The 72,089-nt window shown below is 44.0% G+C and overlaps 1 protein-coding gene across 4 annotated transcripts; it reads right to left on the minus strand.

Annotated features, from left to right (window-relative positions):
* Positions 1-15,526: 15,526 nt before the first annotated feature.
* Positions 15,527-59,721, minus strand: SLC22A15 (solute carrier family 22 member 15). 4 transcript variants are annotated; one of them, XM_075071906.1, is made up of 12 exons: positions 59,481-59,721; positions 51,941-52,153; positions 46,922-47,054; positions 45,634-45,798; positions 44,124-44,253; positions 40,112-40,327; positions 36,147-36,287; positions 35,223-35,308; positions 31,335-31,455; positions 30,468-30,540; positions 27,231-27,356; positions 15,527-22,860 (listed from the first exon to the last, which is right to left on the minus strand). In XM_075071906.1, exons 1-12 carry the CDS (start codon positions 59,565-59,567, stop codon positions 22,774-22,776), a joined length of 1,578 nt encoding a protein of 525 aa, XP_074928007.1. In that variant the 5' UTR covers positions 59,568-59,721; the 3' UTR covers positions 15,527-22,773. The 4 variants fall into 4 exon arrangements, with proteins under 4 accessions (XP_074928007.1, XP_074928005.1, XP_074928011.1 ...); XM_075071904.1 differs by having other exon boundaries at positions 27,168-27,356; XM_075071910.1 differs by lacking the exons at positions 30,468-30,540; positions 31,335-31,455.
* Positions 59,722-72,089: the final 12,368 nt, after the last annotated feature.

The raw sequence follows: 72,089 nt of genomic DNA on the forward strand, positions 1-72,089 counted from the left end.
ACAAAGGCACCTGGACTGATCAAAGCAGCAGGGTACATAACATAAAAAAACCCCCCACAAAAGTACTTTCCCCAAGATTATGAGCAAGTCTGTCCCAGGAGATTCGGGCATCAGAGAGAAATGGCGAGGGAACAGGGAAATCAATTCATTTGTTTGGCTATTTTAACAAATGGTTTTCTCAAACACCTAACAAGGGAGTGAGGCAGCAGCATGCAGAAGACTCCTCGTAAGTACCCTTTCTGGGAAATACTTAAACTTTGTTTCTAAGTAGAAAGTCAGCTCAGCACTAACTGTAGCTCTTTGAGTGAATTATCTGCAAGGATCACACTCTTGGGATGGGGAGGAGTCCTGGGGCTTCAGTTCAGATTCCATTAGAAAGCAGTATCAGTCAGGGCCACATGAATTCTGAGCAGGCAGGGGCCAGTTGCTGAGCGTGGGTAACACCAGAACTTTATTTAGGCAATGGGGAAAACTAAGTTTAACTACGGGAGTTCCCAGAGTACTAGGCCTCAAACTGGAGCAAGACTTATAAGAATTTGAGATGTTTCAGATGGAAGAGACCTTTTATATCACATCTAATCCACTTCCCCTTGGACACTGCAAGACTGTGCCCTACAATATTCTCTGGGGCCGTGCCCCTTTTTAAATACCCCAAGCAATGAAGCTTCCACCCTTCCCTTTGGGATTCCATAATAGAAAGGATCTCGCTGTCACGATGTTTTGCCACATATTCAGCCTAAATTTTCCCTTTCTTAACGTCATACCAATATCCCCTAAGACAGCAAGACAGACAGAGAGCTGGAGCTTTGTTTTGAAACAGTTTAGTTCAGGATGGCTGGAAGTAAGCAATGAAGTTCCTCTTACTGGAGTAAAACATCCAGTCAGTCTGACTCTAAACAGGTACATACTGGATCGAAAATAAGCCCTAGCACAGCTAAATGATCAGCAATGGGGACACCAACGGTGTTGCAATATCAGGGTTACCACAGTCTAAGCAGGTTAGGCCAAGACCTCCAGCTGCAAATAGACTACAGAAAAATGCCAACTGTCCCAGCTTTTTCAGCCTTAGTGAGTTAGTTTGCTTGTCCATGGAACCTTCCATATTAACATCTCCTGAAAGCACAGCTCACCAGCATGCCACCAAGCAATGTTGGTCATTGGTACTCTCTTGCCATTTTGTGGTTGCATCAACTTCCACATATGAAAATAAAAAAGGCCATATCGGGTCAGAGCAATGGTCCATTTAGCCCCGTATCCTGTCTTCTGACAGGGGCCAGAGGAAAGTGCTTCAAAGGGAATGAACAGATCAGGGCAGTTATCGAGTGATCCATCCCTTGTCCTCCACTCCCAACTTCTGGCAGTCAGAGGTTTAGAGACTACAGAGCACGGAGTTGTGTCCCTGAGCATCTTGGGTAATAGCCTTTGATGGACCCATTGTCCAATAACTTATTTCATTCTTTTTTGAACCTTGTTATGCTTTTGGCCTTCACGACATCTAGCAACAAGGAGGATAAAGAGACCCTTGTGTGGGGTTAGCAGGTGGAGTTAGGGATCCTTTGAAATACTGTGCAGAGTAGCTGTCTCTAGCAATGACCAACTGCTGCTCAACCCATTTTTCATGCAGGGTGCTGTGGGACAAGACCTGCACTTGATCAGTTTATTTGGGGCAAAAAGTTCTGTGCATTTTATTTTTTCTTTCTCTAACATCCCCCCCCCCTCCCAGATTTGGTCACAAGTGATGTTTAGTGCCCTGGGAGAGTTTAGAGGCGAGAGGAGGAAGGCTTTGTGTGAGTGCTGCTAATTCATTGTGACAGCATCAAGTCACATACAGCTGCCGCATTGAAATATGCCTCCCCCCTACCCCCATCTATTTCCTGTCCACAGCCTCCTTTCTTCCCCCACTTTTCCCCTTACCGGGGAGCCCATGGCCACTTGGGGCCTTGTTCAGATTGGGCTCTGCATGATGTTGTCACTGGAGGGTGCCGTCACCAGCACTCCCTCCCCACCGGCACCCTTTGCTGACCGCAGGGCACAGAGTGGCCACCCCAGCTGGAGCTGGTCACCCACCGAAGGGAGAAGCTGAAGCCCCTCACTCAAGTGTCAACCTTGCCTGGGGAGGGGAGAACCCTTCTCTGACTGGCAGCCTGCCCCACTGCCCTGTCTCCTGGAGGAGAGCAGCCAATCAGAATTGCTGAAGGAAGCTGATAGAGCTCTCCCTCCCCCTCCCCTCAGGGAATGATCTAGGGTTGCCAATCTTCCAGGATTGGCCTGGAATCTCTAGGAATTAAAGATTTTGTCATGTGATGAAACCTCTAGGAATACACCCAACCATAGGCACCAACTTTCCCCAGCACTGGTGGGTGCTCCTGGCCCCGCCCCCCACCTCCATTGCAGACCTTCCACAAATCCCCGCCTTCAACTCCTCCCCTCTCTATGCCCTAAATTAGACTACTTCAGACAAATCCTCTTATACGCAGCCCAGACCTCGCTCTTCCGAGTGCATCACGTTCCAGCCGTCTCCCTCTCCAGTGTTTGCTGTCAAAACAACTGTTTTATAGTGGCAAGCATGGGAGCCGGGGAAAAGCAGGCATGTGGCATGCTCGGAGGAGGCGGAGGCAGGATGGTGACGGGGGGGGGGGTCATGGAGTCGGCACCTATGCATCCAACCAAAACTGGCAACCCTAGGCTGAGAGGGGGCGGGGGGAAGGAACAGTGGCAGCATGATTTCAGGAGGGAAAGAGGAGCCAAAAGATCCCAGCAGCTTAGAGTGTCTCCACTGCCCCCTCCTGTGAACAATGGGCAGAAGCACTGGGAAGAGGAGCAGTGCAAGCCCCCTGGCACCACTCCCTGGCAGGAGTGTGGCGGGGGGGGGGGGATGGGGGAGACTACAAGCAGAAGGGAGGGGCTCCCACTTGCTCTTGCCCAGGGCCCCGCATAAGCTTAATCCACCTCTGAATGCACCACATGTGCTGAAACGGGGAAGGTTTGCAGAGTTGCCTTGTGATTGGGGTTGCAGCGGGCTTGCCTTGGGGCTGGGCAGCTGCCAGGTTTTTTGCATTTCAAAGGTGGTAACCCTAGCTACGGTACTTACTTGGCTCTCAACACCCTAGTATTTGAGCACTGCGTGTGATGTATTCATCCTCTCCCTACCACTCTGAACTAGGCAGAGCCATCATCCCCATGTCACAGATGGGGAACTGAAGCACAAAGAGGTGTAGTGACTCACTCAGGCTCACACACGGGAAGGCTGTGGCAGAACTGGGGATTGAACCTGGACCTCCCACAGCAGGTCAGTGCTCTAACCATGCTTCTTCCCAACACCAGGCTTGGGAAGGGAGAGAACTCCACTCCAGCTGCCCGTACCTTCTTGAGAGAGGGGGTGCAGTGCCCTTGGAGCTTCAGAAAGAGTAGATATGAGGGCTGGAGGAGCAGGCAGATGCGGGGCTGGGTGTGTGAAATGAATAGTGGGGCTGTGGGGGCAATCCAGAACTAATTAATTAGACCAGAGGTTCTCAAACTGCAGTCCATGGACCACCAGTGGTCCACGAGCTCTATTCAGATGGTCAGTGGATAGTTCCTTTAAGGTGCGCGCCTGGGTGGCTGCACACGAAAGGCTGAAGGGCCTCCCATCTAATCAGTGGAGCTGTGCAGGCGTGGCTCCACTAATTAGGTGCCTGAACTCTGGAGAAGACACGCATGTAAGGTGAGGTGGTGGCTTGGAGGGAATAGAGGGTAGGTGGAAGGGGGCAGTGGAGTGAGAAGAGGGGGTGAGGGGAGTTTGGGACATGCAGGGTTGTGGTGGGCAGAGAAAGAGATGACTTTCCCCAGCTGCAGGGCTGCGGCTGCCAGGGAGAAACGGCCTCCTTCCCAGCCCCAGTTCAGGGGCTACTGCAGCAGGGGACAGAGGGCACATCCACCACATTAGAAAGATAAGACTACTGATATTAAAATGAATTGTGTGCTTTTATTTATAGATCAAAAAATATTAATTATTTTTTTTACATAGTGCTTCTATCCAATGCGTTTTACAATAGTTAGCTAATGATACAAACAACATTCAGAAAGATCATTAAGTGGCACAGTGAGACCTTCAACAATTTTCAAGTGGTCTGCAAAAAAAAAAAAAAAAACATTTGAGAACCACTGAATTAGTCTGTTGGGGTTTGGAGAGATGGAGGCAGCTCTGCTCCATCAGCAGCTGCGAGAGCTCCTGCAGCAGGGCCAGAACCTCCTCACTCCGTACAGGCGGGGGAGCTGGCAACAGCATAACTGCCACCCCCGGAGTGTTAGAGAGACGAGGTGGGTGAGGTAATATCGTCTATTGAGCGGGGGCAGGGGGAAATCTACCTGTCAAAGACAGGCCAAAATACTATACAGGCTTTCAAAATGTTACGATCTGGGGTGGGGGCAGCTCATCATTTTTGAACTTTTGGAGGATGGCAAACTTGCTTCAGCTGCACAGGATCAGTCCAGAGCACGTGGCCAGGCTCGATGTGTATAAAAGCCCAGCCCCAGCACTGCGCTGGAAGGCCCACAAGGCTGTTTTTACAGTTACTTTTCACACTAGAAGTGCATTTTGGTAGTGCTTAGTATTACTTCCCTATAGGCCCAGTCCCCATGTAGAGGGAAGGCAACCTCCTCACCAGCCGCCAAGACTTCTTCCTACAGTAACTTGGCTTTTGCTTGCAGGTTACAATGCGTTGCCAGTGCTCATATTTGGTGTTTGTCTTATAGCCCCAGGTGTTGAAATCAAGTGATTATATGAGAACCTCAGTTTTCTTTTTTTTATAAAAGCCTCATAGGATATGGCTACAGCAATGTAAGCCCAGGATCAAGCCTAACCTCCAATTGCATCCACACACCCATTGTACTAACCTAGGGCTCAGACCCAGGGTCCTAGGACTCTGCAGAGCTGGAGGGTCTGAGCCTGTGTTAAGCTGGGACATAGGGTCTGAGCCCTGTTGCTTTCCTGTGTGGCTGCAGACCCAGCTTAACTCAGGTCCTGGAAATCCTCCAAATGTATCCCAGAGTTTCCAGAAGCAGAGGAGCAGCACTACAGGCAGCAAGCACAGTGGCTGGAAGTGCCATTGCTGCCTGGCTGAGCATGCTGCATGTTCCTGCTCCTCTGGTGGCAGTGGCAGCTCTCACCCAGCTCCTCCTCACTGCTGGGTAGGGTTACCATATTTCAAGTTCCCATATAGAGGACACTGCCAGGAGGAGAGGAAGCTGGGGTGGATGGGATGGGACACAGTTTCTACTACTGTACAGTTTCTTTCCACTTTTAATATCTAACATTTATAAATAACAAGTATAATGGCCCCAAAAATAAATGTAAATCAAATTTAAATGTACCTTTTCACATGCAGTCAGCCCTTTCCTACTGCACTTTTTCTCGTGTCCATGCATATTTCTCTGTAGAGCGTCTCTTTCTCAGATGTGGTTGATGGCTCATCAAGTAGCTGTGAAAGTCTTTGCAAGAGGTGTGCCTGAAGTTGTACTGTACAAGCAGGATCCCATTCAGCGATTCAACAGTCAGTATGATGCCACTCTTCCTTCTGCGCTGCTCCCGGGAGTGGTGCTGCCTTCAGAGCTAGCAGTCACCATGCTCCAGTACTCCGCTCTGAAGGCAACAGCCCCCAGCAGCAGCAGTACAGAAGTAAGGGTGGCACACTGTTGTTAAGGCACACCGGGAATTGCAGTTCTACCAGAATTGATGCCGGAAAAAGGACGAGCAAGGAAGGGTGACGGACATTTGTTCATATTTCAAAAATCTGCCCAGACAGAAATCAGAGGACCAAAAAAAAAAAAAAAGTGCATGTCCCAAAAAACCTGGCTGTACTGTAACCCTATGTGCAGAGCTTGCCTGGAGCAGGGAGCAAAAGCTGACAGGCAGGAGCATCCATCCCCCAAGCCTTGCTGAACTGGAAGCTCTGCTGCATCCCCTCCCTGCAGGGCAGCTGCTTGGTCCCGCTTTACCCGCCGCCCCTTGCTGTCAGCCCCCCTCCCTCCCTGGGGCTGCATGTGCGAGGCACCCAGGCACCCTGCACTGTGAGGGCACTAAGTGACAGGCAGCTCCAAAACTTCTCCACAGCCTCCCAGGGTGGGATCCCATATCCCTGGTTCCTGACGTGCGACAAGGGCAGGGATAAGGGATCCCAGGGGTGCTGGAGCACACTACACCCCAAGCCCTGGGTGATGCATTTCACCCTCTGCAGCTGGCACCAGCCAGACTTCGGGTGTGTGTGTGTTTTCTGTGATACCTTCATTTTATGTCAAACTTAAAAACAAACAGATAAAGATAGATAAAAAACGAACCAAACAAGAGCACCTTCATTGAACAGCCCAGTTTAAAAATTCAGAATTGCAAAGTTTCATGGCAATCATTTAACAGTCCTGGAGACTGGTGTCCTAGTTATCCTCAGAGCAGGTGCCCAGGGGCATTGTCCTGCCATGGGACTCAGCCTAGAGGTGGGGAACCCAATTCTCAGATGAGATGATAGTTCAGTATAAGGCCCTCTCAAAACTGCTGTCGTTCTACTGAGACAGCCACTCAGGGAGCTGATCATGCAGTTTATGTACTCATGTGCTCCTTATGGGCATCAATAGCCCCGCCACAGTTAGGAAACAGGGTGAGGAGTAGAGTTTTCCCACAGTGAGCCCCATTCCTAGGGCTAGAGTGTCGCCAGGCACTCTGGGATATGTTTACTTTGACTTGGATCTGTGCACAGCAGTGTAGATGCTGAGCCATAGGTTCAAGCACAGGTCAGAAAATTAGTAATCTAGGGTTAAAATGCAATGTAGACACTCAAGCCCAGGGTTCCTCAATCAGATGACTTGAGTCCCACCAACTTTAGGCTTACATTGCTGTGTAGACGTACCCTCAGTTGCAGAGACGAACTTGAAAACATGAATTCTAAAAGCTCAAAAAACTAGAAAGCAAATTGACATCCCCTCCCCCTCCATTTCTTTTTCACCATCTCATGATTCTTGAGCACTTGCAGTTGGCAATACAAAGTATCCTATCAAAATGTTGTCCAGAACAAATTTATCAGCTCTTACTGGAACACAATCTCAGGTAGCCCACGATAGTAGTTTTATAGACAATCTGCTTGTAACCATTTCTGCTGGCTATTAATGTTTCTGCCATGTGTTTAAGAAAAAACTAAATGATCTTTTAAATGACTGCAACAGAATACAGAAGAAGAGTTAAATGGAGTGTTCTGCTCTTAATCATGAGGGAATTACCATTGGTAGCTCATCTCTCCTCCTGGCTATTGCAAACATTCAAGGACGAGCAAGAGGGTTAAGCAGACACAAGCAAGAAGCCCAACTGATGGTCTCAACTAGTTGTGATGTGGCATGTTTGCACCCTACACATTTCAGTGTAATGGAAAACCACACATGCAATTGCTTAAAGCAGGATTTTGTCATGATTTCCTTTTGTAGGCTATGTCAAAGGCTATTGCCCCAAAGGAATAAGAGCAAGAGCAGAGATGTGTGGCAGATGTTAACTGGCACTTGATGTGTGCTAGTTAATATCGGCTTTGGAGAGTAATTGAATCATAGGTCTTTTTTGGTTCGCTGTCCAAAACCAGACTCTCTTAATGCTGGACAGCGTCAGCAGATTCCAGAGGGTCCTGGCTGTAGGCTGGCCCAAAACTACATGCACAGAATGGGTTGGGAGCCGGGCAGGTTGCTGGGTTACCATCAACGTAGATGATGCGCAGCATAAAGTGCAGTTTTTTGGCTCTCTCCCGACTCAGCCCGTCTTGGACTTGTTGAAGCATTGAGCTGGAAGCAGGTCCACCCAGTAACGCAAGAAGAACCTTCTCTCCTGGGTAAATGGCATTTTTCTTCCCAAGCATCGCATGGAACTTGTGAACAAAATACTCTCTAAAACAAGCCTTGCAAAAGGCATTTCCAACACGAATAACTAACATAGGAGAGGCCTCCTTGCACTTTATGCACTTCTGCACACAGCTGACGTGGGGCCGCCTTCGGGGCTGGTACTCCTCCTCCTGGCACATGGCGGCAGCACTCCCCTCCCCCACATGACGTGCAGCCCCAATCCCACTGCTTCAGGCAGGCACAAAGATATTTGTCTAGGTTCACGTGCATTGAGAGGCATTGGGTTTTCTGCAACTAAGCGAGGCTTTTTATGGTAAAGTTTATTATAGTGGATTATTAATCATCTAGTGCACAGGCAATTTACCAATAAGACTCCTTTCCTGAATAGCTTGCAACCTAACTTGACAATGTATAGATATGAACAGACATGCCTGCCAAGTTTCATGGAGCTCCATTGCTAACTTTTCATGCAAATTATGTAATAAGTGAGTTTGCATATCTAGAGATTTCAGTTTATAGTCAATATACCCTACCTCCAACTGTGACGGGGTAAGTCATGGAACTGCACAAACTTTGAAAGTGATGGCTGGGGTAGGTGGGTGAGTGTCTACGGGTGCTAACTAGCTAGGTACTGAAGGGTGCCTGAGATTACCAGGCTAGGAGTGTAGATGCTGGAGTGTCTGGAGAGTTCTTGAGAGACAAGCAAGCAGATAACTGGGATTTGTCTGGGGTACAGGATGCTGGGTGAGGGATACTGGATGCCAGCTGAGAATCTGGGGTTTTACTGCGGGGCTGGTGCCTGGGAACTCATTGGGTAATACCAAGGCCTCTGACCTTCTGTCCCTGCATGCTGATCACCTATTCCTGCTGATGGCATTTGTTCCTTTTAACTGCTCCTTTCCTGCGCTGAGCTAGTTGGGGGAAACAGTGAGAATGGAGGCAAAGAGACTGTCTACATACTAAGCACCACAACAGTTCCCTCTAGGTAGGGAGAGCAACTGCTATCCCTGGCTGGGACCCAGCTTGATGAATGAGAATTCAGTAGAGCCGGGGGTAGGTGTGACAGGGATGCTAAATTTGTGAATGGCATGGAGATGCTTAGCAGATAACAACCCTGAACAGGGCATGGGAAGCAAACCCAACCCTGTGACTGAAGGGGCTTAGAATTCATGATTTCGTATAGATTTCCTCCCATGATTTAACAGTGCTTTGAGGAGAGGACTTGGGGCAGGTCGACACTTAAAATGGTGCAGCGGTGGCCCAGTAGAGCTTCAGTGAAGACAATATTACACCAACGGAAGAGCTTTTCCCATCGGCGTAGTTAATCCACCTCGAAGAGAAGCAATAGCTGTGTCAACGGGAGATGCCCTCCTATCGACAGAGCACTGTCTACAGGGGGGCTTAGCTCAGTATAATTGCATCACTCAGGGACATGGATTTTTCACACCTGAGTGACGTAATTATACCAATAGAGGTCTGTAGGATAGACTTAGCTTTGAACTTGGAGGCATCAGATGGATTCAGGCGCATGTTCCAGGTATACATTAGAAGTGACTTGGAAAGCAACCCAGACTAGAATAGAAGGAAGGACACAGCAGGGGCCAGTTAGCTGCACATTTTGAACAGAGAAGGGAGGAAGCAAAGGAAAGATGAAGCAGGTAAGGGCTACGTTACGCAGGGGCTCGAAGGTCAGACAGCAGTTAGGATCATGGTGGAAAAAGGTGGACATAGAGGAACAATCAGGGTGACCATATTTCCCAAAAGGAAAATGGGATACTGCATGGGGCTGGGCCCCGGGGCTCACCCAAGGTGCTCCCCAACTGTCTTTGTTTACTCAAACCCTGCCGGGCCCTCCCTCGGTTGCTGGAACCCTGCTGCACTCCTCCCCACCCGCAGCTGGAACCCTTCTTCCCTCCCCCTCCAGTCCAGCATCACCCCTGCACGGGGCGGGGGCGGGAAGGAGGGGAGGAAGACAGAGAGCAAATGGGCCAAATGCCCACCAACACACTCCAGTAGAGGATTAATAAAGTTAATGAGACACTTTACTAGAAATAAATGCTGAACCTCTTGCTCCACTTTGTTCCATTTGTAATTTATGTACTATACTAATGGGCGTGGTATATAAAGCTAGATTGACCCAGCAGCCTAGCTTGGCTGGGAGACGACCTAGTCAGAAGTTTCTACAAATTTTTGAAAGAATTCCTGTGCTCAGGATGGCTACAAATCCCAGCTCAAAAATACAGCTGCAATAGTTGAGGGTGCACTAACAGGATCCTAGTCACTGTAGTTGGCACATATCTAGTAATAATTTTAGTTAAGCAGTCTCTTAGAAGAATCTGCTGGCATCAGTGGATGATGACTACAACAAACAGTTTTCCTCAACCTCTGTCAATAGACAATTCACGTTCAAGCTGCTCCCAATAACAAGATGCTTGGCTCTTCTCTCTTATTGGCTGCTTTGTGCCGTCACAGCCAAAAAGCCCCAGGGAACAGTTCAATCGTTTGCACTGTACCGGCCTCCAGGTTGCAGTGGAGCAAGGGTAGATATGTAGGGCCAGAGCTGGTTAAAATGGAGAATTCACTGCAGAGCTCCTGAGAAATAGAAAGAGCAGGAGAAACTGGAGCACAAACTTTTAAATGTAAAAAGCATTAGATATTTGCAGAAATAGGCTTGTGTCATTTGGCTGGAAGAGGTGGAGAAGAACAAGAGACTTCATCTTTCTGTATCCCCCTAACAAGTGAAGATGACAACATGAATACGCCTGCCAATTCAACATCAAGAAAAGGAAAGGCTCCTCCCATCCATGCAGAAGATCTGGGTGGGATAAGGAGTGGAAATTCAGACACATTTCAAATGACGGAAGAGGGCAAGGGCCAAACTCCAATTTTAAACGACCCAGACCCTGAGAACTGATCAAACTTAGCCCCCACATTCACAGTGCTCAAGGGAAGGGCCAAGTCACCCCAACAGCTCATGCTACCAATTTCTGTAAAATACTAGGATTAAAGCATTAAATTCACATCCTAATACTCTGCCTTTCTGCAACCCTTCTCATCCAACAGAGCAGGGTAGACCAGTGGTTAGGGTACTAGCCAGGGACTTGGAAGACTTAAGGTTTAATTCCCTGATCTTTCACAGACTTCCTGTATGACCGTGGGCAAGTCACATTCTCTCTGTGTCTCAGTTGACTAGCTGTAAAATGAGAATATTAAGTCTTACCTACCTCACAGGCCTGTTGTGCGGATAAGCATATTGAAGACCAGGAGATACTCAGGTATGCTGGTAGCGAGGGGTGACAAATAATTTAGATCGAGATAGCTTTACAAACAGTGTCATAACCTGTGATATAGATAACTGTATGGGTTCCATTGTATAGATTAGGGAATTAAAGCTTCAGAAAGGGTAAGCCTCAGGAATAGAAATCTGAGATTCAGCCCTACTTACTGCACTTCAGGATCTAAGAACTGTAAAAATATAAGTAAGTGGTAATCAGACACTCCCAAGTGAATGCCAGGGAAATAGAAAGAAAGTTGTACCCAAGGGGAAAAGGGCTCTGGTAAACAAACATCACTCCATACTGTTTTAAGCAACAACTCTCAGCCAGGAAGTGAATTACATGGTGAACACTGCAGGTATATTATTATACTGGTGAACACTGCAGGTATATTTTTGGCCCAGCTACACACCCTATGATGTGTCTTGCAGAAGGTTTACAAATAGAAGAAAAAAACCATGTGTTTGCTACGTTAACAGAAGTTTATAGTAATGCAAACCAGAAGTTGAAACTATCCTCACAGCTAGGGAAGGATGGTGCCTCAAGAGTACATTAGAACTTAAGAATAAGGGGGACAAGCTGCAGCCATCAAAATAAGGATGGTAAAGGGATGGTAAAGGGAGAGCTGCCACACTGAGCACATTAAATTAGGAGTCTTACATTTTAGAGACACTGACCCAAGTTTTGCTCTCACTTACACCAGTGTAACTGGAAGCAGAATTTGGCTGCTTCTTCCCTAGTGTTTAAATACTGCCTTCACTTAATTCTGGAGGCCTGCTCTGCTAAGGTGTACGGTAAAAGCCAAGAGAGAACACAGGGAAAGTCACTGCTATTAGGCTGGGACTCTTTTGCTTATGTGGGAGGTGACAAATGCTCCCACCGTCCAGGAGCCCATTCTGGAGGAAGGAGCGATTGGAGGAATCCTCACAAAGCGCAGTGCTGCAGGGATGGGATGAGTTTGAGCAGAGATGTGGGGCCAGAGAGCAAGTGACAGGTCAGCAGCAACCGAAGTGCCCTGCACTGAATGGCTTAATCTGCTGCCAAGATTCATGCTCCTTTCTTCAAGCATCAACATGCCGCTCATTTCTATACCAGACTCACGGCTGCAGCAGCTTGGTCGGGATGCTAGTGCTGCTCCCCACCTCACAATGGTTGAGCAGATGAATGGAACTTCTGTTAATCCTGCCGGTGGAAAGTTTAAGGGTCTTGAACTGTGGTGCAGCTTATGCTGAACAGATACAATCTGTGAGTGATTCAAAGGACATCCCGAAATGAACCAGATGAAAGCAATCCAGCTCTACATTCTCAGGGATTTGGTCCATGGCTAGCTACCATCTTAACAAAAAGGTCACTTTGGATAAAAGTAAGCAGTATTTTTAATGTTTATGCAGTCTCTTAAACTTGCCTGGTCTCAAGCAATCCCATTATGCCACACATTCTGCATGGAGCAGTCACTCAGCCTTCTCTCGAATCAATCAGAATGGCATCCACACAAAATACCATGCAGGAGAAGCTGGTAAAGGAATTTAGTGTGCAATGGGAGAGCGGTACTGTGCATTAGGACAAGAGAAAACTGCACAAAGGAGACATCTCCCCCCCCAACATAATCACACAACCCGTACAATGCCACTACACTAGGACAGAGTGGGAGAGGGGTGCCCACAGTGAAGTTCCAAGACCTCCCCACATCTATCCTCTCCTCTTCATGGTGAGAACGAAGCTCAACCACCTGAGCTTTGTCAGCTGTCAGAGAAATATGGATACAAACACACAGTTTGTGCTTTAATTTGGTGAATTATGTACATGACCTGGGAGAGAGCTGCTGTCACTTCTGTACCAGGTTGTGTTTTCCCCCCCAAAAAGAGTTCAGGAGTTACTCAGTGATGTTCTTCACAGCAGCAGGTCAAGACTGTAGCTGTTTCCTTCAGAAATTCAAAGATAATTTGGCCACCACTGTCTCATCTCCAACCACCAAAAGAGATGCAAACTGACAATTCTGGGAAAAGCATAGTTCATTCTACTTCAGAAAGTAACTTTTTTAAAACCAGCTAGGAGGCTGCAATAGGAGAGATTTTTCACCTTTACCTTACCAGTTTGAATCTGGTCCCAGTTAGATGTAACTAAAAGTTGTTACGGTTTGATGGCTGTTTGGCAGTCCATGGGGAAACGTGTTACTATCACCACAGTTAGCACCACTCTTGGCCGTCATCACAGAGGGTCCAGTATAACTCTCAAAGTGTCCCCGATTTCAAGGAATGACACTGATGTTAGTGCCAACATCTCATACCTTCCACACAGAGGTGGTGACCTCACCTTTATTACTGACGATTTACGTCAGAAATGGACAATGAAGCAGCTGAGGTGGTAGATAGTTATTCACAGTATGGAACAAATACCACAATACCTTCAAGTTTTCCACATGAATAGTTTGTCCCCCTCATTTTTTGTCTTTCATAAATTGCATCTCTCATTTGGACTTGGGTGACTGAAAGGCATGAGGGTCAGTAGTTAAATGGCACTTGTCCACAGTGGGAATTTGTCCTAGTACAGCCATTGATGTTAAAACTGCCGTTCGTGGCAGGGCATCTTACTCCGTTGCAAGCAAGAAAGGAATGCATCAGTGAGAGTCATGGCTTTATCAGCAGTAAGGGTTTGTATGAGTGCAGATAAACCAATGGCTGGCCACAGATAACTAACTGGGACAAATCCCCACTGCCAAAAAAGACAGACAGAAGCCTGGTCTACGTTAGAAAATTAGGTCAGTTCAACTATCCCTGAGCAGCACTGTTAAGACAACCTAAATCTCTGTGTAGACAGCAGTAGGTCGACGGAAGTTATTCTGTTGACGTAGCTACTGTCTCTCAGAGAGGTGGATTACTTACACTGACAGGAGAACCCCTCCTGTCGGCGAACAAGCAATGCAGGAGCACAACAGTTTTAAGTGTACACAAGCGCCTACTCTCTCAACTCAGCTGTTCCCTCCAGGGCATAATTGAGGCAATTAGTGGTAAAGGATGTGGAAGTTTATACTGGGGTTAGTTGCACTGATTCTGTAGACAAGAGACCTTAAGTAGCTTTCAAGTCTACATCTTTCACCAACACTACACTGAAAATCAAAATAAAGTATTAAACCATTATGATAGAGGAGACAAATGTAATATCTACAGGAATGGGAAACAAAAGATCATTTCTGATTAGTAATTCTAAACCAAGGTACCAAATTAATTGGTCATTTGGTTGTTATGGACACTTCAAGTCATCTTTAAGAGAATAGTTACAAACAGTTGAAGAGGAAGACCATCTTCAGCTTTAGAAGTACTTTGCTTTGAGAGATTTCTTTTATACTGTAAGAATATAGTCGCAAAGACAGGCGACTATTTTAAACAGTGAAGCAACGTGAGAGCAGACTGGCTTCTTCCCAATGCCAGAGGTGGGAATACAAACCAGGAATCTTGCTGGTCACTTTCACTTAGCCTCACTTTGCAGAAAGGGAAATGGCAACATACATCACAGAGTTATGTACATAGCTTAGTACTGGACACATGCTCCTTTCTATTTAGTTTGTATACATCAGAAATATTAACCTCTGAAGTGATTTCATAGCTTTGTAAAAAAAGGAGCTATTTAAGGGGAAGCTAAAAAATTAAATCAAAAGATGCTTTACTTACAGACATGTCCAAAGAACCTTATATTTTAAGCAACTTTTAATTACTATGGAGTGGTAGATCTATCACAGGGAAAAACCTCTCACCCAGTACTTAGAGAAGAGCATGATCCCCAATTTCCCTAAGCCAAAGAAAAAGAGACTCTTGACATGATACAGGAAGTGCACTTCAGCTATTCATTACTTTTTTCTCAGCTAATGAAAACAAGTGTTAAAATATTGCCAGTAGCTGCCACAGCATTTCATAAAATGGTGTCATTTTAGACTGAACTGTTTAGGGCAGAGACAGTATTTTAGTGTGTTTGTGCAGCACCCAACACAACAGGACCCCAAGTCCCAACCAGTGTCTGTGGATACTACCATAATATAAATATGAAAAACCGCAGCACTGACATTTTACTGTTCTAAATCCCCAAGAGCGTTTCCAGTCTTTCAACATCAAGCAACAATTGAGACTGGTAGTAAATTGATTCTCACATTCCACTTGCTCCAGTTTGTTTTTGTTAGAAATGATTTGTGATAGATATAGTGGAATATATTGATTAGTACTGACAGTCCCAGCTTCCCAGGCGTTTTATGGCATTGCCATTCCAAAATGATCTGCTTTCCACCTTGTCAATTTCCTCCTGAACAATCAGTTATAAATATCTGTTCTATTAAGAGGTCACTTTTCACCCTTCAAAAACCAAAAAGGGCATCAGGCAAGTAAAAATCAGTACAATGAAATCGACTTGCAATGTTCCGGAACAGCTTATGTTTATTGAGAGAGCTTGCATTAGGGAAAGAAAAGGCACAAAATAAGCCACAGAGACATTTATATGAACTGTATGAGTCAGAAGTGGTTTCAGAGTTTTTACAAATCACCTAAAAGTTACTGTGCCACGGCAGACAAACATCTATGAAATCTTAAAGATTAAACATCTTAAAAATGCTCACAAGGTCACCCAGAAATAATTAACATCTCCCAGAATGTAAAGCATATCCCATATTGATTTCTGGCTAAATAGTGTTATTACCGAGACTTCCCATGCCCATTTTGGGAGTGTAAATCTGTAAAATTTTAAAGGAGTTCTTTTTTTTAAAATCTCACATTGCAAAAGGTTCCAAACTTGAACCAACTTGCTGGTTTTACCTTGCAGAGCTCCAGTGAATTATAGCAGCTATCAAACAATCTGCATTAAATATAACAATCTGCATTAGCTGTTCTGAATATTTTTACATTTGTTACAACAGTTTAGTCATCTGTGGCAAACGCATCTTAAAAAGAGACGGACCCAAACACTTCTTAAAAGGAGACAGACCCAGAACTTAGTCACACTGTGTAAGTGAATGCCACCACTAAGAGAGACATACATCAGGGAAACTAATGTTTTTAGGCTTGAATAAATGGTGACTTCTTAGTGTTAAAAACAAACAAAAAAACCCACCCACAACCCCCAGGCTTTTCTAGCTGTGAACTAGAAATGGCAATCAGAGGATAATCACAGAAGAACAACTTCGAAATTCAATAAATCCACATATTTATGCTGAAAGATCTTTACATGCAGTGCTCAAGAAGTCCAAATCAAGGATTAAAAAAAAAAATATATACCCACACACTGCATAAAACAAACATCTAAAACCTTCTGCCTGGGTACATGGCCCAAGCAAAAACCCACCCCCCGCACCACCAGATATCTTTTTGCTTAACCCACAGCCTGACAAGATCTTCTGAATGTAGTATCAAATTTCATTCTTGTGTAAGCAGATACAACTTCACAAAGTCCATGGGAGTTATGCTGGCACTGAACTTGGTCATATGATCTTGAAAAAACAAAGTTCATCCAGTTAGCTGCTCCTCTGTCAGGATAACGTCCAAATTCTGCCTGAAGTTGAAATCAGTGGGGTTGTGTAAAGGTAACTGAGGGCAGAATTTGATCATCTATTCAGGAATTTCATTTACTTGTCCTATGAGATTAACTGCTTGCGAAAGGCTAAGAGCAAGGAGAAACAAGACAGTGCCAGAGTACAATCTTCTACCCAACAGAGGGGTTTCAGAACAGTAAAGGCCTGGTTTTCAGAAGAGCAGAGCATCACCCATAACAGGCAGGGCTGTTCAACCCTTCTAAAACTACCCTCCTCCCCACCCCAAAATAACCCCTGTACTTACATTCACTATTCAAAATTCATTGTAAAAAACATTAAAGCCATAAGTTCTTCCCCCTTTCAAGTTAATCAGTGGATCACCAGCAGCATACAAACAAGACAATGGAAAGTATTTTTCCCCCCCGTTTCCTAAAATCTCTTGAATGTAATATTCAGTACCAAATAAAGATTAGTTGAAAGAGGTAGCTTAAAAAAATCCAACATTACTAACTCAAGGAAGGAAAAGCTGCTACCATTAAGTATGCAATGCAACAAAAATTTTCTTCATAAAGCAAAAATTATACCTGCACAATGACTGCATCTCATTCAATCTTCAGCAATAACATGAAAAAAAGGTTTTGACTTCATTTTTCCTTGGAATTAAAGACGGACCATTTAGAGACTCACCTGAAATTCTAGGTGAAGAAAATAGATTATTAGCATTTCCCTAAGATATATTATATTTTTAATCTGTGTTGACAATATCAAATGTTTCCATAAAGTTCTACTCTTTTCAGATTATACACAGATGTTGGCTTCTTCCCAACTAAATACTTAGCAGCCTTTCAACTTTTATTGATTATTTAAAACCAATGAAGGCCAAAATCTGAGCAACACTTCATGAATTTAGAAGGCTTCATGGATACTGTACTGTTCAAATACAGCCGTTCTGTATTTCTGTAAATACAATCCATCCCAATTGGAATCAGAATTACTGGTTAGTACTATTGTCATACTTTATCTGGCTCCTGACTATGAACAATGCGAACAGTAACAAAAGTTGGCTATGAAGCAGTAATATTTTGTTTTAGAGACTCATGTACCATTTGTAACTATGGGGCAGATATAAAAAGGGAACAGTGATTGGTCCAGACAGCCTGTTATAAAAGGGTGAATTATGCCACCTCATGGCTTTGCCCCATTCCATTTCTGGAGATACAGAATCTCTTTACCATCTTTTGAAGACAGGAAGCAGGTAACTCCTGCTGTGCATTCCCTCAGTTGTCTGCATTTTTGGTGGTATACATGCTACCACCCAGCATTTGAGGAGGTTTTTTAAACTGTGTTCCAAAAGAAAACTGAACTCTCTTCTAGACATTTAATATTTAGCACTGCCCTCAAATATACCAATTCTATCACCTTCTTCATTCTATAAACTCCATCTGGCCTTCAATTATCATTTCTTACAAGTCTGATGAGTGAATTTAAATATTCTAGCAAGTGGTCTTATCTTGTTTATCCTAATCTTCAAGAGTGAGCTTTGATATTTACAATTAAAATAAGACCCTGCAGACTTGTGTATGATATATGAGACAGGCAATTGTTTCAAATTATGCAAATTCTATACTTTGTTTTTTAATATTAATCTCTTTGGCTAATTACTATCTCTGCAAGCAGTGAGAAGGGTTTCAGAAACAATGGTAATTAAAGTGCAAAGAGCACTAAGGCATGAACAAATAAAGGTAGTTTTCCCTTTTTCTGTCCTAAAGATCCATGGAGAGATGCTTGTAAATACTAGTCTTAGCCGGTCACGTGGAAGAATGCCAAATGAACACACACAACTAGTTTTAGACATTGTTTCATTCCAGCGTAGAAATCTGGCAACTGCTTAGACCAATTCCATAGAATTACTTATGTATAGCACCCGTCCAAACTGATTTGGACGACACTTAAAAGAGCTCTAGCAATAGGGAGACTACAAATGAATCAAAAAGTTGAACAAAAATCAATTCGCTATTTATATTTTCTTAATATTTTTCACTAGGTTTGCAATCAAAGCTATTTTAGGATGATTCAAGAAGCTATCAGAAGGAGAGAGGAGATGAAATTGAAGTAAATTTAGGCTGACTTTCAAGGTAACTTTTAAACACATCCACTAGACTGGAATAGTCCTATCACATGGGTCATTTGAGGGTTACAGCAGATCAGAGTAGGCACTGGCAACTATATGGTCATAAAGAATGCTGCACTGAATGCTAGAGGTGAATGAACCACAACATCAAATAAGCCCTTTCCATATGATTTCTATAATTAGAGGTTTTTCCACCTAAAAACCTTTCCTCCACTTTTTATACCCTACAATGAATTCATAGAGTACTGAGACTCAATACATTTACATGCATAGTCCTGCACTAGAAATAATTAACGTAAGAAAAGCTGTGCATAAAGACATAGCTGGTCCACCCGGAGGTGTGCATGTACATGTTAACTTCCACCATACAATCCTGGGGTGTTGCCCACAGATTTTTTTTGTCGTATGTGCTGCCAACCAGAATTGGGCCCATAATATTGAAATACTGGTATGAATCTATTACAGTTTTGAAATAAACCGAGAAGCTAATGCCATAGCCTCCATAAGCAAATTCAAGACAGAAAAATGTTGACCAAGTCAACATGGTCTAGAAGTTAGAGCACATCCTCTGCCATACCCTGACAAGACTTGGGAAATGGTATGCAGATGGGTCTCACTGGAAGCAGTGCTGACCTGATCTCTGCTATGGGAAAGTCTCAACTCTCTCCAGTAGAGCCCCATAAAGAGACATGGCTGAAAAACAACTTCTACAAAACAAGGAAATATAGGTAAGAGCTACTAACTTGGATTTATTCTTATGTCTACACAGGACCAAAAACTCTGAATAGTGCAGATCATTTATGTAAAGTTAACTTAGCAACAATGGATAAACGCTCTCCCCATGCTTATTTTGTCAAAACTTCAATCAAGAATTGCAAGGATTAAAATCTGTCAGATCATCAGTGCTATTTTAGTGTCACTAACAGTGATACTCTTCTTTTTGAACTGGTGTATACTAGACAGTTTCCCTCGGCAGATGTCCAATATGTGCTGCCCATACGTGAGAAGAATTAGAATCAGGCCAGCATTGAACCATTAGATTATATCTGAAGGTAGGGTTGCCATATAAATGTTGTGACTTGGGCCTCTAACTAAAAACATGCATGAGCTGCAGAGTTCAGAAGAGCATGCACTGTCAATCTGAAGAGTTCTGCTTAGCAATACTGGTCTGCCTAGATACAGTGTATGCTGTCCATACTTGCCACGGAATACAGCCTCTGTGGGTGTAAGGGTCTCCAAAAAAAGCGCAATTAATTTATTTCACATAAGAGTTTCTTCATCCTTGGTTTTGCAAATATATGTACAAGAGTGCTTGTATGAAATGGAGGCAAATTTGACCGAAAATTAGGGACTGTCACAAATCTCGACCACGAGACTACATCCTTTTAGCAATCCAGAATGTAGATAAAACCAAATACTCAACAAGGCCAAGAGCGCGAGTCAATCTCACAAGGGAGTCCCTATTTCCACTGCTCAAAGCCAGAAAGAAGCAATGATTCCATTGTGGAGACCGATCCCTTAAGAAATCTAGGGTTTGTGACAGCATCAATACAGTTCCTAGGTACTGCAGCATTAACTTCAGTAAGAGTTATTGCACATTTAGCACCTTTGAGGAAAAAAAATCACCAAGAACCTAAGAAACCCCGCCCCCCCCATGTTCCTTATAATCCCCATATTTTAAAGTGTCAAATGTTAAACTAGAAAAAAAAAGCACAAAACACAAACTTAATTATAACTCCAAGAACTCCACTCAGTTAGCATAAATAAGGCTGAAAACATCCAGATTTGTTTTTAAAAGTTCTATTAATTTTGCTATCACATCCACAAAAACTGTGCAAGAGCCAAGGGAGACCAAAGCGTGGGCTGCTGGTCAAATATGTTCCGCTGATGTCTACAGTACAGTCAGCAGTCCTCTTCAACTTCCAGACTGAAGTGCTGCCTGCAGAGACTACTGAGCCCCACTATAGCTTGCCGTCGTTCTCACAGCACTGTATCAATCTGTTCAGAACAAGATGGAGTACTGCATGCTAGGGAACATGTAGTCTTTGTGGGCTTCCTCTCTGCACTGAAGACGAGGATGGCAGCATGTCATTCAGGGCTGGCTCCAGCTTTTCTGCTGCCCCAAGAGGCAAAAAAAAAGGAAAAAGCCAATCGGCGGCAGCTCAATTGCGCCGCTTCATTCTTCAGCAGCAGGCCCTTCACTTCCTCTCTTACTTTTCAGCAGCAGCTCAAAGAGGAAGAGAGGGACTGACGGATCCGCCGCTGAATTCCTGGAGGTGCCGCCCCTTTGTATTGGCCGCCCCAAGCACCTGCTTCCTTCGCTGGTGCCTGGAGCCAGCCCTGATGACATTCCACCTAAGTAACAGAGCTACAACTCTTGGGCTCCTAGAAAGTTGCCTATGCAGCTCTTGACTGGACAAAGTTTAGAGAGCCTGCTGTAAGTTTCAGATCTGATCTTCTGCTTCCTTCCGGAATAACTGAGTTTTTTGCTCTGACTCTGGAATATGTTCAATAAACACCCTTCTCCCCAATCATTTGATCCCTGTATTATTTTCCAATAGAATAACCAGCTACCTTTACACTTTTAATATGAAATTTGATCCCATAAACTGCAAAAAATTATATAGATGTCAACTGTCAGAGTTAGGAGGATAAAGACGACACTAACTAGGAATATTGAATCCGTACCCAAAGGCCACATCTATTAGTTGGCAAAACTTCAACACTCAACATCCTTCTATTTCAGTATACTTTAAAAAAAAGTTTAGTGTAAACAAAAGAATACAGTTCTCCCTCAGCAAGGTCAAGTAACCAATTGAATGAGGGCTCAAGAAACTTCCAAAGAACTTTATCTATATATAGAAAAATAAAATAAATACTTGAATCCTCTTGCAATGATCCCCAAGACACTAGCAGCAGCCTGCACAAGCAATTTCAGTACTCTGTACCACTGAATATCTCATTTTTCTCCATAGCCACAATCGTAGATAGCCACAATAATGCAAAACTCAGCAAAGTAAAATTACCTCCCATAAGACACTCACTATGTACCATGGAAAAACAAGTCCCTCGGTTTACATGGCAAAGTGAGAAAAGATGAGAAGAACAAAATCAAACAGAATATGCAAAAGAAATACAGAGCCGTCCTGAGATTTATAGACTGTCATGACAAACCTGTGTGAGAAAGAACCAAAATAAAAGGAAAAAAAGGAAGTTGTTTTGAGAGGGGCAAGGCAGAGGAGACAGATCGGGGAGAAGAGATCAGCAATAATGGGGATTTCTGTTTTATTTAAGACCATCTGCCCTTTCCTATTAGCTGGTCCCTCCAACCGATGGTTCCTCTAGCCATCCACCCTACAACATCACTGAGTACAGCTATCTTTTGTTGGTGTTCCCTAACCACTTGAGGTATGAAATTCCATTCCAGTGAGCGGACGCAGAACTGTTAGAGAATCCATAGTTCATTTTTCCCAGTGTGCTGTAGGTAACTTGAGAGGATTTTGGGCATTTGTTCCCATCATACTGGCCTGTAGTACCTTCTGTGTCCAGTTTAACTCTTTAGATTTCATCCATCTGAAGAAACCCAGTTGAAACCTTTCAAGTTCATGGATTTCAGCTGCTTCAAAATCAACATGAGCCCACCTTGAAGGGAAAATGTGAACACATGCAGCAGAAGTCTGTCTGCAAGTTGGATCAGTTCTCAAGTTCAAGTTTCAGAAATACGTCAAATACCTCCCCACCATCTTTGGCCTCAAACCTAGCCTGCAATCATAATTTTGAGCCACAAACATTTGAATGGTACTCATGAGTAAGAAAAAAAATCAGCAGTGCTCATCAGTCAAACCACTGTAATGCATCTGAATAGTACTCTAATTCATCTCCCAATGCTGGAAAGGCAGAGGCACTTGCCCTGTTAAAATTCACCCGCAGACAGTTCCAGTTTTATTCTTACGGGTGGACCTGGCTGGACAAATTAAGAAAAAAGGCATAAGAAGGAAAGCTTCCTCTTGTTACTTGATCATTTGAGTCTCTTCATCAGCATCATAGAATTCTTCATCTTCACTTTCACTCCCTGCAGAGCTATCTTTGTCTGCAGACTAGAAAAAAAATGAAAAATTGTTAACACATTCAACAGTTAACATTGAAAAAAAATGTACTTTTACAGCACCTTCAGAGCATCTCAAAGTTCTCTTTACAGATAGGAAGCATTACAACCCTACTGAGAGGTAGGGAGAATTTTGCCCATTTTACATAAGGGAAACTGAAGTACAGAGAAGTTAAACTACCTGCCCAAGGTCAATTCCTCTTGAATCTGAGGATTTTAGATTCATACTTCTTAGAACCCTCTTAGAAAATGATGGGCTTTTATCCAACATGAAATCCTGTGCTCCCTTTAGCAGACTAAGGAGGTTGGATGCAGGACAAATTAACTGACTAAGAATGCCAGATCAAGCCATCCACAAAGCTTTCTGAGTTACGAAAGCAGTAGTAGCATCCCTGTCCCTCTGTGGCGTACTAGAAGCAGAGGCTCAGGCAGCAGAGTTTGGGGGCAAATGCATCTTCATCTTTATTTATCATGAGTGGACATCTTCCTACACAAGCTTCACCTTAAAAAAATAAAATAATAAGGCCAGTTGCCAGGATTACCTGCCATGGAGATAAACAAACAAAGCTCAAACTGGCCAACAATATAAAATGCCTAAACACAGGTGAAAAGAGGCTCATGGGCCCAGAAAGTTTATAGAAAAAACAAAACAGCAAAAAGATGATTGTGCCTGACACAAAGGAAAAGAGGCTCTGCAGTTGCTGGAACTGTTGGAAAGGGAGGAACTGTGTGACAAAAGGCTACTCTGTACTCTTGCATTCTACAATACAACGGTGTGCAACATACATACCTGCAAGCTATTTTCACTGCTTGAAAAGTTTGTGGCTTGCGATCCAAGTTAGATGACTATCTAGGGGCAGAGAAGGGAACTGCAGAGACAATTTGCTAAATGAGAGCTGAAGCTAGATCTCGTTACTCCCAGTGCAATACTTTTGGCCACAAGATCATTCTTATTCTCCAAGCAAAGGAATTTTCCCTACTTGCACTAATTACATATAAGAGGGGAATTGTTTCCCTCCAAAAAAGCTTAAGAGTGGTGCCAATGTGAAAATACACACATTTTAAATTTTGTTTGGATGAACAACATTCTTTCAGACAGAGCACTTCCAGCAATAAGCACCCTCTAACACAGGGGTCAGCAACCCTTCAGAAGTGCTATGCCGAGTCTTCATTTATTCACTCCAATTTAAGGTTTCGCGTGCCAGTAATACATTTTAACGTTTTTTAGAAGGTGTCTCTGTCTATATTATATAACTAAACTATTGTCGTATGTAAAGTAAACAAGGTTTTCAAAACGTTTAAGAAGCGTCATTTAAAATTAAATCAAAATGCTGAACTCACGCCGCCAGCCCGCTCAGTCCACTGCTGGCCTGGGGTTCCATTCACCTAGGTTGGCAGCAGGCCAAGTAGGACCAGCGGCCGGGACCCCGGCTGGCAAGGGGCCGGCAGCGGGCTGAGCAGGGCTGGCAGCTGGGACCCCAGACACACAGTGGGCTGAGCTCGCTGCCAGTCTGGGGTCCCGGCCCTGCCCACACAGAGTAGGTACCTATATTGTCCCCATTGAGGCCCATTCTCTTCCTCTCTCTCTGCACTGAGCTGAGGTTGGGAGTGCACTGAACACAGGGCTGGGGGTAAAGGGTCTGGCCAGGAGCTAGAATGAAGGAGGGGGCTCAGGGTTGGGGCAGGTTTGGGTGTGGATTGCTTACCTGGGCAGCTCCCATTTGGTGCGAGGGGTGCAGGTGGGAGTGGGGAGGGGGGGATGCAGGAGCTCCCATTTGGTGCTCAGGGTGGGGGTGCAGATGTGGGGGGTGCAGGAGTCCAGGCTTGGGGTGTGAGGGGGCTGGGTATCTGTGGGGGTGCTGGAGTCAGGGCTGGGGTCATGGGGCGGTGCAGGTGTCAGGGCAGGGAGTTGGGTGTGTGGAGAGGGTGCAGGGGTCAGGGCAGAGGGCTGGGTGTGTGTACTCGTTATGCCCTTCCAGCCTGACTGTGAACCACTGATAACTACTCCCTGGGAACAGCTTTCCAACCAGTTATGCACCCACCTTAAAGTAGCTCCATCTAGGTTGCATTTTCCTAGATTGTTTATGATAAAAATCACAAATACCACTTCCTAAAATATCCTTTACTTGGATGAGCCATCCAGGGAAAGCAACTGACCCAGCCCAATCTGCTCAGCTTGCAACATCTGTCTTTCATAGGTTCTAAAGTGCTTTCAAACCCAATAAACGAAGCACCCCTACAACAAAGCCCTCTGGGATAGAAGGCAGCCACCAACCCGTGCATTACAGTTTTATAATATCACAATGATTTATGGGTCTTCCTTAGCATGGAGAATTATCACACTCAGTGTATGTAACTTACAGACCTATAAGCCCACAAAGCAACTGCTCCCAGAGAAGAGGGGAAACATTAACACATGTATTGGCATAGAATCACACAAGTCTTCTTACTTTGCCCAACCCAGACTAACAACATTGGACACAGTCAGATTTTCTCCACAAATCTTCGGAGATTATCCAAACATTTCAGCTCTTATGGATCATATAAGGTGGCTACACCCGTCCTTCTCTATAATTAAGGAGTTTGCCAATATAGTTGTACCAGCAAATCCTCCTAATATAGATGCAGTTTATACCAGCAAAAGAGTTGGTATAAACTGCATCTATACCAGGAGGGTGAAAAAAAGCTATTCCAGCAAAATGGCTTTGATGGTATAACTGGGGTATAACGCTATACTGATGATGCAACACTAGGGCTTTTGCTAACACAGTTAAGTCAAAAAAAATCACTCCACTAATAAAGTCTATGATTCTATGACATAGTTATGTTGGCAAAACTTAAATGTACACGAGGCATCAGTGGGTATCCAGCAGAACAATGTGTTAACGGCAAAGGGAGAAATTCTGAACAGTTTGAGTAATAACAGCTGTCAGTGAAGGGATATTAAGAAAATCATGCTACACTGCTTTTTGCATTCCCAAAATCATTCCCGAATAGCTGGGCTGTAACTGGACATTGGCCAAGGTGAATGTCATATTCCTGAGTGCAGTTAGAGGGACATACTCCACTTTGGAGAGACAACGTATGCTGTGTTGAAGGTGGTCAGAAATGACACTTGATTCCACAAGAGAAACTCTGAATTAGCCATCCAGAAATCCTAATGCTTGTTATAAGTCTTCTGGTAGCTCCACTAGGCCTTTCTATCACCTTTATCAGACAGGGTTAATGTTTAACAGCTTTAAATTTTCCATAGGTTTTATCTGTGATTGTCTTAAAAAATGTATAATGCATCAGAGGCCATCTTGGGTGTAGCTTCACTGAAGTTATTGCATCACTGCAGACATGAAACCGGCTCCTTTTGTTTTATCCAGATTCATCTCAGATGTATATCAGGGGAAGTGTGTTCCTAAAGACTGTGGATATTTTTTCATTTTTTTTAATGTGACAAGAGGTACCCTTCTAGTGCTTCACGTCAATCTATAATCTTTATAAACCCTACAATACCGGTTTTGGACCAGTGTTCAAAAACCTAATATCCCTCCCCAAACTTAATCACCCTTTCCACTCTCATTTATTTCTCCCTCCCCAGAAAAAAAAAAATAGATGGAAGAATTCTCACACCTCAAGACATGACTGGAAGGTCAACAAAACCTGATGAACAAACAGAGGAAAGCAAACTCAGCAGTAAAGTAAAGTAAACCTCACTGAAAATACCTGCCTCCAAATCTCCTCATTATTAAGCCTGAGAGTGGTTAGATCATGCACCTCACCTAATCTCAGCTACTATGTCAGGCATGAGGCAGATATCAGAGTTAACCAGCTTCTAACCAATTTAAGGCTTTATATGTTAGAACCAACATCTTAAATTGCATCCAAACACAAAGTGGAAGCCTGCACAGATTATATAATACAGGCACAACCCTCCCTCACAAACAAGCTCCTGCATCCTGTGCCTTTTTCAAAGGTCTTACAGATCAGCCTTACACGACCCATGCTGCAGCAATCCAGCCTAGAAGTGACACAGGCAGAGATTACTGTGTTAGGGTCAGTTATCCTAAAAGAAAAAGTTGTAACTTTCTCATCAAGTATAGCTTGAAGGGATGAGCTGACCTACCTAGGATCTGAGCCTGCACTTGCAGAAAGTATTTCAAATATGATGGTAAGATCACTGAACTATCCCTATGTCCCCCTGGGGCCTGTCATCCACAGACTAAGCACCATCCAGTTCGGCACTCCTAAAGTTGGCAGCTGTAATCAATGCACTACAATGGTAGAGAAGTATTAAGAAAAGTGATGTACCCGGGAGCCACTTAGTGCTTGCAATGACATAGCTTCATCCCCCAGTCTCCAGTAGGAGCACACCTGCAGGTCCGATATCGTCTCCAGCAAAGGGCTGTTTAGTGTTTCTGGTAATAACAAACTCAGGAGCCCCGACAACAGGCCAGTCACTCCAAACACGATGTATGGAAGAGACCACTGCACAGATTTCTGGAAATTAAGAGCAAAGATAGTTGAGGAAAGCGGGACCAATATATGGCATTTTATATATTCAAGCACTTAATTTTCAGCCACCCTGTGAGGTAGGTATTGTGACGCTACACCCCATATTCTTCATACGGATATTATGATGATATAATTATGGCATAACCATGATGTATTTTATGCAAGATAGGTCATGTGAGATAGTGAAAAGATTATGATTTACTGAATATGATTACAATATTTGTATGCATAATCATTTTGGTATCTGAAGTTAGGAATATTGTTTATGCATCTATTACAAAGGGGGTTACAAATGGTCCCCTCAGCTCGTCTACGCATTGGCATGCACGTCCCCTCTCCCCCCCGCACCAGTGGAAGGGCCAGGGCCACTCCCTGAGCACCCGCAGTGCGGCTCCCCACCCGAGCACCTGCAGCGCAGCCCCCACACCACCACCAAGCACCCACAGCACCCCCGCTCAAGTTTTAGTTAGGGGTATATAGTAAAAGTCATGGAAAATCTGCCTTATGAAAGGAGACTCAAAGAGCTTGGCTTGTTTAGCCTGGCCAAAAGAAGGCTCCGGGGGGATATGCTTGCTCTATATAAATATATCAGGGGGATTAACTTAGGCGAGGAGAGGAATTATTTATTTAGTTACTAATGTAGGCACAGAGGACGAATGGGTAAAACTGGATATTTAGGAAGTTTAGACTTGAATACCTAGAGGTTTTACCATTAGGACGTGGCTTCTGACCAGCTCTTCGAGGGAAGTAGTGGGGGCAAAAGACTTACTGCTTATACTGATAGTATATGAGGGGTGATATGATGGGATAGTTTATATTGGGCAATTGATCTTGATTATCAGCAGATAGTGTCCCTCAATGGGTCTGTGAGGGGATGTGTTGGATGGGGGGAACTGAGTTCTGCAGACGAATTCCTTTCTTGGGTGCTGGCTGGTGAGTCTTATCCACATGCTCAGTGGTTAGTCATCGCCTATTTGGGTCGGGAAGGAATTTTCCTCCAGGCAGTGGCAGAGCCTGGAGGTTTTTCGCCTTCTCTGCAGCGTGGGGCATGGTCGCTGCTGGTGGTTCTCTGCAGCTTGAGGTCTTCAAATCACAATTTTGAGGATTTCAATAACTCAGTCATGGGTTAGGGGTTGTTATAAATGTGTATGGGTAGGGTTTTGTGGCCTGCCTTGTGCAGGAGGTCAGACTAGATGATCATATTGGTCCCTTCTGACCTATGAGTCTATGAGTCTAAGTCAGGGGCCGTGAACTTTTGTTTACTGCCTGTGACCTGTCCATGACTTTTACTAAAAACACTTGACTAAAATGTAGCCTTAATGATACATAAAGACTGGAACAGAAGATTTCAGATATGCTTGGAACCAATCTTATCGATACCTCTGGATCCACAGGTTTTGGAAGGAATTTTAAACAAGTGCCTGCTAAATTCATGCATTCAAGCGCTTGGCTATGAAATTTTTACACAAATGCTGATCTGTGCGCACAAATTGAGTAGATGGCGAATGCAAAACCAAGTTTGGAGAAGCAAAACTATGAGTTTCTAAAATGGAACTCCAGAAACTTGAATGTACAGTTTCAGGCAAATTGAGAAGCCAGGCAAGTTCATTTTGAAAATTTAACGCAACTGTTAATTGATTTTTTTTGTTTGTTTGTTTTAAGTCTTTCACTCACTTTCAATTGTGAAAAAATTCTAAATCAAGATAGGAAAAATTAAACACAACATTAAACTATGACCAGGCATAAAGGCACAATGTATATATTGGTGATAAAACAATCTCATAACTTTCTCCCCCAACAAAAAGAGAAACCTTATTTACAAATGTGCTGGGGGGAACTCCCAAAACAAGCAAGTTTTTCCCCCAATTCAACATTTATTTGTTCCCATATTTACAAAAAGCTGACACATGTTTAAGTCTGATGAAGTCTCAAATTTAAGATAGTTTGTTCAGATTCTCTACAGTGCCAAGTTTCTGTCGGACACAACAGGATGGAGTGCTCCCCATATCCTCACCTGATCACAACCACCCATGTGAGGCAGCCTATGACACCTCCTCAGGCAGATCTGCACTGGCCTGAGCCTATCCTGGAGTAGGCTAGGGGCTGCTAGTCTACACCAGCTATTAATGGACTTCCAAAGGCCAGATAGTTAGAATACCTTTAACATGCCCTGCCTTCCTGATAGACCCCTTTGCTTGAGTCAGGTAGGAAGGGATGCAGAAGCAAGAAGGCTCCACGCCACAAAGGGAATTTTCACTTGGTCAGAGTTGGCAGTTTCCAGTTCCTTTCTGCCATGAGAAAATCTGGCCATTTTTATATGGAGTACCATACATAATTTATGTATTTCCCCAGACCCTGATTTCTCATTCTGTTCAGGGCCTACTGCGAGATTCAGGCTCAGGGATTTTAAGTATCTCAGGTCTCTCTACACGGATATCCACGTCTAGAGACATGACACTTAGCTATGAATTTTAATTTGCATGTATCTAGTGAGAGTGAAGCCAGTTGAGGCTGCCTCTCTCTTCTCCATTAAGATATTAATGTTAAACCGCAAACCTCACATTTCAAGGAATAAATTGATCACATCATTCCTTCCCTTTCCCCTATCCATTTCCAGAACTACACGTTTGTTGAGGCAATTTATGTGAAGAGATTCATCTCTAGCATTAGCCACAGACGGAGTGGGAATAACAACTACTAAAGAGAGTACAACAATCTCATCTGATATGGTAAATCCTAGATACCAGCTTACGTTTTAACTTTGCCTGCCCAGGGTTTTAGGAGAGGCTCACCACCATAGTATCTGAGCATCTGAAAGTGGTCAGGCTGTTGAAGTATATAGGCCAGTTCATGAAATCCTTACACAGATAAAACACAGACAAACAAATGGTGGGAGTTTTGCCTACATAAGGGCTACATCCTGCTGTCCTTCACCATGTATGGAGAAACATGATACTATATCAACATCTCCTCCATGTTGATTATGTTTTACAGATCTTGAATCATGCACAGTTTATCCTATTTCCCCCATCCCTGCAAACATATGATACATCAGAGCTAAGCAAGACAGAAATAAAAATGTAAGTGCAGACAAACCAGTGAAGGGATGAAGGGAGCAATAATCCCACCAACCCGGGAAAACATGGAGCAGGAACCCATTCCAACATTCCTAAAGAAAAATACAGGTATTAATCAATGGTATTTGTAGGAGAGGAATTAAGGAATTTTTAGAAAGATGTCAGCAATAAGAAATTCTTGGTCATTGTACTATGCCTATGACAAAGTTTATTGGCAAGGGAGGTATTGGAATGCTGCTAAAAGCATTCCAGTAGTGGAACTGTACACAGTGCTGAACAGAGACCCTGTTCACAAACAGAATTTCAGGCATTAGTGTAGCTGCCACAGCAGAGACAAAACCACTGTAAGCTGTGATTTGGACTAGCGCACTTTAACCTTTCTTGAAATTGGGGATAAACAACACTAATCCAAATCACACCACGGTGTGCTGGTACTAGCTACACTGGCTGGCTGGCTACCAACAGCTGTACCTGGGGGAACCGCCAGTACAAAGTGCATCTATATGCTACATTCATCTGTCTACTCTCCTACAAAGAGTATGTGGCTCCACTATTCCCTAGTAGATCAAACATCAGAGCTGCTCAAATATGTTTGTGAATGACCAAGTTGCTCTAAACAATTGCAGTCTCCTGAAGGTATAAGCCCCAACATCACTGGCTACACTAGCATGAATACTGAATGACGCTGTCTTATGTTTACATAGCAGCTAGAGGATTTCGGGAGCTACTGCCATAAGGCCCTATGACTAATCACACAAGTTTTCCTTTAATTAAAGGAAAGTCTCTATGAGAAGGTGCTGTTAAGAGGACAAAAATAAAAGTGGAAGTAATAAGGATTAGAGAGATGGGCAAGAGAAACCTCCACCACAAAGTGAATTTAGATTACCTGATCACTGTAGGATAAAGCTCTGATGTGTAGATATAAACAATGTTAAATGCTGCACTGATTGTCAGTTTCCCCAGTAAAGACAAAGAACGGCTGTTCACAACTGCAAACACTCCTGTGGCTGATAAAGAAAATGTGACCCTTGTAAGGATCCAAAGCATACAGAAATGTCCTTCAGTAATCATTTCAGTTACAAATGGAATGAAAGGGAATCTGATGAAGAGTTTGCTATGCTGACCATATCTGTCAAAGGTGCATACACTGATTATATGCAGCTTCAGTAGAGCTCTCAAAGCTCAAGAGAATTCAAGAAATCCATCCTTCAGCCAACAGTGGCAAAAAAGTCACCTGATTATGTAAGATGTGGAGGGAAAATGCACCTCTTTTCTTTAGCTGCACAGTCAGATTGTATAAAGAGGAAGAACTTCTTCATTTGAACACCCTGTGAAATGTGGTTTAGAATTAAGTTTTACATTGAAAAGAGACTTTCAAATCTTGCCTACAATTTTCTGGTTGGAAGGCGGGAGGAGGAGGGTAAATTTAACATCTAATGTCAGTTCAGATATTTCCATTAAATTAAGAAATCCAGTAGAAATAGTTTGTTTAAATGACTACAGTCCCCAGCGCCATAGCATGAGATCCAGAAAAAGCAAAGAAGTCAGTTTGTCTCATTGCCCAAATTATGAAAAACAGCAAAGTTCAATTTTTTACTTATTCTGTTTTTAAATTGTTATAACAGGCATTAGATGTAAAAAGATAAGGTGACTGGTTTGAAAATTTTTATGACTATTTCTAAAAGTTTTCTGGGAGTACTGTTGGTAACAGCAATGAATGCTGAAGAGTAGCATTTGTACTATTAGTAAGCTAGTGGAAAGGACAACAGAACATTTTTCAAAAGTGCTTAAGTGACTTAGTATCTAGGTGACTTTCAGTGAGACTTTGGTGATCTAAAATTGCCTCATTAGGAAAAAAGATGGGAACTGCCATATAGGATCAGACCAGTGGTCCACCTAGCCCAGGATCCTGTTTGACAATGGCCAGTACCATATGCTTCAGAGGAAAGTGTCAAGATCCTATATAAAGGATAATGACAAAAAATAACCTGTTTCTATTTCAGCCCAGGCAGTTAGTAATTGACATATACCCTGAAATTTTAGTTCTACCCCTTTAAAATAAACAATTATATTCACCACCGTCTAGTGAACCATAGGTGTTAATCCATATAAATCAGGAGTTGGCAACCTATGGCACGCGTGACAAACATGGCACGTGAGCCGATTTTGAGAGGCACGCAGTTGCCTGCCACAGTCCCGGCCCCCAGCCCCACTCAGCCCCCCGCCCACCGCTCTCCCCTGCAGGGGCAGGAGGCTGAAGCTTGATTCTCCGGCAGCCAAGCTTCTCTCTCCCCGGCTTCTCTCCTAGTGTGGTACTTTCATGCCCTGCGCCTTCTCAGTCCCTGCACCAATCAGCTGATGGCCCCAGCGAGGTGGAGGGGGAAGCACGGCAGAGTGCACACAGCTCCGTAGAGGAGATAGTGAGAGGTAAAGATGGGGCCTTGGGGAAGGAGGTAGAACAAGGCATATCCCTTCCAGCCCCCTGCCATGAGCTGCTCAGGGCAGGGGGCTGGGTGCATCCCCATGAGCCGAGCACCCCAGCCCTCTGCCCTGATCCCCCCCCCACAGCATTCTGCCCTGCACTACCCATACCCCCAGCCCTCTGCCCTGATTCCCCCCACACACACATAGCATTCTGCCCTGCACCCCCTATGCCCGCAGACCTCTGCCCTGACTCCCCACACTCAGCATTCTGCCCTGCACCCCATACCCCCTCAGCCCTGACCCCTGAACCCCTACACACACCCAGCCTTCTGCCCTGCACCCCCCACACCCTCCAGCCCTGCCCTGAACCCCCCCAACCCAACACGCACTGAGCCCTCTGCCCTGCACCCCAAAGCCCCCCCACACCCAGCATTCTGCCCTACACCCCCCACACACCCCAGACCTCTGCCCTGATCCCTGAACCCACCCACCCCGGTCTGGGGTCCCAGCCGCAGGCCCTGCTCAGCCCGCTGCTGGCCTAGGTGAACAGAACCCCAGGCTGGCAGTGAGCTGAGCAGGCTGGCAGAGTAAGGTCAACATTTTAATTTAATTCTAAATGACGCTTCTTAAACATTTTGAAAACCTTGTTTACTTTACATACAATAGTTTAGTTATATAATATAGACTTATAAGAAAGAGACCTTCTAAAAACGTTAATGTATTACCGGCATGCGAAACCTTAAATTGGAGTGAATAAATGAAGACTCGGCACAGCACTTCTGAAAGGTTGCCGACCCCTGATATAAATGTTTAATCCTTTTAAAAATCCTGCTAGGTTCAATGGTCTAAAGCCTTTTGAGGCCCTTTCATAACTAGTACTATGTAAGTACAAGTATGAAGTATCATTAATTTTATGTGCCTTGCTTTGAAAGGAAGAAGTCTTTTCTCTTACTAATGTTTTCTGTTTCTGTATCTGTGTACAACAGTTGAAAAACAAGCTAGCATTGGACCTTTATATGGTTTCCCGAAATAAATTAAAATTCAGGACTGTTGATTAATTGCAGTTAACTCAAAAAAATTAATCATGATTAAATCGCACCGTTAAACAGAATACCAATTGAAATTTATTAAATAATTTTTGGATTTTTTCTACATTTTCAAATATGTTGATTTCTATTACAACACAGAACGAAGTATACAGTGCTCACTTTATTATTTTTATTATAAATATTTGCACTGTAAAAATGATAAAGAAATAGTATTTTTCAATTCACTTCATACAAGTACTGTTGTGCAATCTGTTTATCATAAAAGTTAAACTTACAAATGTAGAATTATGTACAAAAAATAACTGCACTCCAGCGGAGGAGCAGGCTCAGGGTGGCACTTCAAGCAGCTCCCAGAAGCAGCGGTATGTGCCCTCTCTGGCTCCTATGTTTAGGGGCAGCCAGGGGGCTCTGCTACACATGCAACCCCCGCCTTAAGCGCCACCCCCGCAGACAGGGAACCGCGGCCAATGAGTGCTGCAGGTGTGGCGCTTGTGGACGGGATAACATGCAGCAGAGCCACCGGGCCGGGCCTCTGCATAGAAGTCAGAGAGGAAACATGGCATTGCTTCTGGGAGATGCTTGAGGTAAGCGCCACCCGAGCCTGCACCCCATAGCCCCCTCCCACACTCTGAACCCCTCGGTCCCAGCCCAGAGCACCCTCCTGCATCCTAAACCTATCATCCCCAGCCCCACCCCAGAGCCTACACTCACAGCTGGAGCCCTCACCCCCCACCCCACCTCAGCCCTGATCCCCCTTCTGCCCTCTGAACACCTCGGTCCCAGACTGGAGCCCCCTCCTGCATCCCAAACTCCTCATTTCTGGCTCCACCCCCGAGCCCACACCCCCAGCCAGAGTCTTCACCCACTCCCGCACCCCAACCCCAATTTCGTGAGCATTCATGGCCTGCCATATAATTTCTATACCCAGATGTGGCCCTCGGGCAAAAAGTTTGCCCACCCTTGGCTAAGGCACATTTCCCCAATTCTTAAGAAATGTCTCGTATAAAGCAGAGGCAACAATATGTTGGTACCGTGATTAACAGATAGGACTGGTAGCTTGGAAATGGGTTCCGTTCCATTCCAAACTCTTTCCCCAACTCATCACAAAACCTTCAGAAAACCACTTCCCCCTTATGCCTCAGTTTCCCCAGTTGTACAATGAAGATAATCATTACCTACCTCATGTCAATGTTATGAACCTAACGTTTGTGAAATCCTTAGATTCTGGGTTAGAGGATGTTATACACATGCACAATACCACTATAAACTCCTTTGGGGGGTGGGGGGAAGAAGACATTTACCTTTCTTTTCTGGAAGAAACATGATAATAAAACAGGCCAGTCCTCCCAGGAACAGGAATGCTGCCAGTGTCCGTTTTCGGCCAAACCTAATGGGGTCCCCAAAAAAGATAAATCACTAAAATCTCCAGGTAGACTGGCTGACTATTCCTAGCTTTTTAATTTGTCTCCGCTGGGGGGCGGGGGGAGGAAGTGGGTACATGCAGGAAGAGCTTTCCTCAAACACATAAGGAAGAGGGAGAAAAGCCACCTATTAATAAAGTTCTGAGATGACCTCTACTAAAAGAGAGAAAGAATGGAGTACTGCAGATCAAACACAGGCTAGATGGCCCAGTGTTCAGTACGGTTGCCAACCCTCCAGGATTGTCCTGGAGTTTCCAGGAATTAAAAATTAATCTTTAATTAGAGAGGTCATGTGATAAAACCTCCAGGAATATGGCTAACCAAAACTGGCAACCCTAGCGGTCAGCCCTGTAAGGCACAACGCACATACCCCAAGGCAGGAGCTGCCCCCAAGACAGCACTCTAGTTCCAAAAGAATTCATCTTGGAGTGGCTTAGAAAGTATTATGGGATTCCTTACTGTGATGTCACAAGATCAAAAGTCTGAAGAATGACATCCTGTGTGTTTAGTAGAGTCAGAGCAGCTAGACTCTGCAGAATTCTCCTTGAGAGCTTCAGTTTAATCTGTGTGTCAGAACTAAAGTATTCTTTACTGCTTGGAAGTGGTTAGGAAAGATTAATTTCTCTTTTTCATTAATTTTTTTTTTTATGTAATTCATTCTCCCAGGAGGACAGAATAAGTTGGGACTGTTAATACTTCCTGTAACAGGACTAAATTGAGAATAAACTAAGGGCAAACTGGAGCCCAGGAAAATTACCTCTGGAAAAAAATTAGATATTGGGCTTCATTTTATTCCATACTCACCATTTTTGGTTAATCAAGTAGATACAGATTGGGTAGGCAGGTAGCTCTATCAGCCCAGAGAGAGCCAAGTTGGCATAAATACTTCCACCTAAGTCACCTGCATTGAGAGTCAGACCATAGTATACCAAGCTGCACACAAACCTGGGGGGCGGGGGTGGGGAGAGAGAGAGAGAGATGAGAAAGAAAAACCAAGTATAAAAAGACTTAAGATTTTTCTAGGCCAGATTGGTGCAACTAGTGCCTCTACTCCAATCTCCTTCCGCCAGCACAGTCACTACTAGTTATTTCAGAGGAAGGAAAAAGCTCTTCAAATATAGTTGCCTGAGCAACGCTTTAGGCAGAGGGGAATTATTCCTTTCTGCAGAGATAAAGCCCCTGACATTTTACTTTAAGAATGAAATTAAGAACGTTGTGTATAAAAAAAATGATCCAGAACTTTTTAAATCCAACCACAGTATGAATATGAAACAAATACATTATGACTTGATAAAGGTATAGATACGGTTCCCACTTTTACCCATTCCTGGAACTAATTCTTTACAATCACAGATATTTTTAGTAAAAGTCACGGACAGTAAACATTTTCTCTTTATTTTCCGTGTAACTAGTTCTGATGTTTATGCCTCATTTCTTGTAATCACTTATCTCTCTTTGTAGTTAATAAATTTGTTTTACTGTTTTATTTAATCCAATATGTTTCTCTCAAATAGTTATTCAGACTATTCAACTTAACGGGAATAATATGCTAGCTTCTTAAGGAACAACAAACTTAAAATATTTGAACTGTAGAGAAGAGGGCTGAGCAGTACAGGACAAACTTCTGGGGGGAAATGTGGGACTGGGGGATGTTGGGATCATCCTGCAGCATAACCCAGGCTGGCAAGATCCAGAGCATAATCCAAGTGTGGCTGGCAGACTGCAGTTAAAACACAGACACTCAGGGTCTGGCTTTCATGCTGAAAGGCTGTTTGTGAGTGGCCAAGGTGGGAGCTACTTCAGCAAGGCTTTGTAAGTTACACAATGTTGCAGGGCAGGGGTGACAGCCCCCCACTGGTTTGGACTGTACCCTGGAATGCCCCACGTTTCATTTCATTTCCCTCGCCAGCCGGTAACACTAATTATTCCTTTAGGGCACATACACTGCATTGTACACCTGGGTCTACTTGACGTGCACTTGCAAACCCATTTTTTCCAAGTTTGCCTTTGAACCTCCACTCTGCATTGTTATGCATGCCTCATATCTGTGCCGGTGTGTTCACACTGATATGCAGACATGAGTGAGAGACTGTCTTCTGGGGGTGTATCTCAGGTTACTTGGCATTCTTGCAAACTTAGCCACTTCAGAGCTTGGTTCCTGATGTAGTGTGGGACAACTTGTCTGTCCATCAGAAGTGTTCTTGGCCCACAAACACATTCAGCTGAGCCATTTCAAGTCTGAGCCCTCCCTGCTATGAGTCAGGCCATGGATCCAGCAACGGTGGAAAGCCTTTGCCTGCTTGGGGTTTCACTGCTATTTCAGGATTCAGGCAGAGCAGCTATAAAATGCTTATGAACAATTCAGCAGCAGTATCTGTCCTAAAGAAGGCAGCTCTCAGAGAGGGGCACAGCCATGTCACTCGCAACCCTGTTGATGCAGCTTACACCTGCTGCCACAGATTCCCTGTATGTAGGCTACATTTCTGGAGCAGAATGACAAGCACAGCCTGGTGGGATCTCAACACCATGCAGACTTGGGATGACCAGCAGTGACTCCAGAACTTCCACATGAAGCACATGTTCCTAGACCTGTGCAAACAGCTTGGACAGACATTCCAGCACCAGAACACATCCATGACAGAAGCCATACCAGTCCAAAAGTCAGTCATTATAGCCAACTGTTTACCCCAGACTCCTATGGGCCTGTGGTCAACCAGTTTGGTGTTGGCAAGTCAACTGTGGGGGCTGTGGTTATGTAAGTTTGTAAGGCAATCAGGCACATTTACTCAAAGATGGCTGGCATAAATAGCGTTCCTAAAATAACTGCCGGTTTTGAGAGAATGAGCTTTTCAAACTGCTCCAGGGTTATCGATAGGACTCATGTCCATAATTTGTCTTCCACAAGGAGCAAATGAGTATATCAACTGCAAATTTGCATTGTTATGTAGCCGGACTACTGAGACAGGTCCACGGACACCAATGTGGGATGTACTGGCAAGGTACATGCCAGAGTTTTTGAGAAATCATACCTGTACCTTCACAGACAAGCAGGAACATCTTTCCCTCCAAATGACATTGTTATATATCGAGTCACTGTCCCCACTGTTAATCTAGCGGACCCCACGTACCCCTTCCTGCCATGGCTACTTCAGAGGGCCTTGCAAAAGAAAGTTCAGTTACACACTCAGTAGCTGTAGGATGACCGTGGAATGTTCATTTGGCTGGTAGAAGTCAAGATGGGGCTGCCTTCAGAACTCTCTGGATGCCAATGCCACCCTCACTGTAGTCAGCTGTACACTGCAGTGTATTTGCCAGGCAAAAGGGGAATCATTTCACCAGCAGTTAATTCAAGACACTGCTGGATTGCAGGAACATTAAATGCTACCAGAAAGTGCACCTATCATTACTGGGGAAGCAAGGGAAATAATTTATTCTTAGGAATCTATTTTATCAGACTGTCCATGCTTAAAACACATACTGTTTGATAATGTTTGTCACAGTTCTACCTGAATTTCTAAAGCACCCATCATCACATTCATAAATCAGTTTTTTCTCCTTTTCTGCTCACAAAACAAATTGGCCTTACAAACTATATTAGTTAGTGGCTCCCCAGATCTCCAACAGAGCAAATGACACTCTATTATTATATGGAAAGTTTCAAAAAACTGTTTAATAACTTACTTTACTTTTCTTCCCTTATTTATCACAGAATATTGCATTAAAGCATCTTAAATATAAAGATGTCTCCTTTTGCTGATTATTCCTCACCTGAAGTTAGAAACCCAACCCCAAGAAACCCCAACCAATAAAAATCTACTCTAACAAAAGTCAACCTAAAAAAGACTAATGAAATCTAACAAATCAAAAACAAAACCCTACTCCAATCAGAATTACTACCTTGAAAAGGAGGTAGTGCTAAAGATTCCATGAAGTCCACTTAATATTACATGGAAGGTACTCTGATACCATGATGATCGGCAGCGGTATAAACCTCTAAGACAGAGAAGACATACACCACAACTGGTTGCTGTCATGGCAGTATTACAAAAGGAAGATTATTTTAAAAATAGAACAAAAGTGTTAGCTAGTGGTTTGTACAGGGGACTGAGAATTGGAGAACTGAATTTTATTCCTGAAAATGTCATTATGTCGTAACATCCCCACACCACTGCTTTTCCATTTGAAAATTTGATCTTACCAAACTTTAAGCCAGATCCTGCAAAGGATGCACACATATGTTTAACCTTAAGGGTGTAAATCTTTGCAGTACCAGAGATTTTGTAAGGAATTTTAAGATCCATTTATGAAAAGTACTAGATATTAATTTTTTTTAAGCAGCTCTCTGAACAGGTCAGTATCTTGAATACTAGAATAAAACTGCCTTACCATCCAAAGGAACCAAATAATTTGGGCACTAAAAAGGAATCAGACTAAAAACCCCACAACATTGGGCCAAAGAACTAGTACATGACCAATCTCAACAATTTTGAAGGGCTGCAGGGAAAGACAAAATTCTTAACTACTTTTAAGATTCTTGGATGAAAAGCATCATAAAAGCATCAAGATGAAGTACCTCAGGCCTAGATTATTAAAATGACATCAGGTGAAGAATAAGCACCAGGAGTTAGGAACTCAAACAAAGATTCTGTTCCATGCACAATGTCCTTAGTAATAACAAGACAGAAAGCATGACAAGCTGTCTCTCAACATCCCCAACACGTTTTTCAAATACTTTAAAAAGAGCTGAACTTAAAAAGAACTGCAAGTACCAGACGAACATCATGATCAAAGTGCGCCCTAACAGGATCTTGTATCGGAACAGGTCCAAGAAACTGCCAGTCTCTCGGTGACTCTTGTCAGCTGGGAGCTTTAGCGAAAAAGTGCATTTCTGCTTGCAGTTCCTCTTTGCAATGAGATAGAGGGCATTTTCTGCTTCTCTCAACCGACCTTGTGAGTATAACCAGCGAGGGGATTCAGGAATGAATCTGAAACAGAGATTTCATTGAGGCTTTAGGGCCCTACTCTTATAGATGATTGGATTTGCCTGTTTGGAATAAAACTGAAGGACATTTCAATGTAACAGCATGTATTTCCAAACATTTCACCTCAGGTTTAGAATTCATCTATAGTTGCCGGTAAACTACAAATTTAATAAAAAGTGGGGCGAATAAGAGCACCTTTATTTCACAATTTTCAGGGTATGTAACATGCAACAATTTTACTCTGTATATTAAAATTCCACTCAAATGTTACGAGTCTGCATTAGAGAAATACAGAATTAAGGATGTATGGATTAAGCAGTTACAGTACAGAAGGAGCTGCTGGTTATGAAAAACTAAACTGATTTAGCTGTCTCACAGAAGAACAGCTCAATGGTTTGAGCACTGGTCTGCTAAACCCAAGGTTGTGAGTTCAGCCCTTGAGGGGGCCACCTAGGGATCTGGGGCAAAAAGCAGTATTTGGTTCTGCTAGTGAAGGCAGGGGGCTGGACTCAATGACCTTTCAAGGTCCCTTCCAGTTCCAGGAGATAGGTATATCTCCAATTCTTATTTATCTACTGCACAAAATTCTCTCCTGCTGGCATCAGAACAGCCACTGCCAAACAGCTCTATCCCTCCCTGTTGGCAGAATCTGATTAGTACAGCTGATATTCCTGCCTATAAAAATCCTCCTGTGCCCCTTGCTTTCAGTAGCTTATAACTCCCTGAAGCTTTCACCTTTCCAGGTTGTGATCTCTACCCAAAGTTGATTTTTTAAAACACATATCTAATGTGAGCAAAAGTGATCCAGCCATCTTTGCATAAAATGTTAGATAGCAGAAAATGTTCCTTTCCTAACACAGAACATCCTTGCAATCTTTTTTGAACAGCTCTAGGGTCAAACAGCTGGAGGACTGAGATTTGGTACAGAAATTGCACTTACTGTAGAGAGGTACTTTTGAGCAGAGCTTTGAAGTCCTGAGAGTAAAGCATTCTTTTTTATTTATTTATTTTGCTTCAGAAAGACAAGCTGAAAGGTTAGGGTGTTTTTAACTAAAACAGGGGTCGGCAACCGATGGCACGCGAGCCAATTTTTAATGGTACATGGCTGCCTGCTGGGACCCCGTGCGCCATTAAAAATCCTGCCGACGCATCAAGTTGCAGGGTCCGGGTCCCGGGCCGGAGTGCTGGCCCGAGCACAGCAAGCCTCCACCTCCCCGCCCCCCCTCGCCTTCCCCTAGAGCCCTGCCACCGAGCGCGCAGCGCTCTCGGGGCTGGGGCTAGGCGCTCCCGCGGACCAGTGTTTGGCTCCGTGGAGAGGGAAAGACACTTCCCACTCATCCGGAGCCCTACTGCCGCATGCACAGCGCTCTGAGGGGCAGGGCACGGTTACGCACACGGGGGTGGCGGCGGCAGGGCTCCGGATGAGTGGGGAGCTTCATGGTAAGGGGGCCAAGTCCAGGGCCGGCGGCGGAGGGGGGGAATTGGGGAAGTCAAGGGACAGGGAGCAGGGTGGGTGGGATCCCGGGGGGTCGTTAGGGGTGGGGGTCTCTGGAAGGGGCAGTCAGGGAACAGGGGGGTTGGATGGGGCATGGGAGTCCTGGGGTCTGTTTGGGGGGTGGATAGGGGTCAGGGCAGTCAGGAGACAGGGAGCAAGGAGGGTCCTGAGGGAGCAGTTAGGGTGTGGGAGGGGTCTCTGGAGGGGGTGGTCAGAAGACAAGCAGCTGTGGGGGGGTTGGATAAGTCGGGAGTTCTGGGGGGTCCTGTCAGGAGGCAGGGGTGTGGAGAGGGGTTGGGGAAGGCAGGGGGGGGGGGGGTGTTATATGGGTCCGGAGTTCTGGGGGTCCTGTCAGGGGGTGGGAGTGGTTGGATAGGCATGAGAGCCCAGGGCGCCTATCTGGGTGTGGGGGAGTGGATAAGGGTTGGGGCAGTCAGGGGACAGGTGGGGGGCAGGGTCCTAGGGGAGCAGTTAGGGGATAAGGGGTCGGGGTCCCAGGAGGGAGTAGTTGAGACAAAGACGGGGGGGTTGGGGGGGGGCAGTCACTCAGCCCTCTGCCCTGAGCCCTGACTCCTCCCACACTCACACGCCCAGCCCTCTGCCCTGAGCCCTGCACCTCCACACACACCCAGGTGCCTGCCCTGAGCCCTGTACCACCCAGCCCTCTGTTGACTTTCACCTTCTCCATGACCCCAGCCCTGACTGGCACCCCCACACATACCCATCCCCCTACCCTGACACCTGCACCACCCTCACATGCCCCCAGCCCTCTGCCCTGACTCTTGTACCCCCCACATCCCATGCACTGCACACATCCCCATCCCCACCCTGAGCACCAAACAGGAGCCCCTGCACCACCACTCACATTCCCACCTGCACCCCTCACATCAAATGGGAGCTGCCCAGGTGAGTGCCCCCACAACCAACCCTCTTGCCCCAACCCTGAGCTCCCCCCTTCATTCTAGCTCCTGGTCAGACCCTTCACCCCCAGCCCTGTGCTCAGTCCACTCCCACTCTCAGCTCAGTGCAGAGAGAGGAAGAGAATTGGCCAGAACCAAGGAGAAAGTAGGTACCCACTGTATGTGGGCAGGGCCAGGACCCCAGATGGGCACCGGGCTGAGCGGGTCCAGCAGCCAGGATCCCAGCTGGCAGGAGCCGGAGAATGGAACCCCTGAGCGGCAGTGAGCTGAGCCACTCAGCCCACTGCCGGTCTGGGGTCCCAGCTGCTGGCCCCGCACAGCCCGCTGCCAGTCTGGGGTCCCGGCCACAGGCCTCACTCAGCCCACTGCCGGCCTAGGTGAACAGAACCCCAGACCAACAGCAGGCTGAGCGGGCCAGCGGCGTAAGATCAACATTTTAATTTAATTTTAAATTAAGCTTCTTAAACATTGTGAAAATCTTGTTTATTTTACAACACTAGTTTAGTTATATAATATATAGATTTGTAGAGAAAGAGCTTCTAAAAAACATTAAAATGTATGACCAGCACACGAAATCTAAAATTAGAGTGAATAAATGAAGACTCGAGACACCACTTCTGAAAGGTTGCCGACCCCTGACCTAAAGATTTTTAGCCTAGAAATATCGGGAATGTCAAGTCAGACTCTTCATTAAGGGGAGAGCAAAGTTCTCATTGAAATTTTATTGTGACACAACTGACGGGCTGAATGTGTTGAATCTCTAATAAAGGTTTCTTTTATTTAAAATGTCACTTTCAAATGTAAATTTTTGCTTGTGATGTCTTGGCTGGAAAGCTATGATGAATGGACAACTAGTTACAAGATCCAAAACATGAAAGACAAACAGAAAAAAATAGTGCTTTTAATAAAAACCTTTTAGGCCTCTTTACCCATTATGTAATAAAAAAAAAGATGGCACTAAACTAAATTGTTCCCTTTTGCAAGTCACCTTTAAGATTGTGTGCACAACCTCAATACTGCCCTTGAAACTGAGAAATAGCATGTGATCATGTAGTTACATATATGGAGCATCTTGTAGTAAATGTGTAAATCCGGCATATTCAGGTATGTGAAAAGTGCAGAGTAAGCTATCTTAATCATCATACTAGAGAGTAAGAATAAAATTCAGAGTAATAAAAATATGGCATATCTAGGCCACTTAAGTTTGCAGATATGTCAGCACTGCAATGTAAGGGAGACATGGGATTTCTATGTGGTGTATGAGAGAAGTACCACCATCTTCACTCTAGTGCTCCATTTGATCCTTGGAGAACTCTTTGACCTACTTTCTCAATTCCTACTCTTTTGATGAAGGCCAATGAAACAATTAAAAAACACAACTTACAGAGAGAGGAGAAAGACTACTGTTCCCTCCAGGTTAACCACAACTGCCAGAGTCCTCCAGGAGCGAATGAAGTACCCTAACATAGCATACTGGGCAATTCCCACTGCAAAGAACAGGCCACCAATCGATCCTAACACATTGGAAACATACAGGGAAAAAAAATGTTACAAGCCATTTCACAACACTGCTCATCCCCATTATGTCTGCTCAGAGAGACCAGCACTTTACCAGGAAGGCAGGAAGTATGCACAAAAAGGCTACTTGACTTAAAATCACAGAAAACAGATCCTTAACAGGGAAGAAGTGTTAAAAAGATTAACAAACAGGAAAAAAACAGGACAAAAGAAAAATGCTACAAAAATAATTATTTGGCCTTCCTACAGCACTTTTCACCCATCAATTTGAAAACATTATAAAACAATTGGATCTTATAACCCCCCTGTGGCTTGTTGCAACCTCCCCCACTCAAAAATAACTACTACTAATTATTGGAAAGATGACATTTCCAACAACATAAAACATTAGTTTATAATCTTCACAGTTCATGAGATATTAAGCTTTAAAACGGTCAGTGATCCCTCAGCCAAGCACTTTCCTGGCATTAGGCAAAGAATAAATGTGTTAAGTTCCAGACCTTGGAGCAGTGTAATCTGCAGGCACTATGTTAGCATGCAAGCTGTCATGCAATAACAACAACAGTTAAAGGTGTCTTAATGTTTCTATTATATGTTCTTTGCAGTGTTGCTGCAGCCACGTTGGTCCCTGGATCTGAGAGAGACAAGGTGGATGAGTGAGTTAATATCTTTTGTAGGGCCAATTTCTGTTACCTTTTCCAGACCTGAAGACCTCTGAGAAGCTCAAATACTTGTCTCGTCCACCAAGAGATGTTGGTCAAAAAAGATATTACCTCATCCACCTTGCCTCTCTTCTATTTTAAGTTTTTAGGCTGATTTTTACCACAGGATGATTTTTGGGGGGGAAGGCGGTAGTTTAAGTGAAAGTGGTCCGGTCACTTTTGAGTATAAGGAGAATACCGGGGGGTGGGGGGGAGATCTTTTGTTTGCTTTATTAAAAAAAAAATCTTGGGCTTTTTTGAGTCCTGCTGCACCAAAACTGCATGAGAAGGAAGAAATTGAAATCTGACAGTCAAACGGCTCCCCTTGAGAAGTGCATTCCTGGGTCCAAAGTTCTACGTGAAGGAATGCAATGTCACGCATGTGTGTGGCTTGTTCAGCTGCGTAGTGTGCAAAGGAGAGAGTGCCTCAACTAACGTGCATTTGCCAGTGTCCAGTCTTCGTTGTGCAGAAATCTGAAGTGGCCCGAAGTCATTTACTGTGTTCATCTAAGGTGTACGTTGAATGTGGCAAGGCTCAGAGACTGTATGATCATGCATATTCACAAAGGAACAGAGTTTGCAACATTAAATTTGGCATTTCTTGACACAAGTGCTTAAACTGAGATCTCTAGAGCTTAACAGTTTTCTATAAAAGTGTTGCAACTGAAGCTGTACCTGCTAATGCCCAATAGGCAGTGCCCACACATTCATTCAGTAGAACAAAGGCCACCAGAGACATCCCTCCATTCATCACCCCCACCAAGAAGCGAGAGACTGCAAAGAACTCGTATGAGGGGGAGAATCCATTTGCAATGGCAAACAGGATGTCAAGGGCAAAACCTGGAAGATAAAGCAAAAGATTTAATTTCAGAAAAATACCTGAATGAGAAAGACAACATTTAGCATGAGCATTACTTGACATTCAGTGAAACCTGTTCTAGTCAAATCATATTCAAGACCTACAAGAGTCTGTTGCTTAATGTAGATGGTGAGGCAGAATTGTAGTAAGAACACTGGGGCAATCTCTTAAAGGAGAATGCCTACGAAAGGTGGTGGTCTTCACAGGATTTACTGCACTAGTACCCACATCAGTTCATAGAGAGCAGTTTTTCTCTTCAGAAAAACCACCATCACATTTGACAGTAACCAGGATATCTTGTTAGCAGTTTCAACAGAGAAGCCCAGAACTGAACAGGCCATTAATAGATTTTTCTTCTGACCCCTAGAAGTTCTGTCTCCGCATCATATCTCCTCCTTGTTGTCAGAAAACAGCGTGGAGGAAGTTTGCACTGCTGTAATCTTCCCTGTCTCTGTTCTGTGACTAGAGGGTTTCAGTGTTCTGGGTCAGACACCTTTTACCAGCACTGAATAAACTAAAGACTTAAAAATGTCATGCTTTTTAAAAAGAAAGTTAAATTTTAATATATGTCCTGTACACGAAATCCCCTGAACAAATGTATGGTATGAAAATGGTACATAAGGTCCATGGATTTTAAAACTCTGCTAAGTTCACAAATATCCAGCATGCATGATTTAAGAAGTGATGACAAACTCATCTAGAACTTTTAGGAGCCTGGACGATTAAGAGAGAGGTTAATAAATAATTAAATTTCTGATACTCTGAAATTTTAGTTTCATTTTGTGGAACAGTCAGGGATCATGAACATCATGGCTAACAATGTGGGCCCAATTTTTAAGTTTAAGCATGTGTTGGGGGTCCCATCATCAAGTGGTTGCTTAAAACACTTCAGGCATTTCAGTGCTGATCTGAGCATGCAAATATAGATTATTTGCCTCCAACTTGGGCTCCTTGTGTGTAGTGGAAGATGCAAATTCATCTCTATGCCTCGGCTTTCCACAAAGCTTGGATAACTGCTACTGTGTCTTCTGAGACAGACACTGAGGCACCAACAGGACAACGACATATCTCTCCAGTCATTTTGTTTGGGCTGCAGTGAGTTACCTGTGAGATAGACTTTTTTCCTCCCAAAGCGATCTGAGAGCTGGCCAAAAGAGATCACTCCAACAAAGACACCACTGAAGAAAAATGAACTGGCAACACTGACTTTGTATGATGTGTTCCCAATTAAAAACCACTAGAGAGAAGAAAAAAAGTTTTAGTCAAAGTCCAAGAAGTGAACAGCTTGGGGAGGAAAAAATCTTTTAAAAACAAAACTCCAGCACAACTTTCACTTTAGTCACCAAAATATCACCACAAACACACTGAAGACTTTGACCCATTGTACAATTCCTCGCCTCCTCCAAAACAGTAATGCCTTTCACATCTGAGAAGAGGGTTAGGTAAAAAAACAACAAAGCCAACAAAAAAATAATGTTCCCTTGAGGAACCTATGTACCTTTCATCTACGTACTTGTATGTACATGACCATTGTAGGCAACATACACAGGTTAAGGGTCACAATTTGGGTCCAAAGATGACCCCAGCTCTTCTCATCATGACCTACCTTGTAAGTGAGATCCATTTGGTTGGTTTCTACTTTTCTGCCTGTGTAAGCACCGGCTTTTTTTTTTTTTTTTTTTTTTTTTTAAACAGAAGAGCAGGCAGTGTGGGGTGGGGGTACAGGGAAACTTTCCCTAGCATTGTCTCTATCGTACCTATACTGTGGATAACATGAATCTCCAGAGCTGTTAATCTAGGCAAGGCGCAGTCAATTATTTTTTGTGAAGGCTGAAATTTCCTGGTCAAGGTATAGTCAAGGTCCATATGCCCCCCACCCCCAAACATGACCCAAGTGCACCCTAAACATTCAGAAACCATGTAACAAACAAAAATCTCATGATTTTTGGGGAGGCTAACTCATGATTGAGTTCTTGGGGTTAGCAATACAAGCAGTGAGACTCCAGAAAGGATTTGAATAAGAAGGTGGGGACCTAGAGCATTAGGTAACATTAGGAGTTTATTCCAAGAACAGGATACAGCATGGAAAGAGGCATTAATGAAGAACTGGGAGAAGAAAACATGTGGCATCAAGGCTGACACTGACAGCTAAGAAGAGAAACACTGGGGGAGAGCTGTACAAAGCCTTCAAAGTGAAGATGAGAAGTTTTATTATCCTTAGCAAGAAACTGTTCTGCTCATATTCACCTCATAGGTCCTCTAGTTTCTGAATCCTTCAGAGTAAAAAAATTACCTTGGTCAACTTTACAATTCATTTTGTTATTATGAACATTTCTACTAGATAACATCCAAGTCTCTTCAATTCCAGGAACAAACCCAGCCCTATAAATCAGATCCAGTTTCATTTTTGTAGCAGGTCTATAATACTGCAGCCTCTACAAGGCAATAACCTCCAACACAAAGGAATTCCAGAATGAACCTAATAAGCATTCCATACTGTTCAATGATACTATGTTTTCTTGTGTTCTCTCCACTACAACCTACTATCTTGCTTACCTTTCCCTGTTCGTTGTTGCTGTGTTCATTTCCCAATAACAACATCCAGATCCTTTCTGTTACACAATTGTGCCATTTTTCCCACTCTTGAAACCGCCGTGCACTGACCTTCTGAATTTCCTTCCCTCTTCTACTACCCAGATGCTCCAAACATCGTTACGTATGGTTTTTCTAGCAGAGCTTAAAAAACTGGTTTGAAGCCACTAATGAACAGCCTCATCAAAAGCAGCAAAAACATGTAAGCAAAGCCTATAAAATATTTCAGGAACACCATGAAAATAACTCGATTCGTCTTACTCCATGTGTCATTCTGAATTATGACTTAATGGGTGATATGTGCATGCTGTTATAGTTAGTAACATGGCCATAAGGAATCCAGATGCTTGAGAAAATTAGCTTTGAAAGTTAATTATTGCCATGCAATTTTCAAATGTTTTTTCCACAGTATGTAGAAACGTCTAGAGAACAGGGCTCCAATAACATATACACATTAATTTCAATTATCTAATCTGGTTTTTTCTACAATATCACAAGAATCATACTGTAATTCTTGATATAAATGTTAATTAAGCCCGATACTCATGTGTCTGAGTGATACTTGATGCTTTCTGAATCAATCACAGCTCAGGGAATATTTCAGGTACAACAGACAGCAATTTGCTCTCTAAATTCACCCAAACGGTTAGAAGAACTTTGTTTTAATGTAGTCAAGACTTATACAGGGAAAAAAGGACTAAGGCCCATTACATCACATCAGTTCACGAAATAATACTTAGTCTGTGAGTTATTCTATTTGTTCCAGCATGAATTTGTGATGGCCACATTAAAGTTACTCATGAGTTGTAAAGACAACAATTGTGCAGATCATCCCAAATAAATGCAGGTAATGTCTTTACACCACTCCATGAATTATTAAAACATATTTTACAGAAATTTTTTTTAGGAAGTTTTTGTACATTTGACAGTATTTTAATAGGACTATTCTTTCCAACCGTAAAGCCAGGTACCCACAGGTATTAGGAGTTCAATTAAACAGGACTCAAAAAGGAAAATTATAACTAATACCTTTTAGCTACCACATAACTTTAAAGCCTCCTACAGCAGAACCTTCCATGCAATAGGACAAGTACTGCATCCCACACTGAAGGCTGAGAATCTCCCCATTCCAATAGTTTAAAGCTCCAATTTCTAGTATGGCATGGGGTCCAATGTCTCACGAGAAACATGATCATTCAGAACTTGTCAACAAGGGTCTAGATTTTGAGAAGTGATATTTTCAATGCTCATTATGACATGACTAAAGAAGGATGACTGTCACAGTGTGGTTGTTCATCTCTATAAATCAGGCTCCTTTAAGAGACTGCAAGTTGGGCACACAAAAAAATTGCATCACTTTTGAAAAATCTAAGCTAAAACCTTTAGAATCCCACATGTGAGGAGATCTTCCGCCAAATACGCACTACACCTCTAGCAGACCCAAAACATGCTGTAGCTTAAATTGATCTTAGTTGGATGCAAAATTTTTAAAAAGATGAATCTGTGCTGCAAAGTTCAGACCCAATTCTGAACCTTTCCAAAATACGAGAGTGTTCAGATACAAACTTTATGTGTAGCTACTTCCCTAATTTTTTTATTTGTTCTTTGCTTACATCTCATTTACAGAATGAAGCCATGTAAAAGACTCTATAGAGAATCTAAGTTCCTAAAGACATTGGTTGGTGCCACATATACAAATGCACTTGAATTCTTCACCCTTGCTTTTAACCTTAAGAAGGGGTGTTACATTTGAAGAAAAAGTTGTGTCTACAGAAGATTTTAGAATGTTATAGCCAATTAAAATTTTCTTAAGTTATGTACTAAAGTTATTATACACAATCACATTTTAAATTTAGAGTTAAGAACATCATATTCTTTTTTACTCTTCATTCTTTTTGCTCTATTCTACAGGATGGGGAAGCATAGGAAGTCTCACTAAACAGTCAGCTGGGAGTGTGCTAAAACTGGCAGTTTGTATTAACATGCTCATAACTAAGGCTGAGAGACTGTCACGGATTCCATGACTTCTGCAGCAGCTGATGTGGCTGGCTCGTAGTCGTCTGAGCAGCTTGGGCAGCACCTGGGCCAGCCGCAGCTGGGGCAGTCTCGGGCCACCATGCCCCTCCCCTGCAGCAGCAGCAGGAGTTTGGGTGTGGGAACGGGCTCAGCGCTGGGGAACAGGATTGAGGTGCGGGGGGGAGGGGGGGGGACGGGGAGGGCTCTGGGCAGTGCTTACCTCGGGGGGGCTCCCAAGAAGCGGTGACATGCCCCTCCCTTGGCTCCTAGGCTGAGGGGTGACCAGGCAGCTCTGTGCACTGCCTCTGCATGCAGGTGCTGTTCCCACAGTGCGCAGAGACCCCTGGCTGCACCTCTGCCTAGGAGCTGAGGGACATGTTGCTGCTTCCAGGGAGCTGTGCAGAGCCAGGTAGGGAATCTGCCAGCCCTGCCAAACCCCATACTAGTGGGGTCCTGGGCCACCCCCCCGCCCAAAGTACCCATGGCACCTTGCGCTCCCCCCTCTCCCTCCAAGCACCTGTGGCATCTCCCACTCCCCACAGCACCCAAGATTTAGTCAGGGGTATATAGTACAAGTCATGGACAGGTCACTGGCCATGAATTTTTGTTTACTGCCCATGACTTTTACTAAAAATACCCATGACTAAAACGTAGCGTTACTCACAACCAATGAAGTCTGAGTTTTTTTAAAACATGTATTTCCAAGCTACATTAATACCTCTGGACATTGACCATACATTTATAAGCACTAAGAGTTGACTAAACTGCACAGGTCTAGAATCAGGTCTTATATTCATAGTAAATGCACTCAGAATGGGCAACTACATATGCTAATTTAGCGTTAATGTGTATCTATCTAAGGCCTAGGACTGTCTAAATCCCCACCCCTGTACAGACTGGAGTTTATATGGCAAATTACATGGGAATCATGGGAGGGTTACTTGCAAAAACTTATAGTCCTAAACCTATAAACCCTAAACCTCACCCTGGAATACCTCAAAGAGCTCCTACTATGGAGAAGCTGCAGACCAACCTCCTCACGGGTTCTCATGCTGCATGCAGGCTGTCTGGGGTACATTTAAGCATAGCACTCTTTATGAATTAAGCCCCACCATGAGAATGACAAAAATTACATAAGAAGAACACAGCCATCATGCAAAATTTTGAACACTAATGCCACTGATCCTTTTTCTCAGTTCCAATCCACTTCTAGAAACATGCAACAGTGAAATGTACAACTCCCATATGGGAAAGTTATTAAAGTTTTGGAGGAGACCCAAATGAGCAAGGTCTATATAACAGAACAAGGCTGATTTGTTGTTTCCACACATACATTTGAACAACTTGTTCTCCAGTTGGACTACAGCACCTACTTCTTTGCTAATCAGAACACTCATTGGTTTGGAAACCAAGACAAGAAAATTGTACATCCAGCTCCTCTACTTCTCCTACTTTCCCTCCATGAGATGTATTAATCTCATAGTGGGCTGAGAAACCCATTTCATTATTTATTACCTCGGAAGCTATTGATGTGAAGCTGCTGCTGAAGTGCACATGCTTATGAACTTCACTCCCATTGGCTGTCAGAAGCCATTCCCCAAAGGCTCTTTCTTCATTAGTTGACTGGTTGCTATGGCTTTGATTGGCTGAGAGCTCTTCGAGGTCCCAGTGGTAGGGAGGTGTCGCCCCTACTAGTGCAATGAGGATAGCTTCAGTGGCTACATAGAGCTGAAACAAAACAGACATCAAAGATGCTAAACACACACCAAAAAAGCAACATTTAATCCACAGAGATTTCTAGTCAGTATTAAAATGCCCTTCCTGTCTTTTTAGATTCTCTTATGACTACAAGATGCTTTAACTACTCCCCAATATCTAACATCACATACTCAAGTATCAGGATTCCAGACAAGTTGCCCTTTGGCTTTTATTTGTCTATACTGGCACTAGAAAAGGTTCAGAAAAGGGCAACTAAAATGATTAGGGGTTTGGAGAGGGTCCCATATGAAGAAAGATTAAAGAGGCTAGAACTCTTCAGCTTGAAAAAGAGGAGACTAAGGGGGGATATGATAGAGGTATATAAAATCATGAGTGATGTGGAGAAAGTGGATAAGGAAAAGTTATTTACTTATTCCCATAATATAAGAACTAGGGGTCACCAAATGAAATTAAGAGGCAGCAGGTTTAAAACAAAAAGGAAGTTCTTCTTCACATAGCACACAGTCAACTTGTGGAACTCCTTACCCGAGGAGGTTGTGAAGGCTAGGACTATAACAGCGTTTGAAAGAGAACTGGATAAATTCATGGTGGTTAAGTCCATAAATGGCTATTAGCCAGGATGGGTAAAGAATGGTGTCCTTAGCCTCTGTTCGTCAGAAGATAGAGATGGATGGCAGGAGAGAGATCATTTGATTATTGCCTGTTAGGTTCACTCCCTTTGGGGCACCTGGCATTGGCCACTGTCGGTAGACAGGATACTGCGCTAGATGGACCTTTGGTCTGACCTGGTATGGCCGTTCTTATGTTTTATCATGATTTGGGCGGGACTTCACTTTAATTTTGAATGCTTGGGATGGGATGTTACACAATCAGAACACTAATGTTTTACATTAATTTTGCAATAGGTAAATGATTGTGCAAGGTAGTAGGAAACCAGGCCTTTTATTTTCAATTTGGTATTCACCCTATACAATAAAATAAGTCAAAATTCTGCCATTTAGTTTATGTTCTGCCTTATAGTCCTATAACATTTGAATTTGCTCCACACATTGATGCTATTGTTTCCCCACAGATAAAGCACTGATTTATTTAATAGGCGACCATAAAAAGGGAAAATAGCCATACGCCCTCTTTTCTTCTTTATGATGGATGAGGTAGGCCTCAAAGATGTTGTTTTTAAGTGTTAAGCACACTAGAGATTCAGATCCTGTCTAGCTCAGAAAACTGATGACTAGCAAACCTGTGAAATGACATCACCATAAGAGCCAAAAAAGGGCAAGCTGACCAATTGAGAGGGTGTGACCCTGGGAGACCAGGTGCCAGCTCATGCCCAAGTCCCGATGTCTCAATTGAACTCTGACAAATGCACAGTTGGAAACAGTCTGGCTCACTTGTGTGTTAGTATTATTAAAACAGGCATTAGAATAAGACTGTTCAGCATTTAGGCTTTATTGAATGCTTGGGAGTTGCTGTATGCAATAGTTTCATTTATAACATCTGTATCCCATATTGTAAGGTAATATTTGAGCCATGGTGTTGTGAGCCTCTCCTGTCTGCTGATTTACAGTCACAAAGACATTAATTAGTGTGAAAGACTGATCTTCAACAGAAGACATTATGTCTTTCCCAACAGGTAAGGTCCATTAACATCAGATGGGCTATTGTAGGATCTTAAAGAGACAAAAGACATTTGTTTTTCTGTTATCTTCATCCACCTTCCCTGCCTGTGAAGATGAGCCATGCAAGATTTCTCCTGGCAGCTGAGAACACATGGCAGCAGGGTGATTAAAACCCCATAAAAAGGAATTAGTTATCTCTATGCTATTTGAATTGGGGGGGGGGGGGCAAACTATGTCTAGGCATAAGCAAGAGATATCCAGTTGCTTAGAGTTAGCCCTAAAAGTCACACACAGCTTGCTGATTATAAAATTTTATAAATTTTAATAGCTTTTGAAACCTACACAAATAAGTTACAATCTTATCTACACATACCCGCTTAAACCTTGTAAATAACTCCAAGATGCATTTCCTTCATAACAAATCTTTATATAATTTATTACAGGACTGACTACAAGCATTGTCTCTGGTGTCAGATCTAAGCGCAACTGACCTGACGTAGAGTGACAGGTCCTTTAAGACTGGGAGTGACCTCAATATTGCTGTGATTTTTGGTATAAGGGACTATCACAAAGGTATGCTCACCTGGGTGGCAACATAGATTAGAGTATGCAAAGGGCCTCTCTGACTCCATGCTAAGGCTGAGGCATTTACACTAGATAACTGGTTGGTAAAATCTAACTATAGAATTCACAACCAATTTTGGGTTTGTGCCCTGTTTCGTAACAGTCTGCTCTGAGGTTGATATTCTCACTCTTGAGCCACTTCTGGCAGCGTTACAGAGGGGAATGGATTTTTAATCAGACTGTTTAAAACTATTTTGCTAACAAAGTTTTGAAGTTAACAAATTAATATTTTGGAAATTAAGTCAATAACAAAAATATCTCATTACCTCTGCTCCCGATACCAAGCTGTCTGTTCTTATCATAAACAAACTCCAAGACAACCTGGATATCCTCCAATAAAACCAAGAAAGACTAGAGTTGGCATTTCTAATATTACTGTTGTAAAAGTGAACACTCAAAAAAAAAAAAAAACCACTTAAGAAAAAAAATTACACCTTCTTTATCATAAAGTAGTAAAAAAGAAGCAAGCCCAGTATTTTTGGTTTGTTTTAACAAGTCCTCTCTTGGTCACCTTTAAGTTGTGGTTTTTGGTTTGTTGTTTTTTTTTTAAACCAAATTATTAGAATTGGGACCCTCACCATAGGGTGCAGCAGCAGCACTTTCTATCTACTCATCCTCATTCTTAGTACCTTGGGGATGAAGGAGAAAGAGCTTCTCCAAGTATTGCTCCTGGATGGCCCAGGAAGCCTCCAACTTCCATGCTGGCATCGCACCTGGTAAATTTTTCAAGCACTGTGACCCCTTTACTGGGTGGAAGCAGATTTCATGGTCAGTTTCCAGTTTGGAAAAAAAACCTATATGAAGTCGGGTATTTTCTTAGGCCTGGTCTACATTTAAACTTTTGCTAACATAGCTATGTTGGGTAGGGTTTCATTCCACCCCCACGCCACGTCCCATAAGTCCCAGTGTAGACTTAGGTCAGGTCTTCAATACAAACTTAGGTTGACGGAAGCCACTTAATAATGTATGCATCTATACTATCAGGTCATTTCTGCTGACCTAACTTGCCTGTAATCTTGATTTAATTACTCCATCTCCACGTGAGACATAGCACTTAATTAGATGTTGATGGGTCAACAGAGAGGCAGTGTAGAAGCAGTATTGTGGCTTCCAGGAAGTGTCCCACAATGCTCCATTGTGACTGCTCTGGAGATCATTTTCTACTCCGCTGTACAGCAGCCAGGTACACAGGGTTGAAGCTCCAGGAACTTCTGAATTCCCATTTCCTGTGTGATCAGCATGGAGAGCTTGCCAGCCCAGCTGATCATGGCAACTCAATGCCCCAAATGCACTCCAGCCTGGACTACACAGGAATCAAAGAACAGGACTAGAAGGGACCTTGAGAGATCATCTAGTCCAGTCCCCTGCACTCATGGCAGGACTAGGTATTATCTAGATCAGTGGTTCCCAAACTATGGCCGTCACTTGTTCAGGGAAAGCCCCTAGCGGGCCAGGCCGGTTTGTTTACCTGCTGCGTCTGCAGGTTCAGCCAATCGTGGCTCTCACTGGCCGGGGTTCACCGCTCCAGGCCAACAGGGGCTGCAGGAAGTGCAGCCAGCACGTCCCTCAGCCTATGCTGCTTCCTGCAGCCCCCACTGGCGTGGAGTAGCGACCCTGTGGACGCGGCAGGTAAACAAACCAGTCCGGCCCATCAGGTGCTTTCCCTGAACAAGCTGCGGCCTTAGTTTGAGAACCATTGATCTAGACCATCCCTGATAGGTTGTTTGTCTAACCTGTTCTTAAAAATCTCCAATGATGGAGATTCGACAACTCCCCTTAGGCAATTTATTCCAGCACTTAACCACCCTGACAGTTAGGAGGTTTTTCCTAATATCCAACCTACACCTCCCTTGCTGCAATTTAAGCCCATCGCTTCTTGTCCTCTCTCACCTGTCACTGTTTATTTCTCCCTACCAGAAACAGCGCTCCACCATGTTCAGCTGCAGCATGACTCTCCAGCAGCAATCACGAACTGTTTAGTTCTATGGCTTGCAGCAAGGCTGCTTGAATGACATCACAACGTTACATACAGTGGCTCCTGTCTCGGCTCTGGAAATAATGCAGGATAAGGAGCGAGGTGCGTGTAATGCTCACAATAAGAGTGCACAGCTGAGAAGGCTCCATGCTTCTCGGGCTACAGCATAAGCACGGTTTAACTACGCTTTCGAAAGAAGGCGCAAGAAAGTTGTTTGCCATTGATATCAGGGTAGGGAGGGAGGGACGAAACTGCATCATGGGAGGCCAAAGCCATGTTCCCATTACCCACTGCAACAACGTTTTGGTCCCATGAGGCATTGCAAACCCTTCCCCAAGCCCCCTGTGGCTAGTTGCACCGTGGGATAGATACCCATGGTGCAACTGCTCTGTGCATGAGTGCAAGCACTGCTAGTGAGGATGCATTCCACCGACACGAGCAAGGTGAGGACATGCACGACCAACTTAACTACTGTGACAGCTGGATGTTGACTTACATTAAGTTAACTTAACTTTGTAGTGTAAATTGTACCTTTAGTTATATCAGCAAAAAAGTCCTTTTGTTGACTTCTTACTTTGTTTGGGGACCTGGTATATACTATGTTAGCAAAAGAACTCTTTTGCTGTCATAAGCTGCCCCTACACTAGGAGACTTGTCAATATAGCTATACCAGCAAACCTTTATAATGCAGACAGACAAACTGCAACACATGCAACTCCTTCTCGCAGAAACCTCAGGTTCACCCCTAGTTAATCTCAAAAAGCTTGTGTCTTGGGCATCAATTTCCAGGCAGTACATGCCATCCAAACAAATCAAACTGATAAACATTCTCTGTGCTCCTTTTCCTCCCTCAGCCCCTGCCCTTTACATATGATAAATCCCTGGTCCTAGGAAAGCCTTGAATCGGGGCTTTGGAGCGGAGCCTGGAGCTGGAGCAGCTCTGGAGCAGTGGAGCTGAAGGTTTTTGCCTGGAGCTGGAGCACAGCTCCAAAGCCCTGCCTTGAACCATAGAGTCTTGAGAGGTGGCCTATTCATTAGCCCCCTTTTGTGCAGCTCCTCTGCAATGCAAAGGAAGCTCAGAAAGTTGCAAAGGCATACAGCAAATGACGCACACAATACCCCTTAAACCATAATGATTTCTATAAAGTGTTTCATTCTGGATGCTTTTACATCTATGACTCCTACCATTCCACTCATTAGCACTTTTTACTGTAGTTGCATTTCATTAATTAAAAAACACAGTAATCAGCCCTTATAATGAAGTATTGATGAATTTACATTAGATTTGAATGATATGTCTCATACATTTGATTATTACTGTAGCCAAAAGATCCAGTCCAACTGTCTTTAAATAGAGAGAAAACAAGAACACCTTCAACACTGCTTTGCTGCGGTTTCAACTGCCTCATCAACAATTCACAACAAGCATAGTTGTTCTCAGCAAATACCAGGTGAAACATGTACTGCCAAACAACGTAAGTCACTCAACTTTGACCCTTCTAGTACAAAAAGATTAAATCTGCACCTTGGAGAAAGAGATGAATTTACCAAGATTAAAAAAAATGGCATTGCTACAGTAGGACTCAATGGCCGGGGGGTGGTGAAAGATACCCAATTATTCCTCTTGGGAAATGTGAGCATTACAGTGCTAAACAGTCTTTCACAGAATAAATTGCCCAGACGCAGGAGAAAAGGAAACACTGTAGATTTAAGACTAAAGGTATTTGAGATTTGGAAAATGAAGATGTTGAACAACAACAAAGCACGCTCCACCTTCCTTCCCCTGAAAAGCATCAATAGCTTCTAGCATTTAAGGCTGACCTTATAAGTTGATTCTAAAAAAAACAGATGCTTGTTTCATTTGGTTGTATAGAAAATTTGGAATGGCTGTGAAGAAGGGAAAAGATGAAGCTTTATACCAAAACTATCTCATGCAGTGGCTTGTGACTTGAAGGAATTTATATTCTGAAAATGTGCATGTGTGAGAGAAAGAAGAGGGTTAATAAAAACAGTCATAACCCTCTTAGTATGTATATATTAGATATATTTTAACAACAAACTCTCTTCAACTACAAAATGAACTGCATATATCAAGTACCTTTCACCCACTTCCTTGCACCCTGCTCATTATTCCCTCTGAGTCACGACTAGTACCTTTCCATTAACTGCCTTAAAAAAAATTTAAATATCACAGAAATGACAATTCCCCTGCTATCCCTCCTTCTCAATGCAGATTTGATCCAGACTCTTGCTCTGCCTGGGGGATACTGACCCACACATCTAGTTAGTCCTGCAGCCAAAGATAGCTTAAAGTTCAATATCTTTTAAATCAGTAGAAAAAGAAACTGGAGTCCAGCTTTTCCTATGTACAGGTACATCATGTTTTCAGCTCTGATATCTCATAACACCTGAATTTAAAGATAACTATTTTAAAGATTTTTTAAGAGATAATGTAAAAACATCAAATATAGATATAAAGACATACATTAATGTGGCAAAGAATTTTAAACATTCAAAAGTCAGATTATAATTTCTATAACCACTGCCACTGGGCCACACTATATATACACAGATAGAGCTGTGCAATTTCCATAAAAATCTACCTGAGTTGTCCACACCTACATAGAGACAGAAGTGAAATCACTGTGTATTAAAGTTAGACTCAAAAACATGACTAGTAATACAGAATATTCCATCTGTGCAATACAGCCAGGCTACAGCAAAGGAAGAAATCATCAGTTTTGAGTACATAAAATTGTAACCATAATAGTGCAGTGAGTTTTGTTACAGAAGTCTTGTTCGTTTTAAGTGGAGAAGGGGGGAAAAAAAAGAAGATCAGAGACTAAATTCTCCCAATTTCACTGAATTACAAAGATGTGCACGCATAAAAACATGCACCTCAATGCACAGGTCCTTGATCTGCCTCCTTCCCCCCCGCCCAGATCTTCTCACTCGCCCTCCCACACAAACATCCTCTCACTCGCCCGCCCCCGGGCACAGGACACCCCCAGGGCACGGCACGCTCACCCTCACTCGCCCGCCCCCGAGCACAGTCCCCCCGCCAAACACCTCCTCTCACACCCCCAGAGCCCCTCCCCAGGCCCCGGCCGGGCCCCACCTGCAGCAGCACGGCCAGCAGCGCGCACAGATACACCTGGTAGGGCCCCATCTGCCCCACCAGCACGAAGGCCTCCTCCACCTCCATCCCGGGCCGGGCCCGCCCCCGCGCACGCCCAGCAGTAGCACCGGGGGCCCGGCCAGCCCCTGCCCCAGGACCGCGGGCAGCGCATCCCCGCCGGGCCGGAAGCAGCCAGCGGCTCTGACCGGGCAACAGACACGACGGCTCTATGCCAGGGGACACCCTGCGCATGCGTGTTCTCGCGCGCGGGGGGCGTGAGAGCGACAAACCGGTGACGCAGGGGCAACATGCGATTGAGGAACTAGCAGTGCATGCGCAGTGCGGCCGCTGCTCGACTCCGGGCACGCGCCATTGCGGCTGAACGAAGGGGCGGGGCTGGCGGGGTACAAGGGCGGAGCGAGAGTAGAGGTGGGCGGGGCAGGGTGAGTGGCAGTGTTTGCGCCGGCGCGAGCGCTTCGAAGGGCAGCGAAGGCGGGTGCTTGTGGGCTCCGAGCAATGGGGGCGTTGAACGTCCCGAGCAGGGTGGGTACCGGGAGTGTCGCGCTGTGCATGCGAAGTGCCTGGCAGCCAGCTCCAAAGGCTGCCTGCCTGGATTGCGGGGGTGTCTATGCAGAAGTTACTCTGAACATGCTGGAGCAGCTCTGCACCTAGGCTTCCAGAAAAAAAAAAATCAGCTTTGTCTGCAGACCACAGAGAAACTCTCAGCCCAAAAGCAGCGTGCTGGGATTCTGGCAGGCAAGAGTTTGCATATCACACAGCCCTGGCAACAGAATTACCAGTGCGTTGGGTTTAAGTATTTGCTTAGCTCAAGTAGTGAGACAAATCCAACTTTTGTAGCAGGAGGCCCTGAGTTGTATCCCCAGTGTTGCCCCGAGGTTGAGGATGTTCTCTGCATAGTGTGCTACATCAAGAAAACCACAAACTGTCAGAGGCCATGAATTTATTACAGTATATTTTCACCTGATCTTCACAACAAAACTCCAAGAACATGAGGATACCAAGGTTTTGGTGTTTGTTATTCCATGACACTTTTTTTCCTGTGGTAGCAACAGCATCTTCCATTTAGCAGCTTATGTTGCCAATGTGGACACCCAACCAGGCCCTCACTCTGTAATGATCAGACCTTTTGCTTCCCTCCCCCTTTGCCCCCATGTGTATTCTGGTCAAAACCGTACGAATTTTTGTGGGGGAAAAAAACCTATTCAGATGAAGAATGCAAAAGCCGAAAAAACGTACGTCCACTAAAATCAGGCTTGTCCAGTTTTTTGACTTGTTACAAAAATCAGTGGGTTCTGAAGAGTGTGTTTGTGGGGGCAAGGGGCCTTTTTAGAGTAAGCTGGTCAGAATAGGGTGAGGGATCCACTAACCCATGGTCTCACCCTTACCCAAATCATAAACTCACTGCCTCACCCTAAATCTGGAGTGACTCTGGTCTCTCCAATAGGCCTTTGTGAGGTCTTGCACTCCAGTCTAAAGGGGTGGTTGTGGAGAGCACTTCAGCAGCATGGAAGAGTATGGATATCTACTGCTACTTCCATTTCCTACCACTCATGACATTACCACTGTATGCAAAAAAGAAATAGGTTGGGCAGACCATAATATGATTGCCCCCTCTTCTTTCTTGCATGCTTTGATCAGCAATGGAATAGTTAAAATATTAACTTTTAAAATGCCACCATTACATTTTCTTAGTGAACCCCCACACTGAGTTGACTGGCAACAATTTACACTTACCGTTACATCTGGTTCACATTTTGAAACTTATTTTCACAACCATAATGGCTAGAGACTTTTTTTTAACTGAAAGCTTAGCCTCAGGAGTGTAAGGAGGCAGCCACTGAGGAATAGTACCAGCTCACTATGCTACCACAAACTGGCAAAAATTAATTAGCGTGCACACAAAACCCTTTACCAACTGAAAGACCAATAGTGCCCTTGTTTCTGGCTTATTAGGAACATTGTCACAGAAAAAAATGTACAGTGCTGGCAGCTAAAGAAGAATTCCTATATGAAGGTCCAACTGCAGCCTTTATTCATGTGAGCAATCTATTGAACTCACTAGCATAACTCTCATGGGGAAAGGCTGTAAGCTCAGGTCTCAGTTCCATAAATTACTAGATATGCACGTATGTATCTACCTTGCCAGATGCATTTTACAGGTTCACCTCTCACTAAGAAAATAGGTAAAACCATCTTATTAAACCTGGGAGACCATTCCAACCCATCAGAATTTTGTTTCCTAGTTTACAGTATCCATTCTAAATAGCTCTGAGGTTGCTCTTGTTACTTTGCACCCCATAATGCTTTATGGAAATATGCTTATGAATATAGATATGACATAACTGGAATATGTTTTATGCTATATATGCTATGTAATATCTCTGCAAAGGTTATGAGCTACTGCAATGGTCCCCAACCCAGTGCCCGCAGGCCCTGGGGTATTTATGTGTGCCCGCCTAGTGCCCAGCATGCGAGAGAAGCCATGGCCCCGCACCTGCTGGCGACAGAGAACTCTGGGGCTGCAGGCTTCATTCTATGTTAAAGTAAGAATAATAAATATATTTGGACCAGCAGTTCAATAATGTTTTATTTTTTTAAAATAAATAAGATGAAAACTGTTTATGATATTTATTTTGTAAAAACACCTTAATTTTTCTTACAGATAGATAAAAAAGAGGAAATTCACATGCTAAAGTGAAAGAATAATTGCTGAATAATTTAATACCTGTCAAATGTAAAATTACCCCTTTTATCTTACAGATTAATATACTATGTAAAATAGGGGCAGGGATAGCTCAGTGGTTTGAGCATTGGCCTACTAAACCCAGGGTTGTGAGTTCAATCCTTGAGGGGGCCATTTAGGGAACTGGGGTGAAGATCTGTTTGGGGATTGGTCCTGCTTTGAGCAAGGGGTTGGACTAGATGACCTGCTGAGGTCCCTTCTAACCTTGGTATTTGATGATTAAATATGGTGTTTTTCATATTATTTAATGTACAAATACAAAATAAACCTTACGTTAACTTAAGTTACAGAAGGCAAACAATTTATGAGTTTACCCTGTATAAGCTTTATACAGGGTAAAATGGATTTATTTGGAGTTTGGACCCCATTGGGAGTTGGGCGTCTGAGTGTTGGAGACAGGAACACTTCTTAAGCTGTTTTCGGTTAAGCCAGCAGCTTTCAGGGGACATGGTTCAGACCCGGGTGTGTGTTTGCAGCAGGCAAGCGTGTCTGGCTCAAACAAGGCAAGTTTCTGGAGTCCCAAGCTGGGAGAGAAAATGGGTTCAGAGGTAGTCTCAACACATCAGATGGCGGTCCCAAGGGGGTTTCTGTGATCCACACCCCCACGCGCCTCTTAGGGGAAAAACAGTGCTGGAGTTCTTCTGGCTCCCTTGTAGTACATGTTCCGCAGCAGCATGACATCAGCAGTCTGGATTGTCATCAGTGAAGTGGTAATACCTGTCATGGTACCTTCCTTTGCTGGCTTTCTCTTACTGTACATGAAAGTTTTCTAACCAGACTAACCATCTGCATTGCAGCAGGCTTACCCCATAATGCTATGGAAGCGTAGCATAAGGCTAATTACTGTTCCGCCAAACAATCTACTAAGGCCTTTTTGTTTCTCTGATGTACCATTTGCATTTTTTGCAGACAGTGCAACAAACAATTCCTTTGGAGGTACTTTTCAATTTTAAATGAGGATCTAGGAAGATGAATTTCTAGCTGGAATGTGAATGATGTTACAGCCTGGCCCTGCCCTCCTTTCTGGACTAACACAAGTCTTGTAAATGGACCCAAATCCTGGACTCACATGCTTCTAAGCCAGCGTTCCAGATCTGGATAGTGACTGGGAAGTCACTGCTCCTAGTTCTGGGTCTCTTGGGCACACACACAGGTGTAGACCCATGTCTGACACCCCTCTTGGGAAGTGTGACCATGCAGTCAATCCAATTTAGGGTATGTCTACACAACAGCTAGACACCTATGGCTGACACAGAAATTTACATAGCAATGAAACAGCCCTGCAGCCTGAGCCCCCCAAGCCTGAGTTGGCTGGCAAGGGCCAGCCATGGGTGTCTAGCTGCTGTGTAGACACACCATTAGACCATGGAACCAGTGTCCCAGCCCTCCTGAGCCCCCCCAGTGGCTTAGACACATTTCCCCAGAGTCCACTTGGCTGTGGGAGCTCTAGTTCCTCAATTAACCCTTTCAGTGACAGCATGGCAGGCAAGCAAGGAATACAGGCTTAGCAAAGCAATTTCTTACTCACACTTTTTTTTCTTTAACAAAACGCATTAAAGGGTTATGTATCTTTGAAAATCAGCAGACAGTCCTAAAATGCATGTTGGTCTCAGCTAAAGGCTTACCATCCCCTGATGCTGACCTAAGTAGGACTAGCTTCTTCAGACACCCTTCCTGTCTATCACATGCCACTATTCCACTCAGCCATCTGCACACTAAACCTAACAACTGGAATTAAACCACAGTATTTCAGCCCTCAGGGGACTTAACTATTGTGTGTCACAGACAGAGAACAGGAGGGACTGAGGGGCATCAATGCCTGAAAAACTGATTGAGACATACCCAGATGATACTCTGACTGTGGTCTGTGGACATAACCTAAGGCTACCAATGGCTAATCCTCTCAACCTCCTCACAACAGCCTAGTGGTGGAAGATGCTACTGCACTGGACACTCTTATCATATGGTGCCCCCACCTGAGGAACAGAGACATAGGGACTTCTTCAGAAGAAGGGGTTACTAATAAGGAATGTACACAGCTTGCAGTAGAGCATTTGTCTTACCTAATCAGTGTACATCTTGGAGGATCTCCCTGCCAGCAGAAATCTAGGAGCCTCTGATCCCTAAGAACCCACGGTTATCTCAGATAAAAAGGGCTACCAGCATTATATAGAGGAGACTACACAATTATCTTCAGGAGAAGGCTCTCTTTTTACAATATCAGGAAGAGACACTGCACAAAATCCAGTCCCTCCTGGCAAAGAAAGCCAATTGATCCTGCACCACTGGAAAAAGAGGGAAGAGAATTTCAGGTGATCCCCGATACCCAAGAAAACAGGAAGCTTCACCCTTGTTGGATCTCAGCAATCTCAGTTTTTATGTAATGAAAAAAAATTTCAAAAACCTTTCTCTGGGGACACTCATGCATCTCATAGAAAGCAACTGGCTGTGCTCTGGAAATCATGGACACCCGTATGTCCTCAAGGCTATGTTTCAACCACCCAATGTATTATTTATGATTACAGTAATTATCATTATTATTACTGGAGTGTCCGGAGTATCAAGGTCCAAAAGTGTAGGACGTTCTACAAACAGAACTCTTGCCCTGAAGAGTTTACAATCAAATTTAAGACATGAATCAACAAGAGGAATGTGGGAGAGAGAACATAAGAACGGCCATACTGGGTCAGACCAAAGGACTATCTAGCCAGTATCCTGTCTTCCGGCAGTGGCCAATGCCAGGTGCCCCAGGGGAATGAACAGAACAGGTGATCATCAAGTGATCCATCCCCTGTCGCCCATTCCCAGCTTCTGGCAAACAGAGGCTAGAGACATTAGAGGACAAGGAAAACAGTGACATGAAACACATAGGTACATAGACTACTTGTGTGCACAATTAGATTGTTTTAACTCAATTGATTTTATTATTTATGATCAATGTTAGAATATAAATAAGTAAATGAGATGAATATAAGAAGTCCCTCTTGGCCCTCTGCCTAATTGATATCAGCTGATAGTTTTCCATAAGCATCAGGATAGCAGTGGGTTGGAAAGGATTTGAATAAGAACAGAGTAGTGGTTTTATAACTAGTTCGGGGAGAACAAGAGGAAACACAGAAGGAAACGTGCAGGAGAACAAACACCCATTGCCGGCATCATCAATGGAGCAAAGGGGCAGGAGAGGATAAAGTGTGTTGTGAAGGGCCTTAAAGGTAAGGGCAAAAATTTTGTATTTGATGTGGTGAAGAAGTGGGAGCCACCAGAGAGATTCAGAATGAGGGTGAGTATAGGGATGACATATTTAAGGCAATTGGCTGGGAAAGTGACCTTGGGCGTCATGCCCAGAATACTATTCATATTATTACCCATAACTCTTCTGTATAAAACACAACTTCAGGAGGCCTTGAAGTCTCAGCTGAGACCTTCACATTCTACTGGGGTTGCAGACAACTTGCAAACCACTCTAAGGTAGTGGCAATTCAGTCTGGGTCAGAATTTCTAGCTGGCCCCATATCTGCAATTGGTCTCGCCAGAATTTTGGAGAAGTTAAGATCTGGATTTAGGCCTGAACCTCTATATTGGACCAAACCAAAACCCCAGGTCTAAACATCACTGAACTTTGGGCAAGTCAGAATACAAAACCAAATCTGAGCTTTGTAGCTCAGGCTCATCTTTGTTAACAAGCATGTCCAATATAACTCATTTAATAGTCACTGTCAAGTGTTTGTGACTATTAAATTCACTCCCAGGTTAACAATATTGATGTTCCAGGAATCAGCATAACTGAGTGTATTGGCCAGGAGGATAAGTATGATTATAAAAGAGATTTGCATGGTCATAGATGTTGGCATTTGCATTGATGGAAAAGGAAATAGAAGGTTAAAAACAGCATGTGCCAGTATGATGTGGTTTCGATGAAAGGATCAGGTTTTGAATGTTTCCCTAAGGCATGTGTCCTCTGAATAACACAGACCCCTGATGTGTAGGCTTGGGTGCCAAAAAAAGAATTACACAACTGAATAGAATGAGATGTGTAAATCACTTTTGTGAAGAGGGAAGACCTGTATCTGTTTTTGCTCCAGATTTATAAATTTGGGACTTTTTGGAACAAAGAATTCCAGAAGTTCTGTTCTTATCCACAAGGGGGAGCAGAGGTCCTATATAAAATGTGTCTAATCCTTTCAAGCACAGCAGGGCTGTCTAAAACAACTAACTATAGCTGAGGGTGAGGGAGGAATTAAAGAGAAAGGGGTGATGGCCTGGGCCTTAATCCAGTAGTGGACATACATAAAAAATATAAAATAGACAGGAACATCAAAGTCTGTGGAATCATAGATGACTCATCCAGCTTATATAGCCAACAGTACACAAGGGAGAAGTGTTGCTAGCATCACATCTGACTGTCTGACTTCCCTAACCCTATGGATCAAGTACCAGTTTTGCAGCTGCATGATCTGGAGGCAGACTTGCCATGTGAGAACAACTGAGACTCTAACCTGCAACCTCATAGAATATCAAGGTTGGAAGGGACCTCAGGAGGACATCTAGTCTAACCCCCTGCTCAAGGCAAGACCCATCCCCAGACAGATTTTTGCCCCAGATCCCTAATGACTCCCCTCAAGGATTGAAATTACAACATTGGGTTTAGCACTGAACTATCCCATCCCATCCCATCCCTCTAGGATTGTAAACAAGTGCTGGGCTACCATTCCTTTAGACCAGGGGTGGGCAAACTTTTTGGCCTGAGGACCACATTGGGTTTCATAAATTATATGGAGGGACTGTTAGGGGAGGGGGTCATGGCCTGGCCCCCATCTATCTGTGCCTCCCCCGGGATGCCCCATCCACACACTTCTGTTCCCTGACAGCCCCCCGCCCCCCCTGGAACTCTGCCCCATACATACACTCCCGCTCCCTGTCTCCTGACTGCCCCTGGACCCCTGCTACCCCATCCAACTCCTCCTCTCATTCCTGACAGCCCCTTCCCCCCCAATGACCCCTGCTCCATCCAACCATCCCTTCTCTCGGTCTGCACCCTGCCGCCCCATCCAACCCCGCTCTCCTTCCTGACTGCCCTCTGGGACCCCTGCCCCTATTCAAACCCCTGTTCCGCCCCCGACTGTCCCAAACCCTCTCCATGCCCCCATCCCCTGACCATGCCCCAAACTCCCCTGCCCTCTATCCAATCCCCCCTGCTCTGTGTCCCCTTACCGTGCTGCCTGGAGCACCGATGGCTGGCGGCGCTACAGCCGTGTTACCCGGCTGGAGCCAGGCCACACTGCCGCCACACTGCCACCGCGCAGCACAGAGATTGGGTCAGACAGGGCTCTGCAGCTGCACAGCCTCAGGTGCTCACAGCACTGCTGCCCAGAGCATTGCACCAGTGGTGGAGCGAGCAAGCTAAGGCTGCGGAATAGGGGGAACAGCAGGGGAGGGGCCAGCCTCCCGGGCCAGGAGGTCAGGGGCCTGCAGGATGGTCCCCCGGGCGCCATAGTTTGCCCACCTCTGCTTTAGACAATAACATAGATGGGCATAAATCCACCAATCTGAACCACTGGAGGGCAGAAGGGAGCCTCTGTTTGTACTTTGAGTGATTCTAGTGAACGGGATCAGCGTGATAGCCCCAGAGAATAAAGTTCTCTCTTTATTCCCCCAAAATATACAACTCAAGCAGCAGTAACACGAGTTTCCTTCTTCTACTCCCACCACCTGCAGGGTCCCCCTGACCAAGTCACAAGATCATTCATTCTTCATCACCCATTCAGTCACTGACGGAGACTACCAACCCAGGTGTCAAGTAGCACTAGTGGATGGTGGCTTTTTTTATGTTGTGGCAATACTAAATATCTATTAGGAACTAGCCTAAGACTGCTAACTAATTTCATATAGGCCACTGAACAGCTGTAGGATGATAACGGCTCCATGGAGGTTTGATGGTCTAAGTGCACCTTCAGGCTTCAGCAATATTAATATGCCTTGGTACTGACTATGTCATAGATTTGCCATTGGGTCTGACTTCAGTGCATGATATTCTAAGAGGATTTGGCATTTATGACTGGTTCATTGGCCTTGACACCTGAGGCACAGAGAAAAGAGGAGTCTGCATAAGCCTGAGAGTGTATGTCAGACGCCTTTAATGATTGCAGTTATTGGAGTGAATTGTGTGGAGAGTACAAAGATTTGTAGGGTTGAAGGCATACCCAGGAAAGCAGAAGGTGAAGAGATACCACAGAGGTCACTGTGGCTGGGTTACTCCCCTGACCTAGCAGTGACCATAGAAGAGGAGCTCAGTTTATTGGCAGAGTTTACTGCTTGTTTCCTCACATACCATTTTATGATCTGGGGAGCAGCGATTTTAATCAGAGATTCATCCTGGCTCCCATGCTTTCCCATGGGGAAGAACTGGGTGAAAATGTAAAAATAGTAGGGCAACTTGGAGCCAGTGACCATGAGTTTACTGACTTCATCAGAGTAGCAAAACAATATACATACACAGCCACAGCAAAGTGTGAAATAATAGTCCTTCTGTATATGGCTCTGCTGTGATCATAGCTGAAATACTGCAGTCAGTACTGGGCACCACGTTGTCAGAAACATATTGACAAATTGGAGAGTGTTTAGAGAAGACCAGCAAAAATAATCCCATTTCACTGGTCAGGCATTGCGATAGCACAACATGCTCTGGTCAGGTCCCCTCCAACAGCCAGGGACACCAGCAGAAGGTGGTGTACAGCCTAAGCAGCATAAAGCAGGGACTGAGGATCTGACCCATGGAGTTACACTGGTGCAAAGTGATAAGTGAGAGGAGAACCAGGACCTAGATCCCTAAAAAATGTTGGTTTTAATAATCCACAATGTCATTAGTAAATCTGAACAGGATTTGACAGTGTCACTTTAGTGACAGATTGATTGATTGCCGAAACAAGGACTTTCCCATTTAAGATGGTCTCAGATTTATTTTACACGTTTGCTTTACTGAATACAAAGATCACAAGAAACTGACTGAGTTGTGTTATTTATATGTACTGCGCTATTAGATTTCAAGGAGTCTGCTGCCTGCAGTGCAGCTGCTATTTTGTGAGGCAGAGTTCCTGCAGCATGTTCTAGCAGAGAGACACACACTATGCTCTCTGTAAGAGACTTTTCTCCTTTTCTTTTCTATTTTGTTATTTGTTCCTGATCAAAAATAAAAGTGCATTCAGACTTTTAGGCCTTGTTGACATTAGATTAAATGTATTTTGAGGGGAACATTGTTTCACTGTTCTATCAGTACAAGCACAAGTGTAGATAAGGAATGGATGGGTTTTTTTTGTCAACAAGTAATCTAGACCTGCTCTGGGCAGGATTAGAGAACACAGTGGTAAAACTATCAGCAGTCTGCACTAGTGCTTTCGTCACTGAAGCTGCACCATGAAAAGTAAAATAGTGGGAGATTTTGTGGGAAACGCTATTGTAGCCACAGCTTTAAATGTTTGCTCCTTGTGCATGGAAAACAGCCTAGAAGTGATGAGACAAAAACCACAATACTGTACAATCCAACTTCATTTTCAACAGCATAGGCTAGTAATGGTATGCCAACTCCCTTACAAAGTTAAATCATAAATCATAGCAGAAGGACAGGGAAGGATAGCTCAGTAGCCTGAGCATTGGCTTGCTAAAGCCAGGGTTGTGAGTTCCATCTCTGAGGGGCCCATTTAGGAATCTGGGGCAAAACTCAGTCTGTGGATTGGTTCCCCCTTTGAGCAGGGGGGTTGGACTAGATAACCTTCCCTTCCAATCCTGATAGTCTATGACAGAGATAACTAACAGGTGATTAATATGGTGTAAAAGTCTACACAGATGGATAGATAAAGGAAAGTATATTCCTATTATTTAGAGATGGACCCAAGCAGCAAAATTCAGATAAACATCCAGATTTTGAAGTCTCTGGTATTCACATCTGGGTGTTTGGTTCAGCCCAATACAGACATAGGGAGCAGCTGGGGAATTCAGTTCCTGGCTTTCAAACCTTCTCCAAGTTCAAAGGTGATTTTGATTGAATCCAGAAGAGATTTCCATCCTCTTTTACTGACTTCAGGCAGTGTGCACCTGCCACCCATCCTCATCACAGAAAAGCAAGACTTCTTTAAATAAACACTCATTAGGCACTGATTTCTTTTGAGTTTCAGCTGGAGTCAGTGAGTGAGTTTACATTCTATTTCCAATTATCTGTGAATAAAGCATAACAGCTACACAAACATGGAGGGAGGGAGGGAAGGGAGAGGGACAATAGTCAGAAGAACTCTTCGGATTCAGTTACAATAAATCAATCCTTAATTCATGTACAACCAAATCAGTTTTTGTTTCTTTGTTTTTTAAATTGAAAAGTTTCTCCTATGGGCTCTTTGTATGATGTTTAGCTACAAGGTGTAGCACATTTCACATTGATGTAGTGAGAGGGTTTTTATTAGTCAACAAGTTAACTGTCCTTTATTAATAATGTATGTACTTAGCAGCAAACTCAGAGTCCCTGGCAAGTCATTGCACCTTTGTGCCTCAGTTTCCTCAGCCAGAAAATGAGATTAATAATACTTGCCTGCCTCCAAGAGTTTTGAGAGGCTTCCTACACTCATATTTTAGAGCCCTACCCAAAGGCCATTGAAATCAATGAAAAGACTTCAGTTGCCTTGATTTCAATGGGCTTTGGATCAGCTTGTTAAAAAGCTTTGGGGTCTTTGGGTGTACAACACTGTAAAAGTGCTACATATTATTAAAGGGTCATATCCTGAGCATCTTACTTAGTTTATACTCAGCCCTTATTCAGGCAAAATTCCCATTCAGAAACGACTGAGTAAAACCCAGGTAAGGCACTCAAGATCTGCTCCATTTTCTAATAAAACAGTGGACACATAATACATATTGCTAAGCTTTATTCTGACCACAATGTATCAATTCCCATAGAGCATCTTTCCTCGCTGAAGATCCCAAAGCACTTTCTTGGTAAGCAAAATGTAGTTACACCAGAACACTGGGGTGAACACTGTCATAAACGGATAGCTAAGGGTTAATGTTTCTTTTTCTTGTAAAGGGTTAACAAAGGGAACCAAACACCTGACCAGAGGACCAATCAGGAAACCGGATTTTTCAAAGCTCGGGGAGGGAAGTTTTTGGGTGTGTGTTCTTTGTTCTGTTCTAGTGCTCTCTCGGCTCTGAGAGAGGATCTCTCTATCTTCAGGCTTTCTAATCTTCTGTTTCCCAGTTGTAAGTATAGGTATAAGACAATATAGGTTCTTATACTGTTTTTGTATTTACATGTGTGTGGTTTGCTGGAATGTTTTAAATTGTATTTCTTTTTGAATAAGGCTGTTTATTCATGTTTTCTTTTAAGCCAATAACCCTGTATATTGTCACCTTGATACAGAGACCATTTTTATGTCTTTTTCTTTCTTTTTATATAAAGCTTTCTTTTTAAGACCTGTTGGATTTTTTCCTAGTGGGGACTCAAGGGGATTGAGCCTGCAGCTCACCAGGGAATTGGTGGGAGGGAAAAGAAGGAGGGGGGAAGGTGAATTGTCCTCTCTGTTTTGTAATTCAAGGAGTTTAAGTACAGTAATCTTCCAGGGTAACCCAGGGAGGGGAAGCCTGGGAGGAGGTAAAGAGGGAGAAGGGAAGTGGGTTATTTCCCTTTGTTGTGAGACTCAGGGCATCTGAGTCTTGGGGTCCCCCAGGGAAGGTTTTGGGGAGACCAGAGTGAGGCAGGCACTGAAATTCCTGTCTGGTGGCAGCGATATCAGATCTAAGCTGGTAATTAAGCTTGGAGGTTTCATGCTAGCATCTTGTTTTCTGAACTCTAAGGTTCAGAACTG

Source organism: Chelonoidis abingdonii, chromosome 1, assembly GCF_003597395.2.
Source record: "Chelonoidis abingdonii isolate Lonesome George chromosome 1, CheloAbing_2.0, whole genome shotgun sequence".
Lineage (NCBI taxonomy): Eukaryota > Metazoa > Chordata > Testudines > Testudinidae > Chelonoidis > Chelonoidis abingdonii.

Excerpts from the sequence above, each read along its gene's own strand:
- SLC22A15 (XM_075071904.1), bottom strand. The coding sequence starts at position 59,567 with ATGGAGGTGGAGGAGGCCTTCGTGCTGGTGGGGCAGATGGGGCCCTAC. Across the intron at positions 52,154-59,480 it reads TGCTGGCCGTGCTGCTGCAG|CTCTATGTAGCCACTGAAGC; the intron begins GTGGGGCCCGGC and ends GTTTTGTTTCAG. Across the intron at positions 22,861-27,167 it reads AAGCACTAAGTGGCTCCCGG|TCTGCAGACAAAGATAGCTC; the intron begins GTACATCACTTT and ends TTTTTTTTCTAG.